The following is a 69,882-nucleotide window of genomic DNA, read 5'->3' as shown; positions in this document are numbered from 1 at the left end:
CTGACCAGCTTTTTTCCGTATCACTGTTTCAGCCCCAAGATGAAATAGAAGTTGAAGATGGGTTTAAACAGTATGATGGTAAGGCCTTACAACTGTATTATCGAAGTGTAACTTAAAAACTCGGAGTATTTTGACCCTTTATGTGCACTGTTTTTGTACTGGCTCTGTTACTAGATGGTGCTTAATGACTGCTTGATAATAGTTGTCTGTTTTGTGTCAGTGATAAGTGCATTAGATATGGAAGCTATGATGAGTACCATCAACGCTTGGATAAAAAACCCAGTCAAGTTTGAACGTTCTCATGGGATCAACAACACACTGGATGCCCAGATCTTACAAGATAAGGAGGGAAGAGATAAAACAATCCACATTCTTATCGTTGAAGGCTTCTTACTTTACACCTACAGGTAACCAGATGTGCCTTCATATGTTTTGATTTTTACATGACAGGCAAACCTCCAAGGCAATCAAAAAACCTGTTCTAAACCAAGAGTTAGCAGCTGGTATTGACCACTGCTGAGCTTAGGTGTTGCGAGTTTGAAGATAGCTCTAGCTACAGAAATGGATGTAGTTCAACCTGTCGATTTCTTGCTATTAATCAAACAGCCTGGCTGTAACCAAACTTATCCTTTCAGGCCACTGATTGACGTATTCCACCATCGGTTCTTTCTTTCCATTCCATATGAAGAGTGTAAAAGGAGGAGAAGGTAAGTTTATCTTTGTAAGTTGCCTTGCTAGCCCAGTAACACCTCACTCTATTCAAGACTCTGTTTCTCTGAAGATTTAGGTAAGAAAGGATAAACACTAATGTAGCTGCTGTGTTAGAACACTGTAGCTTCCTTCACCAAACCCAGAAGCTTCTATACCAAGCTGCTGTGTATGTGAAACTAAAGCTCAGTTTTGGCACAGATATTTCAAGGGTCTTTCTTCCCTTCTGGTCTTGCAGTCATATGGTTCCCAGGTCCTGAACTACCCTGGGTTTTTATATTTGGCTGTATTGTTCTACACATACACTGTTCTGAATGCAAATAAAATGTGTTAGACTTGAAGGCTGTTTTCAGAGGAATAAGCTGACAGCTATTTTACCCAAAGTTCTGCTAAAGTATCAAGAGAAGGGTATTCATCAATGTTATGATTAGTTTTCTTAAGAATCTTTTTTACATCTTGAACACTTTGGACCTGCACATCAAATTCCATCTTTTGGGGGCTTTCTTTATGCTTTCAGCTTATGCTAAATATTGTCTTTTGATAAGTTTACAAACTACATTGGAGGCAACAGGCTCAGGCTAGTGTGTAGAGAAACTAAATGAATTATTTGCCATTTCCCTGAACTGTAATTAGACTGCTCTTAAATAACAATGTCTTAATTTATAGTTCGAGGAATTACACTGTACCTGATCCACCTGGATTGTTTGATGGCCATGTTTGGCCTATGTATGTAAAGCACAGGAAGATAATGGAAGATCTGGGAGTTGATGTAGGTAAGTCTTGCATGACACAAGCACTTCTGTAAGATTGCTTTATGAGAGTGTTTTTCAAACCCGGGATGTACACGCTGGTTTAAGTGCATGAGAGGACTTGAAGCAGGTGGATGGAGTATATATTTCTCAGATACCAGTCAAGTGCACGCTCTTTAAATTAGGCTCTGGCAGGCTTACAGAAACATTCAATTATAGCTCTCTTATTTTACTCCCTTTAAGTGCACTTGAATGGAACAAAATCAAAGGAGGAACTGTTTAATGATGTGTATGGACAGATCCAGAATAAGATTGAAGAATTACTTAACATGCAGGTACATGTTTATGCTTAGAGTTGCATCTCAAAGGCAACAATTTTAAAGGCTATGTTGAAAAAGCATGAAACTATAACTTGAAATATGTTTGTGTATATCTTTCTGTTTAGAAATAAGCTGCTGCTGATGATTCTTGCGAATGAAGATGACTCCTGTTTGCTCTGCGCTGTCTACCTGACTGCCACTAAAGTTCCAGCTTCTGTGAAGACTCAATTCTTAAATTCGACTTTGTTCAATCTGCCCTTGAAACTGAGTTACATGTGGTCATAATTAAAAAGCACTTCCCCCTTGTCTGTCATCTTAATTTCTGTGTCAGCCTGGTATGCAGCCTCAGATGATCTTGGTCTTTTTCCAGTCTAGCGGGAATTCTTTTCACTATGTTCTTTACCTGTGAGAGTAAAACATCATAGCAGAACAGATGTGAAGTGGCAGAACTGTCATGGGGAGTGTGTGTATATACAACCTATACACATGTACTGCATTGAGTTCTTCACTTTTGGTAACCTGTATGAATTTCCATAATCCACCTAATTAGGCAGCAAGGATGCTTCTTGATGAAGAAATTAGGATTGATTTCACTCTCCAAAAATCAGAGAACAATAGGAGGTTTTCAAGCAGTTTTACTAGCATTGAAATATTCTGTTAAATCCAGCGCACACATTGATCTCAGATGCAGACAGTTCAGTTCAGAGTAATGATAACAAATTACATATCCAACAGCTTTAAAATTGATTAGAAGATTTTGATAGTGTTCTGTAGCTCTAAGCAAGTTCACATTTAGGTTCAAACTCCTGTGTATGAACAGAAATAGCTTAAGGCTTTGATTTACATAGAGCAGGGAAAGCACATCTTCAGGCTTAATTATTAGTAGGGGGGAAAGTGAATTTGGGATCAAAGCTTTATTTAATGAAAAACAAACCACAAACCAAACAAGCCTAGGAGGGGGTTGTCCAAGAGAGAAGGTGTTCATCCACGTGCGACCAGTCAGTTTCCTTCAGCAGGGCTTCACCAAGACAGCACAAGCAGTTACTTGAAGCCCAGATGCATTAGCTTCCTGATGGGTGCTGGTCCTCCCCAGTACCCCCTAGAAAACAACAAAGTTGCTTCATCAAAGCAGGGTTTGTGAGGAGTGATTTTGGTTTAGTCCCAGAAGATACCATACTTGCTAAGAGATGACTGTTGGGGGTTTGTTCTGGAAAATCATCTTTAGTTCATTGAGGTTTTCCCTTCTATGCAGTTCAACCCTATCCTGCTTGAACAACTGGTTAGTAGCTAGGCACCCAGAATGCTCAGAAAATTGAGGTTTCAGTCATAACAAAGGATGCACTTAATTTGCTTCTGTCCTAGCAAGGAACTGAGCCAGAACAGGTATCTTCCTGGCTTTTTTTCTGAACAATCACAGCAGCTCTGCCTGCTCAGAACTGAAATACTTACTTAAGTAGGGCATTCCAGTAGAGAAAAGGCATCATGTCAGCTTTCATATGGTACATGGTTATTCTCTCCTTACTCTGGTCAATAGGAAAGGTCTCCAAAGGCTGAGCACTGTAGTCAAATTCTGCTAGGATCACTTTGTTGTAGGCTGTTACTAGTGGGCAGGATGTATATCCATCGTACTGCAATGAAGAATAACCCATTTTCATTAATCTGAGTAAAGTTTAACTATATGGCTTGTATTACCTCAGCATTTAATGTTCGTATTTCAAAAGAAGTTGCTAGGAGGTTTCTGCATTTACAGCGTTAATAGCAGTGAGTTTGGAAGGCTACTTAAGCCAATTATGGTTTGAGAGCCATAATACTAAGGCATTTTATTTCAACTGTAGATTGTAGATTTGCTTAACAACGTTGCTTAAATTAGAACTAAGCTAGAACAATGGGGCTTTGCGTCATTAATTGCTGGTTATTGTAACCAGTCAAATAGGTGACCAGTAGATCAGGATGAGAGCCAGTGCCAGCTTTAACAGATTATATATATATATATATATATATATATATATATATATATATATATATATATATATATATAAACACAGGATCTTGAATATAGCTGTAAGAATTCCCAGAGGATTTGAGGAGTATGGATGATGATATTCAGGTTAGTACCTCCCAAGGAATATTAATTCAGAAGCCATATGTAAAATGAAAGTCGAATCTCAAAGATAAATTTGAACGTAGTTATAGGCTTAACATTTTCTGTAGTACAAACCCCTCAGTTTAACACTTTAAAAGATCATTTTCTGTACATTTTAACATAGTACAGATGTGTAAAGTTTGCAAGGCAGCAGGGATTATACCAGCCAACAGTTTTATTCTAAATAAGTCACCTGCATTGGTGAAGAACCCAGACTAATCAGCCTTTCAACTTCTTTCAACTCAAAAGTCAAGGAATTCAATATATAATATTTTTAATAGCAGTATCAAGAATATGAACTGTGGAACTGAATTACTATTACGACACAGTATTTAACACCCCAAGTGCTGATGCAAAGCCCTTCCTGCCTCCTGGTTCACACCATTTAGCTGCTTGCAAGGCTCTGTGTAAGAATAGAGAAGGCATTCGAGGTACCTTGTCCCCAAGATAAAATCTGCAGGTACCTTTTTAGTTGGCAACTGGTTCTTCATGACCAGGGAAATAGTTTTATCAAGCACTCCAGACTGGGCAGCTTCATAAGAAGATAAGAAAACAAAACAAAAAAACAAATTAAAAACACACACGAAACAAAACCATGTGTATTAAGGCTTTGTTTCAGGTAGCAGTTATTGCCATTACGAGAGCACATGCTGCTAACTGGGCATTTTGTCGGGCAATTCAGCTGTAACTGAACTTGCGTGTCGAATCAGTTTGGGAAGTTTACAGTCCCAGATAACAAAAGAAAATGTTTTGAATAATGCTTTGGCCTGTTTCCAGCATGATAAAGCTTAATGGAACTTGAGCTGTGTGTTTTTAACCTATGTTACACTATACGTGTTGAGCCTCTCAAACACTGACACACTTAAGTTTTGTTTCAGGTGCTGTAAGGGAAGTATTTTAGACCCATTTGCTGGAATAGTTGATTACACCATTCTTTGTGTTACATCAATAACATACATTTTAGCCTTTTCACACACACCAGTACAGACTTTGGGTTTTTTCCACCCTATTAGCGTTTTTTTTTTCAGTTGTGAGACCATTTGCCTGAAGTGTGTTTAGATTCAACCCTGTGGCTACAAGTACAGACCATGTGATGGCTCAATGGTGACTTATCAGTTGGCTGACACATATGCGTGAGCTGCTAAGATAGGGCAGAAAGTTTTGTCCCTGAAAGATGATGGAGCGCAAGAGCCGTACGCTCATTCTATGCCATTCTGTGAGCACAGAAAATAGAATGAGTTCAACCATGAGGCATTTGGAACGAAGAAAACTGTGAGTTAATGGCATCAACATGGTCTGTAGCTAATTATTTGGCCCAGGAGACTTAGGTCTTTTTGAAAGATGGAAATAATTGAAGTCAAGACCTCAGGAGTAACAAACCAAACAAAAAGCTCACCGTCACTCCCACACTTGTCATTACACACACACGTGCAACTTTACCTACAGCTGCAGCGGTTCTCGATGTTGGAAGGTTGGTGCAGTCTCCGATACCAAATACATTAGGATACCTTTTATGTTGTAGGGTTTCCTTATCTACATCCACCCAGCCAATTGCATCCGAGACAGGACTGTTGATGAGGACATCGGGTGGCCCCATTGGGGGTGTGACATGAAGCATTTCATACTAGACAGGAAGAAAAAAGGCAACCAACTGCTAGTTTAGCAGAGCAAGTCACACCTGCGTCGATATAAGACAATAAGAGCAGTAGAAGGGGTTTACTTCTTGACTAAAAAAGTAATATACATATATACATAAAGAAAATTTGCTCTCAAATGTGAAGTGCATCCTTTACTAACATAAACCTTCTCAGGCAACTCCCTTTAGACTGGCATAACAGCTGTTTGCTTCCTCCATATGTATCTGAGACATTCCCAAGCTATACTAACGAGGCACACAGGACTCCATGGAAAAGGTTTTCTTCTCTCCCTAAATAGTTACAAACTTTTGAATCTCCGGCTAAAGTTAGAGATGGTGCTCTCAGGAGGAAGCAGTAGTATACAATGAAGCAGACACTATATTATCATAGCGTTGTGGTATACACAGAAAATAAATAGAACCGGAGCAGAGGTTTGAAAGCTCCTGACCTGATGAACTTCGGTCACTCCGGGTTTGTCCAAGTTTTCAAACACGGCTTCCTGCTTGTCTGCTCGAACTTCTACAAGGTTGCACTTATAATTAACAGTGATATTCCTCTCCTTTATTATTTCAAGCAACGCATCGGCATACTTCTTAACACCAAAAATGACGCCAAGTGAGGTGTTGAACATTATGTTTGCTTTGGAACGTTTTCCTGTCTGCACAGAGAGATCAAATTAGGCTTTCCTATGAAGAAACTGTGACAAACTAGCAGAGACAAAAGAACTACGTGGTACTACTGGAGAGCTAATAGAACTATTAATGCGATTCAAAGTATTAACAGTATATGTAAATGTAAAATGAAAGTCAAATCTCAAAGATAAATTTGAACGTAGTTATAGGCTTAACATTTTCTGTAGTACAAACCCTTCAGTTTAACACTGTAAAAGATCATTTTCTGTACATTTTAACATAGTACAGATGTGTAAAGTTTGCAAGGGAGCAGGGATTATACCAGCCATTATACCAACATTAACAGTATTGAGAGTATAACTCTAAAGATACAGCTGTTTCACAGCATGTTAGAAGCTAGACAAGATCATTCTATTATTCTATTCTTTGCCCTTTCTGAGTGAAGACGCCCTCCCCAAACTGCTGGTGAGGAGAGGAGTCTACAATTCACCGAGGAACCGCTGCATGCAGGTTAAGCGCTTGCAGCAGCTTAATACCATATGGCTTTCCGAAACCTTCCCTTCTATGCATTATTCAGATACTCGCCCGGTAGATGGCTCATGAAACTCAAACACCCACGGAGCCCGACACTTGGGCCTGAGATCGTCTCTTGTTTCCATTAAGTTTGCTGTAACAGGCTGGCTCTGACTGCTCCCGATGCCGAGTAGGCACAGCCGCTTATCAGACCAGCAGAAAGACAAGCAGCAACAGGTTTTAAATGCTTAAAGCATCAAAATTACTTAGTTCCAGCCAGCATTGTTTTAGTGCACCACCTGAGGTTACAAATTAAGCTGAGAACAGCCGTACCTGTAGCTCACCAGAAGCAGGTAAGCGGTTCTTTCCTTAAGGATTCCGAATTCTACAAGCTTCTCCAGTATTAAACATATAATAAGTATCTATGCACAATTCAGTTAGCTTCATTTATTATACATTAATAACAGAAAAAGCAACTCGGTCACTTTAATTTAATAATCCTGGGCCGCATTCCTTTCAGGTGTGTTTTATTGGTTTTAGAGATAAGATGAAGCCTTTAGAACGAGCGCTGGCACAGGGAGTACAATACTCACTTTCCTCCAGTAGGCGTCTGATAAATACATGATCTTCTGAGGAGCCCCTGCGCACTTCACCGGGGTATTTGGAAAAGTGAAGATGGCATTTCCCTCCTTGAAATCTTGTAAAGCTTTCCATGTTTTCTCTACCGTATGAACAGAATAATTGGAACCTATTTTGGGGTGGTGAAAACCCTCAGGCAAACCTTTGATCTAAGAAAATGAAATTAAGGTTTAAAGCACAGATGGCAAAAACGTTGTCATCATCATGAGGTATTAAACGCAGACTTAAGAAACAGCTATATAAGAAGCCTCTAGCAAAAAGAAAGCCCATACGTACTTGCTGGTTGGCATTTTTGAAAATAAGCCTAGCAATCAATTTATATATACCTCTTTATATATACCATCAGATGATTTAGTAGATGTAACAATTAATGACATTATTCTGGTCTGCACCGTAAGTGTTCAGTGCAGACCCAGCCCCCTGTTTTTGTAGACTAGCATGTTAAATTCAGAGTACGAATACATAATGTCACTGTCACATCATCATAAGCAAAAATAATGTTAAAAAAATGTGTTATGAAATTTAGAAGGTGAATGAAACTTTTCAGTAGCCAGCTGCAGACAGAGACCTGTATTTCTAGAGTTATTTTGTTTTAACTCAGCGTCTCCAATCATTATTTCCCAACTATGTCTGAGCATTTGTTTGTGAGGAAGGAAGTTTGCAGAAATTGTATGAGAAAATGGAGTCACGTTTCATGCCCTGCGATGCGTTTGGGACGTTACAGTCTACGCCTGCAATGCAATTGGGACATTACAGTCTATGCCAGGAAGGGTTCTGTTGGCCAAGACAAATAATAGAAGCCACCTCTCTCTTTAAACTGGCCACTTTTGAAAAAAAAAAAAAATCATATAAATCTCTTACGACAAATTGTGTTCACTACAGAGCAATAGCCATTGACTGCATTACATGGCTTCTGTGACCGAATACTGAATGTAGTTGTATCAGGTTGTACTAAAGAGACGTATACAAAGGCTGAGAGGGTCCCTGAACACAGTGCGATTCCCCATTCCACTGACCTCAGCACCACAACTTCTCTGGTGTGACTCTAGTTAACTAAGTTAACACTAGTTAACTAAGCTCTTGCTTTACTTATGCCTTGGCAGCTCTGTAAAGAGATACTTAAATATATTATCAGGTACTATATGATCAGGTACTATATCATATTCAGGTTATTACATAGTGATCTGTGGAAGGAGTAAAGTAATTAGGCTGTCTTCTGGCTCTTTAATTCCTATTAGCATTCAATATCTTGCAGTAAAGAAGTGTACTGAAAAGCTATTTACTTTAGTCAATCATAAGGGTATGTGGTGCTGTTAAAATTAGTAAAAACGTGATTACTGTAAAAACAAATACCTTTTCATAATGCAGACTAATCCCAAGGGCAATTATCAGATATTTGTAAGATACCTGTTGTATAAGGGTGGAAAAAAAGAAGGATTTTAGACAAACCCCAAAGCATTACCTCAAAGAAAATGGAGGTTATCTGACAGCAGAGTCATAGGGGAAGGAGATATAGGGAACACTAGGAAAGGAAATGCTAAGCTCTAAGAATAATTTGTATTTAAAACACTAACTGCGTTATGAGATACACACACAGCCTTTGTCATACACAAAAACAAGTGTTTGGAGCAAAATATTTTATCTTTTGTGTTCAGTTCGCTATAAACAGGGAGAAGACTTACAATAATGGTATTTTAGGTTGATGTCATTCTAAGCCAGTTATCTACAACAATTTTTATTAGAAACAGGTTTTACAGTCAAGTACTTCTCATCAGACTAATTGGGATTTCCCGGCCTCCTGGACGCTCAACAGGCAATTCCCAGGGGATGTGCAGAGGCAGACAGACAACTCGTGACATGCAATGAGAGACTAACATTGTTTTTAATAAAACATGATTACCTTGGTATCGTTCTCCAGCCAGACACAGTTCTTATCTGGATCCAACGCTGTAACTCGAGACTGGATCCACTCGACACCTCTGGGCACGACGCTTCCCGTCGGACGAGCCGAAGCCGCCAGCTGCTTCGCGCCACCGCCAACCAGCGTCCACAGGGGCTGGTAGTAATGGGTCTGAACACAATGTGCAAATGGACACTTAAGAACTGTTTGAAGGGACTCTAAGATCACTCAAACAATTACATTAAACAGTATTCCCTGAAAATAAAAGTTTCAGAACAAATATGAGGCCTTGGTACTTGTTCTTGAAGCTCCAATGATTGTTTGCTGCTACCCTTATCTACAGTCATGCTGAATAAAGCTGTAGCTAAATGGAAAGTTAAATGTATTCACAAGGTGTTAGTGTCTACATCTTATTATTTGCGGTCTCTCAGAGAAAGCAAAAGTAACTACAAATAGTGCTATGCCAGAAACTTGTTTCTTGACTGACAATGTTGCTTCAGCATGCAATGAACTGGTTTATTTCCAAGTGATCACAGTTATTGACAACAAGAGGCTTTGTATTTGAATATGGCACATTTTTTGGTGCATGTGAAAACGTGTTTGAATGTTAAATATTTTCGGACACTTTGGAGTTACTGTTGCTTTTAACGTTGCATTATTCTTAACAAAAGAAGCTGTGTAAACAAGCAAGGGTTTTGCGTGCCAAAGCTGGAGAGGTGCATGCATCTCTATGATGGAGCAACAAATTTCATGCAAAGCCTTCAAACAGGTGGCTGGTTGACCATTAAAAACACGTGGGGCTGGAGCAGGATAAGAATCAGACCGATATGGTTGCGTATGCAAAACGTTAGTTCCTTTTGATGCTTCAGCTCCAAGGAAGACTCACCTTACTTGGCTCAACAACAGCCACGTTTTCTGCCCCCACTTTCCTCTTCATCCGAGCGCTCATGGTGATTCCACCAGCACCTCCGCCCAGCACAAGCACTTCATAGTACCCCCTGGCGGCACAGCTGGCTGCCGTGTGCAAGCCGAGCGAGCGCATCTCCCGCGGCCCTGGTGTCAGCAGCCGGACAGCAGGACGGAGGCAGGAACAGGAGGACACTCCAATCGCTGACATCTTTCAGCAAGCAGGAAGCTACAAGACAAGGGAAGGCACCAGTAACAATCACAGAAGGTAGAATTGGTATTGATTTATCTGCCTGGGTGAGTCTTCAAGACAAGAATTATAATACTAAACTTCTGTTGCACCCATTTGCAAATCTATTTGGGGAAAAAAAAAATAAAAGAAAGTCAACCCTGCCCTCTGCCAGGAAACTGAAATTTCATACGCGGAAATGAATTCTAACCAAGCATAAGAACATTTTCTGGTTCTTGTGGCAGGAAAGTGCATCTGATCCTTTAGCACGGGCGACTCACAGCTGTAATATTACAATCCTGAAGAGACAAGTGCCACAAAAAGAAGAAGGGCATTGTAGATCACTATAAAATGATACAGTTGGGTGAGCACACTGAGCGCCATTCCATTAACTGTGATGGGTCAGCCCAACACAACCTTACATTTGTATTTTAGCACTGGGATGTGGCAGCAGGTGCGCACAGACGCAGCCCCGCTCGCTGCCTCTGGGGTGCAAACCCTTCGGTGCTTTGAGCAAGGGGGCGTGTGTTAGTCTGTCCTTGCAGGAGGAGCAACGGGCCCTAAGCTTGATAGGAAAACAAAGCTCAATAAAACAAGAGTTCACATCGTCCTCAATCTGAGAGCTTTGAGTATACCCAAAATACTTAGTTCTCTATCCATGGTGAGCTCTTAGCTTTTATATCAGCGTAGCGACTGGAAGCAAAGGTCAGAAACCCACAGTTACTCTCGCTACGCTACACCCGTCACCTGAGAGGCGGGAGCCAGAGCCCTAACGCCTGACAGATCTCGACAGTTGTAGCGCTGTAGTACAATTGCGCAATCTAGAACTCAGCCAAAGTTAAACCACGCGTTCTCCTCCCCCTGCTAGAGTGAACAAGAGCCTTTCTTCTTCTAAATCCATTGTTTGCACAAGCTGAACACCAGTTTTTAGCTTTTCGGTGATAAAACAGGTATAAACTCATTTTAATTCCACTCCTTATTGTTCCATTGCCAACAAAGAATGAGCAAGCATGATAACCTGAAAGAGTCAGCGTGATAACCTGAAAAGGAGCTTATGACAAGACCTTGCTGTGTTGTACACTTGCTCCCCTTTGTTTAACTCCTTGAGTCACCAGGCAAGAATTCCAGCGTTTTCACTTTAAAAGGGTAGAACTTGTTTATGGTACTTAAAGGCAGGAGTTCGAAAACTGATCTAGAAACCTCAAATATTTTAAAGGTCAGCTTCAAAAATTCTCCCCATGCTAAATGCAGTTTCACAATTCATTCTGCACCTTCATGTGCTCTCTTAAGGTTCCTCACCTCCGTAAAGCACTTGGGGTGCACGAAGCCCCGTTATTAACCCCTACAGTACAATTCATTTGGGACAGAGAGAAAAAAATATCAGAAGTGTCTAGTGTAAAAATAATGTTAATAATTTTGTTTGACAGGAAGTTTCCAAGATGCAGACATGTCCTCCCCACCCCCCATTCACAATAAACCCCCAGCCCTATAAAGAAGTTAATTTCACTTTAAAAGCTGTTTATCCTCTGCCCAGTGCAGGCAGTTATTTAAAGATGTGGGCAGACGGCTCAAGCAGAGGAGGAAGTTGTTGTAGCCCCAGAAATAAAAGTTACCTGATGGAGACGTGTCCTTCTTTCTCCAAGTCAGAGGGAGATGAGCTGTGAAGAGTGAGTTTTGCAACTTCCCGTTTGCGAGCCGGTTTTCAGAGGGACGTCCCGTTTCCGGAAGCTCAAGAACACAGGCAGGAGTTTGCTTTGGGTTTTATTAATGGCACAGAACAAGCACAGTGTTCTGCTGGTTAGCAACGCACAGCACGTCTGGATCGAGAGCACAGGACTGCATTGCTGTAACGCTAAATAAGGGATTATTATCCTTTCCGACCAAACAGATTGTGAAGGAAGTGTGCTTATCAACACGCCAACAGCAATCTTACTGGGGAGAATGCAGAATTGTGTTGCTTTTGAGCTGTTTCAGAGCATGCAGGAACAACCAATCTCAAGGGTCATTGCAGACAGCTGTTTTTAAAACAAATGGCAAAATCCTTCATGTGAAACTGTATGTACGACCGAGCCAGCCAACAGCACATCAACCCTCTGCTTTGGACACTGGAGACAGAGGAACAGGGGAAGTACAGAACAAAAACAAAGTGGAAAACTCTTAATTAGCCAACTGAACTGAACTCTTAAACTTTTACAAGACCATTTTAACACACAGCACACACTTATCCATCATCCTTTAAACGATGACAGCTGATATGAGCCTTAGATAGCATTAACTGAGAGACACAATCAGTGCCTAGAACAAATATTTAACCGAAGCATGAACTTCATGGAGGGACACTCAGTTTTTTCCTCTCCGGAGTATCTAACACACGCTTTAGCTCCCAAGCTTGACTGCTTCATTGAGACACTTTATGAACCAGCTATTGCAGATAGTTAGAAAAAATAGAGTTAGAAAAGTCTCACTAGAAAGAGGAAAGATCATTGTAACACCAGGAAAAGATCATTGCAACTATCTTCCCAACGGTTTGTCACAGGTCAACAGTTTAAATGCTCCACCCATGCACAAATCCTCAGGGCTCCTGCATGCTGGCACCGCACCCCGCTGCAGGACCCGCACACCCTAAATATCCAGCTCCCCATGAAGAAACAGCCCCCGAGCGGGCGGGTCAGGGCGCACAGGTCTACCCGCCGCGGCTCTGGCCCAGCTCGGACATCCCGAGGGAAGCAAACCCGGTCCTGGCAGGTGGGAAACGCAGCTCCCAGACGAGGTTCTGACCAGCACAGCGCCCGCCGCTGCCGGGCGCGCAGCATTTGGGCTGCGGGTGCCGTGCGGTGCGTGCGGAGCCCCAGCTGCACCCCTCCCAGCCCCGAGAGAGGTGCCCGGTCCTGCCGAAGCCCCAGCACAGGGACCCGCCCCGGCCGGCGCAGACCCCAAGGCCCGCGGGCTGCCCCGCCGGGACCGGCCGGGCCGCGCACTCCCGCCCCGGGGCCGAGAGCCGCCTCGGCCCCCCCGCCTCGGGCAGCCGCGGCCCCCGGGCTCCGCTCCCTCCGGCGGGGCGGGTCCCACCCTCCCCCAGGCAGGGCAGGCGCGGTGCCCACACTTGCCTGCCGCTTGCGCCGCCAGCCCCGCGGGGAGGGAAGGACCCGCCGCCGCCCCGGGAGCGATAACACGGGGCCCGTCAGCGGGAGCGGCGGGGCGGAGCGGAGCGCGGCGGGCGGGCAAAGGCCGGGGGGGCTGGCGGGACCGCGCCCGGGCGCGCAGCAGCCGCCGGTCGCCGCTCCGAGGTGACTTGGGGTCAGACCCCGTTAGCGCAGCTGCTGGCGCTCAACGGAAAGCAAAGCGCATTTCAGCCTCACGGCAGCTGTGCCTGCGGGTTTGCGCTCATCTGTGTTCCTAAAGGTCCCCCCATCTTCCATACAATGACTCTTCGAACTTGCCATCTCAAAAATCAGACCAAAGCCTGGAATCCCACCACGTTAAAAAAATATAATAAAAAAAAAATTAAGAAACAAACATAATTTGAACTCCTAGAGGAATAACCTGAAATCGGGTGTAACTCACCTGGACACATGGAGAAAGGAGCTTCCAGCAGGGCTGCCAGTCTGGGTTCTGTTCAGCTGCCTACAGCCCATGGCTGAGCCCAGCCCTATAATGTTCTCCTCTAAAACTTTACGGAGCTTTTGATTTATGGCATAGTGAGAGCATGAAGTAATAACAGCTGTTAATCCACTAAATTGTGTTTGTCAAGCCCAAAAAAAACAGTCACATGGAGATTAGTGCTGAGAGTAACATATGAAAAGAAAATTACTTATGCCAACTCAGACACATCAAGCAACCACCAGATCCAAACCAAGCGTCAGGCTGTTTCCTTCTCAGGCTCAACCTTCCCCTCTTGGCACACAGAGGTCAAACTGCTCGGCTGATGCACAGCCAGCTGTGGAAAGCTGTAAAGACTGGGGAAGGGCATTGAGGAGTTACATGGAAAGACACCACAGGGCTGATCCACTGTCTGCGTGCAGGCGAGCAGCGGAGGGGAGGAGACGTTCTGCAGGGCGCTCATTTGGAAAGCAGGAGTGTCAGTCCCCTGGCTCACCAGGCACGCACTCTGCAATCACAGAATCACACAGTGGTTAGGGGTGGAAAGGACCTCTGGAGATCCTCTAGTCCAACTCCGAACTACATCCTGCGCTTCCCAACAAGGGCAGTTTGTCTGTCCCAGCTGCACAGCTCTCACTCCTCCAGCACAAGGGCATTGCCACTGGCCAACTGGGAACACTCCAGCTTGCTTGTGCCACTCGTCTTTGTGTTACTTTGAGCTGCTGTGCGAAGAAAAGCAGCTTCAGTTGCTTTTCTCAGCTTGTGACTGAACGTGAACAATCATAAAATGAACCCTGACAAGTGACCCCTGTTCTCACAGACATTCCTGCCAGGTACAGAGGTTGTTGGCGATGAGGCCGCAGCACTTCACAGCTGAGTTAGAACGACTCATTTTGCCTGTTTGTAAAAACCCACACGCTCATTCCCAATTCGTGGCTGTTTCACAAAAATACACAAAGTCCAAGAAGCAGGTTTAGCCAAAAGGCATCATTAATTTTGAAAGGCTACACATTAAACTTTCAGAGGAACGTCTCAGTATTTAGTAGTTCCACACATATATACAAGGTTTCTGTAATGCTTTCCACAGCTACACAGAACTGCCTACATCAGACTAAAATGTGTAAATATAATAAAACAAAGCCCAAAATTAAAAGGTCTCTGAAACAAACAATTTATTTCCTGTTGCTTATCTTTTGTCTTATGTCTCAGTGTGAATGACAGTGCAAAACTTCCTTCTGTAAATACTGCTTTAGAGATCATTGCCTTCGCATGTGCACAAATTCTGAAATGATTCTTTATCAGGCTTTATACTATTTGCTTCATTAAGCCACAAGTTTGTAAAACAGATTTATTGCAAATGTTCTGTTTGCCACGCAGGGAGTTTTATTTCCTCTCTTAAACCCCATGGATTGACACCATGGAGATAAACAGATAGATAGGAGCAAACCCAAGAGAAAAAATACTGAATTATCAGGTATGGGCAACATTGTGCTTTCATAACACGTCATGAAAAACACATTTTGGACTTGAGCTGCCCAGAATCTCCCAGATCTGTGGTTGCCAAGTTACTGCCTGGAGGAAAACAGTTCAAATTGTCCACGCCAGCAGCGTTGTGGCACCGTCAGGTACCAACAGAGCTGCTCTTCCCATCAGTTCTAGTTTGATCACCTATGAAAAAAATTGAGAAAACGAATTTTGTCACATCGTGAGAGTTCTTGGCTGCGCTGGTACCACAGGGGTCGGTTTGAAGACAGACAGTGGGGCGAGGGGGATGCGACCGCCCAGCGTTGCCGCCGGTTTTGCTGCACATGGCTTTGCCGAGGACTGAGAAAAGTAATAAACACGAGTGTGCTTTGAATGAGCGGAAAGCAGCGGCATTTGTGCCAAACCCAACTGTTTGCTTCAACTTAAGCCTACACTTTGATTTTAAAATAATAAGTAAAATCATCCTTGCTGCCTCCACATAGTGCCTTACTAAGAGACTTAGTGCTTACTATTTTCCCTGGCATGGATAGCCATATTAATATTTATGCTGCCATAATTCGTATTCTTACAGATTCACATCACTAAGTGCAAGTCCTGCGAAGCTTTTAGCAGTAGTTCAGTTATATTCACATAAGTAATCCAACAAAGAACCAACGACATTTAATCAGTTTTTTAATAAAAATGACCCCTGCAAGGTGAGGCATTAAAGCGTCAAGCTCAGTATTAATATCAAGAACAACCAACTGTGTTGCAAAGCGAGCAGCAGGTGGCAGAAAGAGTCTAATGAAGCATAATTAGGAATAAATGAGCCAGAGAACCCTTGGCTGCTAGAATCCCAACACAACAGCTGCAGAAACAACCTTTACATCATTATTTACACTGTTATCACTTAGCGCCCAGCACAGGGAATAAAACCACATCAAATATTCTGTAGCCATTTTCCAAGAAGAAACAAATATTTGTCTTATGGACAAGCACTTACCCATCTCAAGTGAATAAGCTGGATGTCACCGAATTAAAAACCGGCTCACATGGAGCTGCACAGCTACAGGTGGGGGAAAGCACATCAAGCATCCAGGTTAGCACGGGCACAGATAAAAGCACGGAAAACCAAGATAAGTCGATTTTATAAAACCAAGTAAAACTCAATGTATACAGTAACAGAATCACTCTAGCTGTGCATATTAATGCAAGCATGTAAGTTTAGATCAATTTAACGATACTGGCACCTAAGGTGGCATTTACTTTTTATGCATTATGACACTAGAGGTGCATTCAGAAGAACAATATCCTATGGAGATAATGAGCTGTAGTTTTGACTGAAATAATTTGAGAGCTCATTAATTAAAAAAAAAAAGTCACTTAAACTGACCCAACTTCCCCATATATGTTAATTAATTTCTCCCCTTTATTACAGAAAGGTCATTTATGAAAATTAGTTCCTCATTCATACAAAACTTTTCTCATAAAGTTGTTGTAAAATGTAGCTTATCAACTACATTTTTATGTATGTGTACGATTCCTCAGCAACACTGCAACCTTTTCTTCCTTTGATCACAAGTTATTCCTAACACTGAAATACGCGATTGCAAAAGCACTGATTTCTATGCTTAGAACTCTGTATTTTCAATAAAAGTAACCATGGGTTTTGAAACAAAACAAAAGAGGCTATGATTTCTGAAACAAATCAAAAAGCCTTCATAGTTCTTTGGAAAAACCCAAACCAAACCCCATGATTCTTCACAGAAAAAGCCCACGACAAGGGAGCACAGATCAATAAATATCACAGGAATTTAATCCTGATTTAGATACTGAGGCATCTAGTTTCACATTATACTTTAATAAGAACTGTTATATAGTCCCAGAATTTAATTTGAAACTACATTACAAAATAAAATATTTAAACAATATTTAGTTATGTACACTCTGCTCCAAAAATGGGCTGTGAATATTCTTTACATTTCTCTTAGAAACACATATAAACCACAGCACAGGTCCACAAGCCACTGGCAGTTAATAGACACAAGTAATTGAAAGGAAAAATACCTGTTGAAAGTTTTAATCTATTACTGCTTCAGTAACAGCATTTCAGTGTCTCTTCAGACTACTTTAGGTAGAGTTTATTCTCCTGGCCCCAAGACATTTTCCCAGTTTACCTTGCATGTTGGATGATTACTCATTAGAGTAAATCTTTCACAGAAAAAGATGGCAAATAGTAAGAATGGGAAATAAGGAGTTCAGAGAATATAATACAGGAGAGTCCAGGCAGGTGTATCTAAAGTGGAAGAAAAAGTACAACTGACTGTCCCCCTCTGATACCTTACCACACGTATTTTATGGACTTTACACAGCTTACCCTTCATCTTACTTCAAAACATGCCACTTACATCACTGCTTGAAAAATAACACAGATAGAAAATATCCAGTTTGTTAGACTGTAGGAAAAAATAGTTTAAAAGTTCTTTATCAGTCTAGACTACATGTACATTCATCTGAATGGAAGTTCACACCAAGTGCTCCACGAAAGCAATTACATTCAGAGCAATGGCTATCAGCCTCCATTCCACATTTCTCACCAGGGTACACCAACCATCACCAGTTTGGGTGAGGACAGCATAACAAAAACTCTCTTACATAGCCCCACAGTGCAAATGAACAATTTGTTAAGGGAAAGAAGTTAAACACAGCACTTTTTCCAACAGGCAACTGAATTACACATGAAGTGAAAATTGTTTCGTTTTGGTTGTGTTTCATTTTGTCAGACAAAATGAAGAAACTACAACTTCTAAGCCCACAGAAATCTGCTCAGACCACAGTCTTCCTCTTGAACCATTACAGAAGCAACAGCTCCCTGGTTGGACTCAAATGTTTGTGGAAGTGGAGATTCATTAATCTTTGCGTTGTGCACGCATCAGTTTTGAGAATCTTTAGTGTTCTGCTTCCTCCTCCCCACTCACCAGTTCGGCTGGGAAATCATTCAGAAGTTACTTTAAAGCTGTTCTTAAGTTACTTAATAACAACAACAACAAAAAACCCAAATAAACACAAATAAAACAAGACAAGACTGCTGCAATAAAGTGAGCTTTCAGGCAAATACACTGAAGTTTCTTCAGTTCAGAGACAGACCAAACCAAGGCTGCACCAAAAGTCAGTATTAACGAACCAAGGCACCAAAGAGACCCCAACGGCCTGGACCAAAGTGGTTTCAGTGAAACAAGCAGCCACTGAAGTCTGGGGATAAGAACTGACTTTTAAATAGTAGTCTTTATTTTCTCTGAAAAACATGTATGCCGGACACCAAATACCTCAGAATTCTGAACACCAGAAGAACAGATGAAAAAACGTGGTTAGGCATTTAAAACTGTGATGCCTAAGTTCTCCTATATACATATATTAAAAAAATTGGCTTACATTATAATAATATCAAATTGCATAGCATTACAAAAGAAGGCAACTTGAAAAAAAATTGTTACCAACTCTACTATCACTGTTCTGGAATTTACAACATCATAGACTGTTGCTAGTAACAGCTATAGCCCAGTTTAAGCAAAGTCTGTCTTAATTCCAGAGAATGCAGAAATGATTAATTTGGACAAGGTGCTGCACGCTCTGCTTTCACATCCTCCTGGCAGGTTTTGCTGTTAACTGCTTCTCTCTTTCAAGTTCCTTCTCACGTTGCTGTTCTCGTTCTAGTTCTTCCTTCTGCCTCTTTTGTTGCAGCTTAAGTGCTCTTTTCTAAACAGAAAAGACAAGAAAACAATTGTAAGTTCTATAGCTGTATTTAAGCTGGAGGTAAAACAAAATCCCCCCCATTCTCTTAACATTATCGTCTCCAGCCCATCCTGCTCATGACTGAATGCTGCATAAACTGTTCACTTTTCCTTCCTCCCACTTCCCTCTGGCTGTTCAGAAACAGCAAGTCCGTGACCTGCACAGGGAAAACACAAACTGGATTCTCTTTGGTCTCACTGAAACTCATCCCTCATGTACACCAGACAAGGCACGTACTGTGCAATTTATTGCGTCCGAGACAAAATCTTCTTGTGGAACATACTGAAAGACTAATCTTGCCAGACTATAACCTACATAGCATGAAGTCAGTGAACCTATTCCCCATGTTAATATTACATTAAATAGGAGAAATTCTTATGTTTATTACAGTCTAGTTTTCATCAAAAAAGGCACAGAAACTGAAAACAAAGAGAACTAGTTGGAATGGAGTTGATTAAGTAATGGAAAAAAGCATGATTCTTATACCACCTAAACATGACACTGAGATATACGAGTAGTTCAGATGCATAAGTAGCTGGAGATCAGGTAGTGCAAGTTTAGAAATGTACATGGTTTGGTGCTACTGAAAACTTCCATTTAAGAAAAGGACTGAAGACTATTTTAATCAGGACTTTCAGCACACATCCAAAATAAAAGTTACATATTTAATTATGTATTATTGACTTTTATGGTGGAAAGTAAAAATATTTCTCGTACTCACTTTTAACTTTGATGTCTTCTCATGGAGCATCATCATTTCATTTCTAATATTCACTAATTTGTTGTGATAGTGTTTAGCTTCTGAAAACTTAAAAAACATCACAGTTAAGGCAGCGACTGTCAAGTTGGAACAGTTGTTTTATAAAGCTACACAGCAAAATAGCAATCAAAACCACAGAGGCTACCAGAACAGTTTGATAATGGATTAAACATGTCCAAGTTTATATATAAAGTTTACATATTACAAGTATTAGTATAAAACTACCATATCCCAACAGGTACACTCAGTAATCTACTGAATTAAGATTCATTAAACAGCATAAAAATACCACCATTTTATGCACCACGTATCAGTGTTTCATGCACCCTCCCTGCTGGTCTGGAGAGGTGCACAGAGCTAATGCTGGAGCCTCAGTCCTACCAAAAAATGGCACATATTTGCTTCAGCTACTGGTTTTGAATGACTAGACTTACTACCAGTGGCCGACCCAGCCTGCTCTTTCTTCCCAGTGCCCTTCCTGCTCAAGGGAAATATGCTGGTTCTGCACCCTCTCCAGCAACTATTGTCCCAAATATCTGCATGAGTTGGTTCTCTTCCTGCAGGTCATTAAGAACAAGGAAAATTCGCAAGTTGCTACTAATGCTTCAGCAAGAAAATGTACACTTGTAGATATTTAAGAGAGCTTTAATAGTACTTACCAAAGCATTGATATCAAGAATCCAGTTACATTCTTTGAATTTTGAAATTTCTTGTTCTAATGTTTCTAGTAATACTACTTGGTTCTGTCTGAAACAAAAAAAGATGCAGAAAACCAAAGTAAAGCAGTGCATATGCTTTTCAACCACTCCTTTAAATAAATATTACTTTTAATCTTAACAATACAAATGCATGCTTCCCAATATTGGATTCCTCTTATGTGTTGTTAGGGGATTTCAATAAAGACATGAGTAAATGGTTTGAGAAAAACCCCAGCTGAGTACGCACAAATCCAGCTGGCATCATGCAGCACAGTGAGATATCCAGGATGAATATCTGAAAAGCCTGACCAGGCACTCTGCAGGTTGCAGTGAGTAAACACTCCAAGTTGAATGAAGGGAAAAACAATTAGCTCTTGACTTTCCACTCAGTTGCCTCTGCGTCACGCTGCAGGACTGCTCCAGCAGGGGGACTGGACTACATCATCTTTTGAGGTCCCTTCCAATCCCAAACATTCTGTGATTCTGTGACTCAGATATTTCTGTAGACATATAGTGTGGATCCTTGGTGCTTATTAAGGATCTTCCATGCCACACAGATCAGCTGAAGTCTTCCCAGACACAGGCCGTCCTTGGCAGCAGCATAACCACATCACACATTGTGGAACCCAAACCAGCACACCCTGCAAAACCCCAGCTGGCTCTGTGTAAAGCCCTTTCGGGCACCTTTGCATCCATGGCAGATCCAGTCTGCACTTGAATATAAACTATTCTCAGTTATCAGCGAGATGCCAATGTATAAAGAACTTATATCTGTTTAGCTCCTTAATTGTATTTTCCAAGTGTATCTTTTGCAACACAGTTTAGAGACTGGACAACAACAACATAGCACACTACAAGATGCCCCACGTATAAACCGCATGTCTGCAAACAAAACAAACCTAGCTTTCAGCAGACTTTCCACTACAAACATGAAAAAAGTATTTAAGAAATCTGCATGTTTTCTGCTATCTCTGGCTTAGGGTATTTCAGTGTTCCTGCATTACATATTCTTCAGTCAAAGTTCTGACAGACTACACTGCAGCTTATACACTCCCCAGTACTCCTGCCAGTCACTCAGCCATTCAGGATGCTAGAGACGGAACACTGAAAAGCTACAATAAACTATATTCCAGTTAAGGGTTACTAGAATATTAAAAAACAGCAAACAAAGTATGCACGTATAAGATATTGGCTTTAAAAATTCATTTACGTAAGTTCCTGTAGTGCTGATTTTGATTGCTGAAGGTCAGGCAGGTAATAAGAAATGAGTCCTTCAGTTAGCTGCTCCACTGCTTTCTCATCTATTAGAGGCAGATCTTCTACTACTCCTTCGTCTGGAGATGCATCATTGGGACCTGCACCAAAAAATAGCAAGGTTGAACGTGACAGGTCAGCACGCACTTCAAATTTCACCTAAAGCAACAATATATACTCCTATTTAAAATTTTAAAGCATTTAGACAGTCAAGTTATAATTCTTTGCACTTAACTAGACTGTGCTCCTTTTTCCCCTCTCTCTCTACGCCTCCCTCACGAGCTCTCTGGTCAACAGTTTTATCTGAACACGAGCAGAACAGAAAGAGGGGAACAGAGTATTCCAAAAACATCTTATAAAAGGAAAAATCCAAGTATTTCAGTGTACCGAGAAAAAAAGAGGCAATACCAGTAGTTGTGACTGTGAATCAGGAACAACTAAACATTCGCACACACCTGTCCTTTGCTGTCAAAGGCAGAGAATAAACCCGCATCTACCAAATAAAGCTCGTAGCCTTCTGCTCAGAACACGTTAAGGCCTCACCAAAGCGCCACACGCTGAACTCCTGAAGGTTGCAAGAGTCAGTGAACAAGCGAAGCTGTAAGGACCTACGGTGTGCAGAGCTCTCGGACAGTAACGACCCGCACCGGCCACCCCGCGGGCGAACACCGCGGCAGCCGCGCCCTCCAGCGCCCCGGCCCGGCCACCGGGGCGCCCAACCCGGGCTCACGGCGCCGCGCTCCGCGGGGCCTCAGCTCTGACCGGGGCCGGGGCCGGGGCCGGCCGCCTGAACCCCACTGCCCCGGGCCCTCCGCCCGCCTGCCGCCCGGCCCGGCCGCCCCTCGCGTACCCAGCGAGGCCGCCGCCTCCTCTTCGGGCCGCTCCGCCACGCTCATCGCTGCCGCCCCCCGTGAGCCCCCTCTCGCAGGGCAGGAGGCCGCTCGGGACGAGGCCGAGCCTGCGGCGGGAGGCAGGGCCCGGCGGCGGGAGGCAGGGCCCGGGAGGCAGGGCCCGGCGGCGGGGCTCCCGCGGCCCTCACCCAGCGGGGCGGCGCCGCACCATAGAGTCGCCCTGCGCGCCGCCGGCTAGAAGGGCCGCCGCGCCGGATGCGGAAATGACGGACGATGACGTTCGGGGCTCACTCGCCACCAACCCCCCAAATTTGAGGATTAAATGAAACTCTGGCGGTTGAACTGGTGCTCTTCAGAAGCGCTCTGAGGGATTTGTCATCCTTAAACCTGACACTTTTAACAAGGCTGTTGCACATTAATGTATGTTTTCTTCATATATATATTCTAATTAACTATTGATCACGACTATGTCACTGTCATCAGATTAAAAATGTACCTGGTTTTCTTTGTTTTCTGCATCAAAGCACCAAAGGCCCGGTCTGCAGCCGGATTGCAACAACAGGGACTTGTCCTCAGACTCGAATCAAGATTCTCATTACAGCTCGTTAGCAACTTTACTTGTGGTTTCTTTCTGTGGGAAAAAGAGAACCTTTTTCTGACAGTTTCACTGGGACTGGCGTCTCGGCTTCCAGATGGACTCTCTAGTAAGAACAAGTGAGGTAATGGCTCTGAAACGGTCTCACTCGGGGTGTGGGAGTTGCAGATTCGTGCTCCTGCTTTGCCTGTTCCAGGCCCTCCCACGTCCTGCAGAAATAGACTAAGGGCTGGAATATAAACCTGGTATCTTCTTTTCTAGACAAGTTACAATTTAACTGTTTTTCAACCCATACGCTCCAAAAAAAGAGACTGATACAAAGCCTCTCTTGTTCCCTTTCCTCTACAAAGCATTCTGTGTGTCACAGTAACTGCTTCCCAAGTGCATCACCAAGTTCATTATTCTCTGAAGGACTGATTAAAGTTTTATTCTTGGAGAAAAAGATGTTTGAAAAGGAAGTTAAGTGAACCTTATAAGAAGGAACAAACACGTTTGGTTAAACTAGCAAAAAGCACCATATTGCTGGTCTAAACATTTAATTTCAAGGACCTGTGCAAAATCAGTATTCCCATTGCTAGCTAAAAAATTGGATACCACTGAAAAACAAAGTCTGCAACCCATGGAGCCATACAATGAACCAGCTTGAATTAATTAGAAGAAAAAACTTGCTGAGGACATTTCTGTATAATTACCTGAATTTGATTTGTAGCCCCCACACAGCTACCAGGGACACTGTGAAGAACCTGGACTCTCCAGCTGATGGTTCACTGCCCATCCATGGGCAGCAATGTTAGTGAATCCGTGTTTGATAGCCCTGTACGTTCCTTTCTCTCCTGTTCTCCTGCAGCCCCCTGTTGTATTCCTGCACTTACTTGCTACTCCTAGTCCTACAGCAACTCAACACTTACCATCTCCAAATGCTCGTCCAAAGTTTGCACACAACTTCCTAGCTTTCTTGCTGAGGTCTCACCCTCCCTGCAAGACTGAAGCTCAAATGCTGGAATGCTGTTACATTGTAAGCTACCGACAGACAAATGCGATGTGACACTGCAGCAATACATGTGTGACATTGTAACAGCAAATCATCACGTCATCACATCATTTTACATCGTGGCAATTGTGCTCAGAAACTTTCAATGCAACCTTATAACCCACAGAGTGTGGATTTTATCGTAACTGATTTAAACAGGAATCTAAGTAAAGGCAGAGTAGCAAATAGTATGCTTTAAACCACCAGCTTTTAAAGTGCTGTATCACTTCAGGGGTGACAGTATGAAAAGGAAATATTTCACATTAACAGCTAACTTCTTAAAAGCTCTCTGTCCTAATTAAGTAAACACGACTGCAGAGGGAGTACAGACTTGGCGTCATAATGGAGTGTTAACAGGCTGTTAGAAAAAGCTGCATCCAACAGAAGTTCATCTTGACAATGCATTACTTGGTTCTTGACTTGAGAAAACTGGTCTTAGTTATTCAGTAAAAAACAAACCAGCAAGCCTTGGTGTGCTGGTTCAGGGTGTTACGTCTCCCAAACTTACTCCTCCTCTTCAGTGCTAGAAGTTTCTGTCCCTGAAGGAGGGGCAGCAGAATGGAGCGTGAGCCTGTTCCTTCACCCTCCAGTGCAAAGCTCAACGTTTTGAGACAGAGTTTGCCAAGGAGTTTTGGCAGCTCCCGCCTGGCCACTCGTTCATGCCTGTGTGCCCTGGCCCAGTTGTGCTGGGACGAGTGGTGAGACTGGTGAAACACAAAGTGAGTTAAATCCACCTGAGCAGAACAAAAGCATTAAGAATGGCTAAACTGGAACACAGCTGGGAGTGTTTCCCTGCACACCAAGGCTGGCTTAACAGGTTCCCGGCCTTGACTGCTCATTCTGACTCCCACAGTGTTTGCTGCCCCCTCAGCTGTCATACGGATGCCTATGCGAGTTGTGATCACAGAAGCAGTCTCAGTTATACATACAAATCTATCCTCCAATATGTATTTTTTAATTCTGGCCCATTTCAAGGACCCAGTTCATCGTCTGGCCATAAAACAATTGTATTGATAACCCTGTTGGGGGAATTACAAGGTGTGTGAAAGGGCTGGGATAGCGCCTTTTTAGCCACCTGACAAAGACTAATTTGAGATTACATGCTCAGGACAGCAGCCACATTGTGAAGTGGAGCTCAGGCAAAGCATAATACTGTTTATTGCTGGACATCATTATGGAGAATAACAATAAGCAAACTCCACCCAAGGCCAGTTTACCACACATGACTCCCTTCTGCAGGGTGTGTTCCAAGAAGGGGCTCACTCCACTTCCTGAAGTGACAATCCGATGTGTGCCAGAATCTGCTATCAGCCCTTGACCAGAAAGGGAGTGCCTTTCTCCAAAATGCAGCGGCTCTACACAGCTCTCTGGTCTTTACTTGGAAACTTCCATCAACCAGGTCAAAAAACAGGATATGGACTTTCCCTCAGGTAGGCGTGGATTTCCAGAAATGTTTATGATTTACGGAACTGACTGACGCAGTAACAAAATTTGGCTATGGGTACTAATTGCCCCTGAATATGTGTAGGCTGGAAATTAGAAGAAAATTTCTAGTAATCAGAGCAGCAAGGAGTGGGGATAACCTCTCAACAGAATAAAGGCAAAAATGTAATTACTTTTAAGTAAGAGCAGTTATAAAAGGAATTATCTGACAGCAGGGCCTCTGAGGTTTGAGGTTTGTTTCTCCCTGTCTCTTTTAAGGAATGCTCAGAAAGGCACGTGTAACCTCCTACAACACGACACTGCCCTGACATGGGTTAATGGAAAAGGTGCCAAGACCTGTGCCCTGACAGTGCATGAAAGAAAAACAAGCTGCACAATGCTAACTTGTGACTGTTAAAAATTTAAAGCCAAAGCATGGAACTGTGCACTTCAGGCTTCCAGTGTACATGAAAGCACCTGCTTGTCTATCAACAGATCCTATTTGGATTTTACAGCCTTTACAGTTAGAAGTTTCTACCTCCAACCACATTTATCCACCAGACACAAGTGCGTGCAGGGACGGGAATGGCTTGTCGGGCTACCACGAGGCGGGCAGGGCTGCAGCAAGGCCGGGCGCTGCTGGGCGACCCCCGCGCCCTCCGAGCTCGGCGGCCGTGCCCGGCCCCCCCACCTCCGCGCTCAGCGCGGGGCGAGAGCGGGACTCGAACCCGCGGCCAGCGCGCGGGGAGAGCGCAGGCGCAGTGCCGGCGGGGCCGCGGCGGTCTGCGGACGCGCAGGGGTTGCTGGCTGCGCAGCGCCGGCCCGGCCCCTTCGCGCCCGCCGCTGCCGCCCTCCGCGGGGCTGGCCGGGAGCGCGCAAGGATTTCGGCTGAGGCGCCGTCCCCGCCCGCGGCCATGCCCGGAGCGCGGCGCTGATGGATGTGACGCGCACGGCGGCGGCGGCGCTCCCCCTGCGCCGGCAGGGAGGCGGCCCCGGCTGAGTGCGGCGGCCCGGGGCTCCGGGGAGTGACAGCGTCCGCGGCGCTTCGCAGCTCGGTGCCGGGCGGGGAGGCGGCGGCCTGCGAGCGGCGGGAGGCGGCGGTGTGGCTCGGTAGTGCCGGGGCGCTCCGCGGCTGAGCCCCGCGTTGCGTTCCGGTCGGCCTGCGCAGGGCCCGGCGGGGCGATGTAGGGGACATGCCCTGACGGGCCGGCGAGCGGACGGGCGCCGCCTGCGAGGAGGAGCTGCGCCAGGAGAGCCGCCCGCGGCGGATCGGCCGCACCCGGCGGGGTCCCCGGGCGCCGCCGCTATGGCTGGGCTCGGCCTCTGGACCAGCATCAAGTCCCTGCTGCGGAAGAACGAGGACCCGTTGTTCCTGAACGACTCCAGTGCCTTTGACTTCTCGGACGAGGTGGGGGACGAGGACTTCCCCCGGTTTAATAAGCTGCGAGTCGTGGTGTCGGACGACGCCTCGGAGTCGGCCCCGGAGACGCCGGTGAACGGGGCGCCCCCGGGCCTGCCCTCCGACGACGACTCCCTGCTGGATCGGGACATCGCGCTGCGCAGCGCCCGGGCCGGCCGGCCGGACCCCTGCAGCGGCTGCAGCAGCCGGCGGGAGCGCTCCAAGCAGAGGAAGGTGAAGCAGCGGCTGACACTCGCTGCCCTCCTCTACCTGCTCTTCATGACCGGAGAGCTCATAGGTGAGTCGGGGGCTTTTGTTGCCCCGTGCGCTTCAGAGTCTGGTACGCTGCTCGAGCGTTGGTTTTAAATATTTACTAAGAGAAAGCATCTGTCATTTAGAGAGAGCAAAGCGATTAGCGGCAAGTTCAAGAGAGTGGGAAGGAGCAAAGTCCACCTGTGTCTGCCATGCAAGAAAAGAGGAATTTGCAACTTCACTTACCCAAATCTCATCAATCCCCCCCAACAGCATAAATTACACATTCGTTATATATCTAATGTGTTTTGTTTTTTTTTTTTTATTTCTCATGTTTTATAAGGTGCTTTTAGCCAGGGAGAAGCGACATTTTATTACAGACGTAAATAAAAGATTAATAACTTAATCCTCAGTATTTTTTTAATTACTGCCATAAAATCTTGCTGTGTTTGCATCGAGGGAAATAGCGTTTCAAAGTGTGACATTTACCACAATAACAAAACTAATATTAAGGGGTATTTGTCCTCATTCACCAGATACAGCAATACACTCTGTTATTTACAACTGAAATGACAAATCCTGAGCTATAAATAACAACCCAGTGAAGCAGCCACTCTCTTGACAACTTCCTAATGGCCTGCTGTGCTCTGGAGCCGCAAATGCTCCATCCAGACATAAATCTTATGATCAAAGTCAACTAAAATAAGTATTTTAACACTTCCCATTACAATACGGAAGTATAATACCAAGTGGCCTAAGTTCTTTGTTAGTACTTGGCAGAAGTATGGTGGGTTTTACCTGAAAATTTTTTTCCTGTATAAGCATCTGATTGTTGTTGGCCGGAAGGAATCCGGTGCTCAAGTTTAGCTTTTATCGCTCCCTCATAAAGACGTGCTAGCGTTTGCTGTTCAGGTTGAACAGAACCTGTGCGTTATACAGCAGTCTGCACAAAACACCTGTGCTTTAGTTACTAGGCTATAGCAGCACAGGCTTGACATAAACTTACATTTGAAGGTCCCTTGGATGCATAGATGTGCTATTAAATGTTCTGGCTTCATCATTATCCGATCATTTTTACAAAGGATAGTATTTATCTGTTAATCTCTGTTCACTTATCAGTTTAATATCAGTGTGCTGTTGCCATCGTTTGGGTACATCCATGGCATTCAGTGCGAGTGTTTGGTGCTGCTCAGCCTCCTGAGGAACACTTGCTTCAACTCATCCCCTGTCCCCTGACTGGAAGCACTGGGGACTGTTAATCAGTGCCAGTGCATGGACGGGTATGCTGAGCCAGGTCTCTCTGCAACTATAACAATTAATTGCTTTTAAATTGCTTTCATTTTAACACACAAGTCTAAATCCGAGCTGATCAGATGAATTATTTACCACGATTCACCAGGGGAAAAAAAAAAATCAAGTCAAAAACTTCCTGGAAGCAAATAACAGAGATGCCTCAGGTATAGTAACATGGGACCTACATCCTCCTCCTCACCCATGCAGATTTGGTCCATAATGACTAAAGATCTGATCTTTGCTTGTGTGAAGAGAGCTCTTGCTCTTGGATTGCTTGTTCTAGGACAGTTGTGAATTGTGGCTTTAAGGCAGAAACTCTACAAGGTAGATAGGGAGCAAAACCATTCCTTAAGTATAAATTATACAGTTTGTCTCACACACATAGAAAAAAAATCACCAGGAGAAATGAAATGGTCCATTTTTCAGATAGACATCAGAACACTGGCTATGTCTGCACCAGCTTTATGTGGGGCCTTAACGTGAGTCAATGGAAAAAAGTGGTTTTGTCCTTCAACATCTTTCAGTGTGTGGTTGGTCATTAAAACTGCTGCCACAATACATCAGCTCATCACAGACAGGGCACTGCACACCAAACCTGTGCCAGGGATCTGGTTGAATGTCTCCATTTGCCACCAGCTGTTTTTTTTCCTCTGGTTGAGATTTTGCTTCAGCATGAACTCAGGTAAATTTGATAAGCAACATAGTGTTGTATCTCAGATGTAGATATGCTTTAAGATGACAGTGATTATATTTGATTGTATTCATATCAGAGTTCTGATATATGCTGAATTTAGTTCATTTGAAGGGCCCTTTACTGAATAATATTTCTGAGCTGCTGGCAGCTTTGTGCTGAAGTCACTAATCGTGTATATGTTGGGGCTTTGGAGCTGATTCACACTATTGCAGACCCCTCTGTAGCTGGTGCAGGGAGAACTCTAGAAATGACAAGTGGTGAGAATAAAAATACTCTCTCATCACTGTCACATCATCTGTTGTTTCTCCCTTACAGCGAGGGCTTCTGCAAGCTCAGCTCAGCGCAGGGTGGGGGATTTGTCTGTACAAAGCGTCTACTACTGTAGCGCAGGCTCATCCTCCGCGGGTTTTTGTACACTGTTACCAGCCTCATTTCATTATTTGGGCACTGAGGCAGTGCTAAGGGCCAGACCCATAAAACATTCAGGCATCCAGCTTCCACAGAGAAGAATTAGAGGACTTGGCTATAGCTGTGCTCTTGTGGATCTTGACCTGAATGACTTATAGGACAAGTAATCAGGAGGAGAACAGGTCATTAAAAATGGAGCCCTCAAGTCTTGGGTCAGTGTCCTACTCGGTTGTTTCGCAGCAGCCCTGTGTTGTGTTCTGTCTGATTGGTTTCAAATCTTGGAACTTTTAAAACTGATCTGTAGCTCAGATATTTGGGAAATTTTAATCACATAGGACATTTTAACTGACTTCTTTCTATGATCTTTCACAGATTTGAGTTCCTAAGAAAAAGGCAAAAGACCCTATGACACAACTAATTTGTTCAGTAAAAGTCCTTCTGCTGTCTGTTACCAATATCAACACGAAGGAAATCTTGTTTCAGCAGCTTCTTTGGGAAATCTTGATAGGCATATTTTTCCCAAAGTACAGCCAAGCTCATTACCCCATCCCACCTCAGTGTTTATTGTTCAGTTTGATGAACAGTCATTGTAAAAGTCAGCTAACAACTTATACTTTGTGTGAACCGTTTTGCATCAAGAAATGAAAAACATACTGCAAGTCCTAGTTTGCTTTTCTGACAGGGTTTTGATGTTTTCAGTTATGTTTAGAGATTGCTAATTGATCACCCTGATGAGGACTGCTGTCCTTCACAGCTCACTGAAAACAGCGGTGAGCCATCAGGCTGTCTATTTGTAAAGGTTATAGATATCTTTGTTTGTCTCCAAGTTGCCAACCATGTTTAAATAGCCTTTAGGCAGCACCTTTAACCAAGCAATGAACCGATACTTTTGGAAATGGAGAACCTTTCATTTCAGTATTTCAGAAATCTTAATTATATTTTCTTAATCCACGTGCTGCATTATGATTAGCTTCAGTACCCGAATTCCTTCTTTATAATTTTATTTTTAAAGTCTTTAAAAGTGAGCGGCTAGCTGAAATAGCATTGACTCATCTTAGACTGAAGTTATTCTCAAAAGTAATACATGTGAATTAACATACATACCTTAAATGATCATACACATAAACTACTGAGTTGAATGTCCTTAGATAAAATTGTTGTTTCTTCTCTGTTAACTATAAGAGGCCAAGTTGTACATTTCTAAGGCGTGTTTTTTTCAATTATGTGAGAACAAAAATTAATTCGGAAATGAGAGGCATAACTGATTTTACTAAAAAATCTGCTGAATTGCTAAATCTTAAAAACTCATTATTTTGGAGCTGTGGTGGCCTTTGGAAAACTTCAGCCTCAGAAGAATTTGACTTAGAAACTTACGAACAATTGAAGAATGGGGGATGGAGGGAGGGAACTGGGTGAAATGTGGTGTATTTGGTAGTTACCCCAGTGCCAGCGATACTACAGCATCAGCCACGCTGCTGGGGTTTGGCTGGGGAGGAGACTGTAGTTCTGTCTGCAGGTTGTGTGTGTTCAAACACACACACGTTTTAGGACTAGTCTGGAGCGCAGTCAGCCAGTTGTGAATTTCCCTTTGCTCTTCCCTCATGGGCAGCCTCTTCACTACGGCAGTTTTAATTGGATATGAAAATACCTTTGCTTGAAATGTTAGCTGGAGGCTCTAGCCTGTCAAATGGCATGCCAGCTGCGTGCTTTGCTCAGTAGAATTTACAGGCTGAATGACAATCTCAAGGTAAAAAGAGAAACTAAATCATAGCTGAACTGACACTAAAAATGTGATATTTTCGGAGAAAATGGGCTTAGCTTCATGCATATGGAAGACAACGCAGCCTGTCCTTGTTTCCCCTTTGGAGAAGGGCTACTTAAGAGAGAGGTGTGTTGTTTAAATCTTCCAGCAACCCGATAGCAGCATTAGCAATTGAATTGTAACGAAGATATTAACCTTTGATCGGAGGTTGTCTCAACAGAGCTCATAATTACAAGAAAAAATTACAGTAATAAATAACACAGAAAAATGCTGTGCAAGTCAAAGTTATTGTCTGCAATATATATTAGCAGAACTTATATACCCTTGCCAAGACTGAGTAACGAAGGTTAAAAGACAATGTAATAAAAAGGAGGCAGGGCAGATTTCTGTGCCGTTGAGTCACTGGATTTCTGTCCCTGTTCCTTAATGTCAAAATATTTAACGAATGTAGTTTAATAAAAGGAGCAGCTGATTAAACTCATGCAATAATATATGAGAAAAAATACAAAACCATTTGGGGCATAAACTTGCAAACATCATGTTGCAAGTAGTCTCCATGAGAATAACAGGAGTGAATCCTTTCTATGTTACTCTTAATAGAAAGCACACTTCACTGCACTTGTAACTATGGTGGCTTTAAATTATAGCACAGCATTTTGATTGCAATGGAAAAAAACCCCAACTGTAGTAATTATAACGAGTGCTCTCACACACTTAATGCACTGTTCTGAAAATAAATAACTGTAGGCTATGCCAAGAGGATGTTATCCAGAATGATTCATGTCATACGTCCTAACTTTTCCAACTTCATTTTCAGGTGGATATGTTGCTAACAGTCTAGCAATTATGACAGATGCACTTCATATGTTAACTGACCTCAGTGGTATTATTTTGACCCTGCTTGCTCTCTGGCTGTCTGCAAAATCTCCCACAAAGAGGTTCACTTTTGGATTTCATCGCTTAGGTATGTAGATATCAGCTTTTGTTATTAACAGAGTATTTTTAAGCAACAACTGTAAAGACCACCTAATTCCAGAAGAATAGGTAATTAGAAGGAAAGTAGCAACAAACCTAAAAGTTGCTTTATGTTTAACACCCTGACTTTAATGTCATTTCACTGGGCATTGTTGATCTCCTACATAGGTTGTACTACCACAAGAGAATAAACAGTAAAAAAAATAAATTTTAATATTTTAAACCTCAGCCAAAAGTCAAAGTTGGTGTCAGAGTTTCACTCACTGGGAGCAGGACAAGTCTCCCCATCTCTATGGAACTGGGACTTAAATCAGATGCAGAGTTAATTCTGAATGCTTGGTTCATCTTCCACCTTGAAGAGAAAGGCCGGGGAACTGTATACTTGATGACATTGTAAATATGACATCCTACAAATAAGCCATGGCCTAAAAAGCTTAAAGAGGTTTAGAGGAGAGCAGCCCTGCCCAGCAAGAACAAGGGTGGATCTTCAGCTGTGTTTCACAGCCCATCCATAGTCTGTAGCATTAGGTCAGGCCTCTGCACACCTTTGTGCTTTGGAGTTGAGGCTGTTGAGCAAAAGGGGGACACGTTCTTTTGGTCACTCACTGCGGTACCACTGTCACTGCTGTGTGACACGCTCGCTGGTGCAGGAGCTGTACACAGCAGTCGGTGGTTGTTCACCACAGGTTATTGCTGGTGCCCAGGAGTCATGGAATCTCATTGACTTCAGTGGAATGATGACACTGGCAAAAGGTCCTATTCAATGTGAAAAATGACATCTTAATCCAGAACAAAAAAGTCCTGTAGAGCATATTATCAGAGAGCTCTGCCCTGCCAGAAGCTGCATAAATCAGTATTCCCCTTGTGCTCCCCAAACCACACAAAGCAGAGGTCCAAGTGTCCCATGGTTTGCAATATAGTAAGTTACTTAACCTCTGCCCATTTTAGGTGTTTCTAAAGAGAAGTATAGACAGAATTATGAACTAAACTTTGGAAGGGTATTTTCAGGATTCATTACTTCACATTGGGAAGTGTAATGATAAAGGGTGTTTTCATGTTGTTGGTAACTGGATATAATAATTCATAATATACAGCTGCAGGTCTTGGAGACATTTTACCAAAATCTTCAATCTTTTTCTTTAAATAAACCATTTTTAGTGTCACAGTTTGCCACCTCTGCTCTGTACATTCTCTAGTGTATGTTTTTCAAGGAATTTCAAAGCCTTGTGTAGTCATTATTTTGCAGTTCTTATTTTGGCTGATAGAACAGCAGCAGAATTCAACAACTCCATCACTCCTAGTCATTTGTCATCAGTTAGTCACTAATGCATGAATGCATAACTCTGTGCACTAGCAAAGATCTTTGGGGCTTTAGCAAGAAAGCATTAACAATGCTAACGTTTCCCATTACAAGCTTTTCTTTCAAGAAGTTTTAATTCTGCACTAGGAGCTCTCCTAATACTGAAACCTGACCTGCCAGGTATGCCCCTGGCATTTGCTTATACTATGCAGAAGGATGTCAGCTAGCATTTATACACATTTTAATTTGTATTTAAAAATACTTGGAGTAGTTGATGTCTTTGGAACTCTTCTAAAGCCAAACAGTGAACACACCATACCCTAGCTTAAAACAGGACTTAAGAAAAACAAAAGTAACTTACTTAACCATTAAAATCTTACTTGGTTCTGTACATTTTCACTGACTTTTCGATTAATTTGAGGGCTCCATAGCATTTTGCAAACAGAAATCCCTGAGGATTCCTGCCACCTCACTTTCTGTATTTTTTTTTTTTTAAATTCCTCATTTTACTGCCAAGGAAAGTACTGGCCATACTGATCCAATGGTGGCCCATAGGATTAGTCCATATAACCCACCATCTTCGCCCCAGGAAAAGTTCTGGGGAGCCCTGGAAGGGACCTCCAAACCTTGACCTGGGCTCTGCAAGCACAGAAGAGAAGATGGTTCAAAATGACCATGCACAGGGTTGCTTTTTAAAGTCACATTTGTGAAATTTATTTGCCTGATTTTAGGCACCCAGCCCGAATGCCGTGGCCTGAGGGCCCAGTTTCCCACACCAGTGATTCCTGGCAATGGACCAAAGCTGCTTCTGGGGCACATCCTCGCTGTAATACATTTTTCCAAATAACCTATATGTAAGAAGCTGGTCAGCAAATAATATGAGCTCAACAATGGCTTGAATTTCATGGGAGAGATCTTTAAACATGAGAGAATGTTAAAAATAGCCTACAGATTGAGCATCTGTTACAGCAAAAATGTGGAGCATTTGTTTAAATCTTGGAATATGTGCAAGAACTTGCTCATCACTGACCTGCTTTGCATTAAATTTTGCGATAATCTATATATACAGTAAGCATGAAAACATTCTAATGAACAATGTTTCTGGTGCTCATTGTCACTTTTGTTTGCAGAATGATGAATTTTTAAACTCATTCCCATAAACATGGCACTGTAAAGACAACAGACATATTAGTTTTCTAGTCAGATTCCAGAAGGAAATTAGCACTAGTTTTCATTTGTTTGAATTCCCCTTGAATACATAATGTGTATGCTCCATCTCCACCTTTATTCCATTTTCAATGGTGAAAAGGAAGCTGACAGATTCAGGAACGGGTTAGAAAAGTGAAGACAAAATAATGGAAATTGCAGCCATGTCAAAAAAGGATTATATTCTCAAAGCCAAAAATAGTTCTGTTTCACCACCAAGTGGAGGTACCTCCTTCTCAGCAAGACACAGGCCAGATCTAAGCATAGATATGGAACCTGGCATTTTTCCATTGCTGCAGAGACAACGTTAGTAATGACAGAACCAGTCAGTCCACTGAGACAGCGCGTAGTTCATTTCACAAATAGGAAAGATCTCAGCACGAATCTACAACGCTGACATGCCAATGACTCTCTGAAAGAAACTGCAAGGAAAACACTGGTTTCTGTTGCAGGAAACACAGTTATAGACTAAAACCACAATAAGTTATTTCTCTGGTAAATGCTAATGTGCTAGGGCTTCACAAACTTTTTTTAAAAAGCATTCTGGAAAACCTTCTAAGCAATGGTGGTGGGGGTTTTGTTGTTGGTTGGTTGTTTTTGTAGGCGGCTGCCCTGAATAATCTGCCTGCTTTGTAAAGAACACTATGCCTTGCATGGATATTCCCAGGATTTTCAAGTCGCTCTGCAATCGTCTGAGATTGTGACAGTTGCCTTTCAGAGCCTTATTAGTGCCTGGAAATGCTGATACTCATCCAGGCATTGACACGCCACCCAACAGCTGAATGCGTTGGTGTGAGTCTCTTCTCCCATAATATTAAAAATTCAGTGTATAGATCAAGAGGTTTTCGTGATATTAAGATGCTTATATAGCTGCATGTTTTTTATTGTGATAGTCAATAAATAAAATTAAGGCAGTTGTGTGTTAAAAGTGACACCTTCTGCAGTAACCCCAGCTGTACGGCAGATTCAGAGCAGAGGGAGAAGGGAAGCAATTCTCAGGTCAGGATTCTTAGCGCTGTGGTACAGCCAAGAGCAAAATTTTGCCCTTATGGGGGAATAAATCAGGGCAATGTGTGGAACAAGTGGGAAGAACAACCACTATAGTTCCAAGTAAATTAATTCCACCTCAGATCTTTGAATTCACACAGGAAGGATAAAATCCCAGTGATCCATCTGGCAATGACAGTAATGAGCATAATGACTACAGATTACTCAGGCATGGCTGCAGATTTACATGCAATACAATGGAGCGAGCATTAAAGTCCTCCCAGTGCTTTTTGTAAAGCCCTGTATTAACTTGCTTATAACTGAGACGCTCTTTTAAGTGTTTTCTCTGTAAGGTGTCTTGCCTTTTTTTTCCCCAATTGCAGCTGCAACAACGAAATAATTTTCAGAATATGAAGCTAGGGGAAAAGAACGTTTATGTTAAAAGGGATCTAGTGACCCATTTGGAAATACCTATATTATTTATAGTAGGACCTTAAAACCATAACATGGGCTCCACCCTCCCCAGGCCTCTGTGCGCTATTACCAGCCCAATTTCATGACTTGGGTACTGAGGCAGACAGCACCACATTCCACAGATTTAAATAGCAGGAGAAGGTGCGTGACAATGAAATATTAGGAGTTTTTCTGAACTTTAGGATGTTCTCTTTATATAGATGTATGTGCCCTTTTCAAAAGTCCCTGCTGATGAAACAAGTCCTACACCAAAGTGTTGGTCATGACACTCTTACTTTTGTGAAATGAATATTTGGTAAACATTAGATAATGTTAAAACAGCAATACAGAAACTTACATTAGGCAATTCTTTTTTAGCTGAAATCTGCAATAAATAACGTGTATGTACACATATATCAAGAAGCTTAGGAGTAATATGTCTGACAAGCTTGTACTGTTCAATTCTTTAATCTTTTTATAATTTTTTCTCCATCCTAAATATAGAAGGAAATAGAAAAGTGATTTCTATATCCAGGTTAACACTGCAGACACTTAAAATCAAGCTCTCTTCTTTTTCAGTGGGCTGGTGATGTTTGAAATCACCTCTTTTCCTCTCCTCTGGACAGGCCCTTTGTCTGCAGCTTCTTCAGACAACCCAGAACTTTGGCCTGAGAAGTCACAGCCATCGCTTGTGCAGAAGTTTGCAGAGAAAACAGAATTTGAGGGATATACAGATAGGGAAGTGTGAAGGAGTTGATTAGAACAAACTCCATTTGTTAATCCTATTTTAAAAGTTTTATCTACCGCACAACGCGTTAGCTGTGCATTAGGGTTATAATATACATAAAATAGTGACAATAATTAAGGCTCTGTCCACATTCTGATTTGGAAATAGAAATAGATCTGAGACTCACTTTTGTAATGTTGTTTCCTTTCTGTTTGCAGAAGTATTGTCAGCCATCATTAGTGTATTGCTGGTCTATATCCTTATGGCATTCCTCTTGTATGAAGCTGTTCAGAGAACTATCCATATGGACTATGAAATAAATGGCGATATCATGCTGATTACAGCAGCCGTTGGTGTTGCAGTTAACTTAATGTAAGATCTCCCTTTCTCTCCATTAAAACTCATAAATGTATTTCTGAATAAGCTGCTAATTCATTCATGGCCTGTAACTTTCTCATGCAATGTAATTTTGCTGGCCCTCTTCATTTTCATAATTAAGACATGAAATGATGCTGAGTGTTACTTTTTCAATTCTTTAGTTTAAAATGAAAGAAAGAGAAGCAACAACAACAAAAAAAAACCCCACTCACCAAACCCTAAAGCCTGTTTCTTGGAGTGTTTTTCTTCTTTCACTTTCAGAATGGGTTTTTTGCTGAATCAGTCTGGCCACCTTCACTCCCACTCCCACTCCCACCCTCACTCTCCCGTTCCTCAGCCGAACCCCCCCAACGCAGCGCAGAGCGGGGGCCATGGGCACAGCAGCCTTGCCGTGAGAGCCGCGTTCGTCCACGCCCTTGGGGACCTGGTCCAGAGTATCGGGGTGCTCGTAGCTGCATACATCATCCGCTTTAAGGTAAGGAATGGGTGGTCTTTGAGGCAGACTGGAATTTTTTTTTAATTTCAACTCCAGTGATTAAATTAAAAACAGACTGGGTTTTGTAAGTTATCAAAAACCCCACTTTGTGACATTCTATTATAAGCTTCATACATTCATGCAAAATAAGCAAATACTATCTCTATTATGTATTTTGTAAGTGTTCCAATAAAAATAAATATTCGTGAAAGTTGGAGCTAGAAGTAACTGCATTTTCTGACTCACGTTTTTATAAGCGAGCTCATTTTTATACATCCTTTAACACTTTGGAACTTCCCTTGCAGCCAGAGTACAAGATTGCTGATCCTATATGTACATATGTATTTTCCATACTGGTGGTTTTGACAACAGTTCGAATTCTGTGTGACACAGGAGTTATTATTATGGAAGGTAAGATCCGTGCACAGTCTGCAGTACTTTACATGCCAAATACCAGTGAGTGTCGGCACTTTTTTGACGTAATCACCATCTCTAACAAAGTGGATTGTGTCTGGAGACCTGTTTGTCCTGCTGCTGCTTTAGTCTTTTAGACTCAATTCTATGTTTTCACTTTAAGTACTTGTAAGGTGAAGTGAATGTGAACGCATGTAAAAGGAGGACGCAAGCTGAGGCCTAATGGCTGGACGGGTGGTTCACAACTGTCCTGTCTTCCCCTGTGGTATTACTTGTGTGCTTCTGTTGTTACCATAGGCAAAACTACAAGAAATGAGCGGTGTAAAAAGGAAGTAAAAAAAGGGAAGAAAAAGCTGAACATAAGCTGAAGAATGTTATCTCATATGGTGACTCGGAGGGAAAGATGCCAGCAACATTCTTTGCCTTATTATAACTCACATGCCAACTCTTACTGCTTGAGCTAGTTCTTTTACCTTATGAAAGTGAAAACATTAGGGATGGGAGAAAAATCCTATGTTTTAGCTGCACACTCCTAGCTGTCTTATCTGAGCTATTTTTGACTTCACTTTTATTATGTTACAAGGTTAAATCAAGGACCTAGAAATCTTCAATGTCAAGTGCTTTTGCTGTCGTTCAGGAAGAAAAAAAATATCCAACAAAATGGAAGTTCATCAAAAAGGCAAAAATGGTGACATTTGCTTAAGAAACCTCAATCAGCTCCAAACCAATAGCTAAGATTTAGCTGAAGAAAACAGATAAGACAAGCTAATGATGTATCCGATTCCAGATATCTGAGTTGTAGTTGTTTGCATAGGTATCCCAGTTGTCATAACAATCTCTGCATTAATGGCGTTATTAAAAGTGATGATAGGTGGGCTGTATGTATACTAGGGAATATTTCCAACTCAAATTCAGGACATCCAGAGAATGGACTCCCATTGATGTTGGAGACTACTGCTACAACATCAGAGGCCTTGGAGCTGTATCAGCTTTCAATATTAATTTTAACTTCAGTTTCATCGTTATACTAGGAATGCTAAATTAAAAAACTTAAATGGTTGTCTAATACAAGCAATGAGATTCTAGCTTTTAATATAGATTTATAAGGCAGCATGGAAGTCTGTCAATAGCATGATGCAAGAAATAAAAAATTAAATCCATGTTTCCTGGGAAAAAGAAAGCTGTAGAAATAGTACCAGGCAGTTAGCTAGTTATTTAACAGCTAGGTAATTGTTTGGTAGTCTTCATTAGAAGGAAAATGTTGTTTAATGAGAGACAATTCAAGACACTGAACTTTCAAGAGAGATGGTACCGGGACTAACACAATTTAAAAGACAATAAGGCATCAGATTCAGAGAGGAGTCATCCAAAAATGCTGAAGAAATGTGAGAAGCAAGTGGCTGAACTCCTCATAGTATATATAATCAAACCCCATAAAACTGGAAGTTAGGTGGTAAAAAGCTATGATGGAAACAAGACTATTCAGAAACAGAGTTTATTCAGTGTTTTTGTGCTAGTGCCCATGTTGATCATGTAAAATTTTGATTCTGCCCTTTGTACAGCTAAAGGATGGAGTAGGGAAGGTACAGATGTGTTGTAGCTGCTGAAAATACTACGTCCAAAAGGGCTTGGTCAGTGCAATCACCAATTTGCAAGGATGCCACGCTGTAAGACAGAAGTAATATATATTTAACCACTGCAGATGGATTACTGTGAGCATTTGAAAATTATTCTAGTTAACCTGAAGAGCGAAGTTTGAGGAGACAGGCCCTAGTTGTGGTTTGTGTTGTTCCAGATTCTGACTTAGAGCCTGTTCTAAGCAGGGATCAGGGGTCAGGAGCTGCGGTAAAGCTGTCTGCACAAGGACATTGCTCCAAAGGGTCCGATACAGGCTATTGCCAGAGAGCAGATTCTGGACAGCATAAATTACATTTCAGACAACACTGCAATTTCTGTACAACGTCTGCGTCATACTGGACTTAACATGCAAGTCTGCATATGCTTCTCTATTGATAACTTGAAGTTACTAATAATTTCCAACAGCACAAATGATAAACTCTGAGATCCGTCGTGACATTTTAAAGGCCACTGAGAGTTTGCAGAAGACAGAATTAATTTTACCTCTTGTTTGGTGTCACAGGAGTTCCAAAGCATTTAAATGTGGATCGCATTAAGGAAGACTTGATGAAAATTGAAGATGTTTATTCTATAGAAGATTTAAATGTTTGGTCTCTCACTGCAGGAAAAACAACTGCCATAGTCCACTTGCAACTAGGTAAGCGGCTATATAGCATAATTCTAAATCAAATCTAAGTGTAGAAAAAAAACCAGCACTTCCTCTTAGTACTGTTATTTAAGTTGAATTAGGAAATATCATTCTGTGAAAAAAAAAAGTATCTACTAAGTATGGTTTTATACAGCGAGGTACAGAACTCATTGGCCCAGAAAGACACAGTGTAAATGAAAATTTTGCAAAGAAATATATTCATACTAAAACATCTAATACAGATTCTTTGGGTATTAAAAAAAAATCTCCTCATAATTTCCCTTATTTTGTTCAGGGAAAGACAGGGTGAAGTTCTAACGTGGAACAATCTGACATTTGAAAAATAAGTATGTTTTTCCAAAATACATGCTGATTTAGACATCTAAACACTACCACGAATATTAATTCTTAGTAAGAAAGCTCAGTTTTTGGGGGGAAAGGGGGCAGTAGTGTCTAACACAGTTCTATCAAGATGTGATTCCAGTTAGAGGATATAGACCTAAAGATGTAAAAATAATATATAGGGAGTACATAGTGACCACAGAACAATATTAAATTAATAAATGAGTGTGAATAAAGATTATTCTAGTTGGGAACACTGTGCTAAATTTAAGAACAGCTGGATCGCCCAGGTTTCTTGAGGAATGAATTCTATTCATTCTTTTCCCAATTTTCCAGTTCCTGGGAGTTCATCTAAATGGGAGGAAGTTCAGTCCAAGGCGCGACACCTGCTGCTGAACACCTTTGGAATGTACAAGTGCTCTGTGCAGCTTCAGACCTACAAACAGGAAAGGAGCAAAACCTGCGCAAGTTGTCAGAGTTCCAGTGCCTAATTTCATATGTTTTGGGAACTGCTGCCTTATTCTTTATCTTGTAGTCAAAGACTGAGAGCAATAAACGCAAAATGAAAACGATCAAGTAGAAACCATTAATATGTGGATTTGTACCATGTAACATGCAGCAGGGAGAACTGGTGCTGCAAGAAGTGCAGTGGTTGCCCTACAGAACATATATTTCACTCTCTCCCTTGTACTGGTTTATTCAATTTAGTATGATTTAAAGACAGAACTGTTTTCAGATTGTTTACAAACTGCAACATGGCTCTGCAGATACCTCACAAATTACAGCCCAATATTGTCCTTTAATAACTATGTACCACAAACTACCTGCACTGCAAATGGAGCATCAAGAATTCAGTATTTCAATTAAAGTCTCTAATACTGATCATACCAGGGTTCCATAATATGTCATGATCCCTGAACTCAGTATACAGTATTTTTGCAATAGTAATTTTCATACAGTATCTTAAACTATAACGGATACAGTGGTCATTGAATTATTTTGAAAACTGTCTCTTTGGAGGCACTGCAGAATACACCATTTATTGTACCTAAACCAGAAAGTTAGCTTTAATCTGGGCATTCAGAGATCCAGACAGGACGATGCTTGCCCAGACTTCTGGTATTTAACTAGAGACCCAACGCTGGACCGACCTGAAGTGTTTTACGTGATCGGTTATCTTTAATGTATTTTAGAATAGGGTTTATACATTAGAAACAGGTTATTTATTTTACAAAGTTTTGACTTGTAAGATGAATTTTTAATAATAATCTTGAATGTCTAAACCAACATTTGATTCACATTAAAAGGCCAGTTGATTAGCATGCATTCTAATTAATAAGTGTCCTGTAATTGATCATTTTCCATTATTGTTTTGTTTTAAAAGAAAAATCAAGTGACAGGAACTATGCTTGATGTGGAGATACTCTCAAACACAATCTACAGCCATGCAAAATACGTGCATCTTCTTACAGGAAAGCAGGGAGCAGAAGTTTTAGATACGTTCTATTCATTCAGTCACAGGTCTCTCACCTTTTAGTTTCTGCTTTGAGCACAGTATGGCACAGGAATGCCACTGCAATAGCAGCCCCTCAATACTTTATGAATAAAACAAAATCCAAGCAATCCCAGTTACCTAATGGTGTTGGACAATAATATCATAACTTGCTACAGAGGCAGAAATGCCTCTTCTTAGGTAGAGAGGGATGAGGCAATTTAAAAAGCATTTATTCATTCTCAAAGCCCACAAAACTGACTTGCTTAACCTCGTGGTGGAATCACTGTACCTTGAATGTACACAGGATAATAAAACCTGGCACTAAGCTATCATACACCTCCAAGCTCAGATTTACACCTGCTTCTGAAGTCATTTCCATTGAAGAAGCTGAGGGCAACAAAAATATGAGGTGCAAAGTTCATAAGATGGTAAGAATGTGGCTTTGAATATTTTTCTTATACTGTACTTGGATCTTCATGCAGAAGATTCAGCTGGACAGGGTGCTGGCCCATCTTGTCTAGACCAGGCTTTTGCCAAGAAAGGTTGGACCAGGTGATCCTTGAGGTCCCTTCCAACCTGCTATCCTCTGATTCTATGATAGGAACTTTTACTGACATCAAAAGTAGTTCTGTATGTGGATCAGAAAAGAAAATTTTTGCAAAGTAATGGATATTGTGATATTCAGCTGTGAATAGTTAAGCTATTGTCTGTTTGAAACTGCTAGGGTTTCACATATTCACCAGGCTGATTTATACCTGCAATTGGTGGTAACAATCTTGGCTGCTTTTCTCCCCTTTTTTTTTGACGTAGGGGTCACACAATGAATGTTTAGAGGTGAGAACTGACAGCACAGTATTAATTTGGACAAAGCGCACATAACACCTGGTTATGGTTGTATCTGTTCTGGCAAGAGCTGGGAACGCTTGGGAGCACACACAGCTCAGAGGTGCAAAGTTAACGAATGCCTCAATGCAAACACTATCATTAAGCCATATCTCAGTTAATGAAAAACATGCATCCCATCCATACACACTTACTGGAAAAGAAATACCACAAACAACAGGTATTTTGCACATACTAATATTCAAAGAGGTTTTAATTAAATTTGGGTTTACAGTTTCTGTAATTAGAAGTTAAAGTACAGTAGACATGTATTGTATTTGGAGCTTTTTTATTGTAATAATTTACTACACATTTGTTTAATTGAAGAAAAAAGCAGAAATGTGTTGCTTTATTGTGGGTTTTATTAAATCAATTAAACTTCTCATTGTTGTCTTATAAAATATTTGTGTTGCTCTCATCTTTGATTCTTACAGTAGCTGTTTTTTGAAGTGTCTGAACACTCAAGCTTAACTCAGTTTGGTGATGTTATATATCGAATGAGTTACGTCTTTGTCTTTAGTCAGAACAATTTAAGTCTTGTTATTTCCCATGAATAATTGCACTTTAGCAAATACGAGCTGACAAAGTATGCTAAAGGAACAGCCAGAAAACGACTGGCAAAACATTCTTGAGACCTCACATCCACCCTTGAGGGACCTTTCTTATCAAAACCTGTGGACTGGAAGGAGTTCAGAGAAAAAAAACCAACAGAAGGTGAAATGAGAATCAAGAATAAAGGAACAGATGCATCTCAAGTGACCCTGAAAGTGTACATGCCCTGTTTTAAGGTCTAACTAAACTCACATGGAAATTTATATCCGTGTGACCTACCTGTAATCCTTTTATTCTTCTTTATAAACTACTCAGGGTACAGGTTGTCTGGCACTACTGTGTTTAATGTAAGAATCCAGTATTCTTCTGAATCTACTATTAATCAATATCAAAAGAAATGCACAGATTATCACTTATAATACTACTAGGGATGGAATAACTAGATTATCTCTCCACCTTAGGAAAAACAAAAACACAAACAAAACCCACACCACCAAAATAAAAGTCCTCCACCTTCCACCCTTAGTCACCTTTCCAGCTTCACAGCATCTTCCTCCTCCGTAACAAATCATGCTGGGCACTACCCAACACTCTCTGTGCTCTGGGGCTGCCAGATCCCTTGGCTTTCCTCATTCCATTTTCTCCAGGCTGATTGCTCTGGGAAGGACTGTACATGTTATTCTGTTCCGTGAAACACCTGACAACTTCAGAATCTACTAAAATAAATACTGATCCTTTCCATTTACTGCTATTGCCACAGCAATCTGCTCTCAGAATGCATGTGTACCTGGCTCCCATGTTTACAGCTGTAAGAAAACGATAACCAAATCAATATTTTTTTCTCTTTTATCTCTGTTTTACTTTTCTCCATTGTGCTTTACTTGTTTTCTCTCTATCGCACAGCTGGAAAGCTGCCAGCGCTAAATGTACAACACAAAACTTAATTGCTTTTATTAGAGTTATGAAGCATTTACACCTTTTATGCCATCAATTTCTCTAGAAGAAAAAAGCCATTTCATAAACATAAGCATAGTTTTGTCCTTATGACGACTGGTTTATGACTTCTTTTATATTATACCTGGCCAAAGGGTAAGTTGTTTTTCCACAGTTGTGACCGGCCAGTACACAAGGGTACATTAAACTGGTTAATGCACTCTGTCCAGAGTGCGTTTCACATTAAACTCAGTACTGATATACACAGGGATTTTTGATTCAGCTGATGAATAGATAAAAGCAGCCAGATGGCAAACAGACACAAAAATTGCTTTTGTCTCAGGTGCATTACGAACACCCAAGTCCCTGCACTCTTCCTATTCCTTTTTCCCAAAACACACAGAGAAATTATCTAAAACACCCTTAAAGAAACCGATGAGATGCAAACATCCAAAAATATCTCTTTAATTCTAGCAACTGGCCTTTTACATTCAAATAGAATTTTTGAGAAAGACACCATAAACAAACATTTTCATAGTTAAGATGATGCTATCTATTTGAACCTAGCATACATTTCTCTTCACTTTTTTGGTTATATTTCATTTGTTCCTTTTTCCCAGCCCACTGTAAGCACAAATCTGACTCAAAACTGCACAAACAAACCCTTTCTCCCCTGAACTGTCGAACCTTCAAGGCCTTTCGCGTGTTCACCAGGAGAGGGTGCGCTAGTCCCGGCTTTAACACAAACACCTGCGTACTGAACACAACTATTGACACTTCTGTATGTCACAGATATACATTTGGTCGCAAATATTTGAAGTGTCTTATTAGTAAGTATGTAAAAAAAAAAAACACCTCTTAATTTTCCCTAGGGATAGCACTGGGCATTTCACTCTATCGTGGATACAAGAGGAAAAAGATGAACCTAGCACAGATTTGTTTATCAATTACAGGGAAGTACTTAAGATAATTCTTAAAGGCATATACATGTAAATATAATGAAATATAACGCTCAAATATCTCCAAGCATATAATAATAATAATTAAAAAAAATAGAAATTAGTTGTATCTGAAATGCAATTAGAACAAGTTATATTAATTAACATAAACAATATCAGTTATCATGTAAGCACTTCGTTCTTACGAAAAGAAGTACTCTTTCTTTAGGGTGCTGAATTCATGTTTCCAGGATAACATATACTTGCATTTGAAACATCCTTGACTGTCTGCTTTTTAAATAAATGATCAAATGACACTTTCAATCAAAAATATACACTGAAGGAAACAACTTGGTTTCAAAATAGGCAGATACAATTACAAATGTAGAATATAACTGTGTTTGCACTGCTCCCATTGCTAATAAACTGCTGTATTTTGATCTAGCTGAACGGGCTTCACAGAGAGAAAATAGAGATGACAGAGGCTGAAGAACTCAGAACCACAACTTCCTTCCAGTCAAGTCTTTCATTTCTTCAAGCTATTAAGCAATTCTGTATTTTCTAAGCTTCTGCAAAGACACACACCTTCAATTGGGAACGGAAATTGCCCAACTAGTTACACACACTGGTTTCTTTCTGCTTAGATATTTGCTTTAAATTTAACCTAGATGGAACAAATTATGATGGTTTTCAGACAACCTGTCTGCTTGGACTTGCCACAGAACAAAGGTCAAGTCATACATTTGAAGTTGCCCTGGAGGAAGGATTAAGGGAAGAGGCAGTCCCTAATTTCAGCTGTCAGAGCTGCAAAGACACAGCCCACAGAGCAGGAGCAACAGCAAAATTAAATCCTACTAACAGGCCTACCAACTGCTATGGCTAACTAAGGGTATTCAATTCTGCAGTATTATTATTTTTTCATACTTTGGTCATGGTACCAGGTGTGTTTGTGTACAAAAGAGGAAGGAGGAAACAAAACAGATAAAGCCAGATCAGGTGGGTACTGCAGATACCAACTGAAAACCATCAGACTCCATTACGTTACCATGCAGCCAACTATGGAGCACACTAATAATTTCTGGACCAAACTGTGGTGATCACAAATGAAGTCAATATAGGTTGCAGCATTAGTTGATCTGTTATACAGTTCAACTAGGATCTCTAATCACTGGTTTTACAGTCATTTTTCTCTTAAGCAAGGTAAGTTTTACCCACCTAACCTATACCACACACATTCATTACTGATGCTATGGAAAAACTAAACTTGGAGTGTTTCCCCCATGTCCCTTCTTCGTTGGGTCGCCGTATTTTCTTTTATCTGTTTAGTAAAGAAGAAAAAAGTCCAACGGGTAAAGAAGTTCCCTTAGCTTTTGATATCTGTAACTCTGATTACGTTCTTTCAACAAACGCTCATCTCTAGCTACAGTGATACCTTTGTGCATTACTATCCCTTAACGAGGAATGTCCTACACGTTACATCCACGGTCCAGCCAAACCGACAACTGGATTCCTAAAAACAGACAGAAAGGTTGAACACAAGTTAATCCATCTATGACTTTGGTGGCAATTCTGTTTATTTAAAGCGCTCGCCCACAGAGGGTGTACACCTTTGTCCTTTACACCTATCGAGAAGCGACACACTCAACACACCTCAAACAGAAACTTCCATTTATCACACTGTTTTGCATACTACAAAAGCTTCCTCTTTGAACTAACCCACATACAGGAACTTGAGCCAAGACATGCCCGATTCTTACATGTTTTTATTTCCCTTAAGAAGAGAGATAACTTTAAAAAAGCCCACATACTAGTACATACACACAACCCCTACACATTGTTACGTTAATTCCATGTCTCCCTGAAATCAGTATAAAAACATTCCCATAACTTCAAACTCATTTTCTTTTACATCTACTTCGTACAACATAGTACTGTAACACTAAAATTATGGCTGAGCGTTTGGCAGTGGGGCAATGAACAGAACTGCAAGTCATTCTCACTGGGATTTTGCTGTGGATTTCTGGTTTGGGGAGTAAGGTGGATACCGAAGTTTTTAAGCCAAATTCTGTTTTCTGACCACAGCATGATTCATTCAAAGCACTTCCAAGAAGAAAAATAAACATAGTAAAGGCAGCATAATGCTAACATGTAATTTAATAATGCTGACAGCATAGGTAGCATAACACTAGCAGTTACTAAATTAAAAGTCATAGCAGAAGGGCAAGATGCATCATTAAATAAAAAACTCTTAACAGCTTTAACAAAAACACAGCTTCCCCTTTGGTTTGATGTAGTGAATCAGTGATTTATTAAAAGCAGATGACTACTTTTCTTTGGCAAACTGATAACATTTTCCTGTTACGGCCAGGGATTACAACTAGTCTGGATTTTCTGCATTTACTTCCTTGTTCATGCAGCAGCAGCAAATGTGGTAAAGGATGGTGTTTATTATTTACCTACCTACTGCAAATACATTGATTTCAGTTAAAGAAATGTCACACAACAGGAAATTAGGAATGCAAAAGTTTTGCTGAAGTTGAAAGCTTAAACATTTATTTATGCTAAAGAAGTTTTTTAATCTTGTGTGGCTTTCTGACCTCTCAGCTAATCTATTTGCATCCACAGCTACCCCTATTTGCCCTCTATACATCACACAACGTAACATCGTGTTGAAATAAACTGCATCTGTTAATGCACCTTGTTGACCCTGCATGAATTTTGCAATTAAAAATCCACATATTCGACAAGACTGAAACAGGAAGGCAAAGAACTCCACCTTTTCACAAACGCTGTGCTGTTAACAATCTAATGGGGTGATAAGGTGGGTGTTCTTTCCTTACACCTCACAATGTGCACCCATCCTTTCCGAAGACAAAACACAGCCCTGTGCAAAAGGCTGATGAAGCAGCGAGCCCACCGTCACCAGCAGCCCATCAGAACAGGTTGGTCTCGTGCCAAATACCATACAAAAGAGCAAAACAATAGAAAGTGGCTTGAAAACCCAGAAGTTCTAGAGAAGAGCTGTAACCATCAGTGGGATGGCAGGCCGCTCTGCCTTGTGACTGCATTAGCTAATGTACGTTCCTTTAGGCAATGCTGACTGGATTGCTACAGAGCTCTGGTCCCCACAGGCTGGTTTTGGTGCTGTCATCCTCTTAACTTTTCTTCCTGAGTCTGCAGACTCCCAGTTTGGCAACATTTGGTAATGATAGTGTCTGTGCAGAATTCCCAAACACTTCAGCAGGGAATTCTGCTTTATCAGTTGCTGTGATAAAGTCCCAAATTTAAGAGCTCTTATCTCCTGACCCTGCTTCAGCAATGCTGGGGGTCACTGAAGTCTGGCTGAGGAGCTATGTGAGTTTGAAGCTAAAGAAATTGCACGTTCCAGTTTACTCGAAAAGAACAACAAAATGCACAAATGAACAAGGTATTCACAACTGCTGCCTGGTTTGCCACCATCACGTCAGCAAGGCTACAGGAACCCCCAGGATTCGTAGTGCTTAGGACTAAAAACTGCCAGACCACTTCAAGGTTGGAGTTACAGAACATGAACAAGCTATTTTGTCATTTTCTTGTAAGGAAACAACCAGATGAATCAAATGTTAGTAAGAGAACAGCCCTTACTCAAAGCAAGATAGGTTTTGAAAGAAGTGGGTAAGGAACAGTCTCCCATAACATTATTAACAGATCTGGCCTTTACTTTTCTGCAGTAGCATAATAAAGAAAAACTGCAAACGTTTTTATGTTAGTCTATTGAAAGACAATGCATGCTTATGTACGACCCTAATTTCCATTTCATCTTTTGCAAAACTGAAAGACAATTCTTCAGTATTTACTGTTATTTATGCACATACAGAAAACCTACACTTTTGCTTGAAGAATTTACAGACTATGCATCTTACTGTTATTAGCAAGGTTCCTTGTTTTTTCCCCCATCATCCATATGGTGAATGTATTACAATACCATGAGCATAACTAAAGCAAAGCAGAACAGGAGAGAGGGAGAACGAGGGAGCCTTTTTTTGCTTCCTCTCCAAGTTTAAACCACCAGGCAAATTATATTCTGATCTAACAATTTTACATGTGTAAATGTATAGAACACAGTGCAGGTATACTAATACAGAGTATTAACTGTGGAGACAAATCAGAGCAAGAAATTTTTAAGCTTTTCTGATGTGTTTGTTTTGGTGGGCGAGACAGAAACACAAGAGATTTGGAAAGAAGAAAAAATGTGTCAGCAACTCAAAGGGAGGAGTCGCAATAGAAAACAGGGAGGAGGGTGTGAGAGACAGAAAACAAGTTATACCAAAGTCTAGTAGAGTCCAGATCAAATGTTTGACGCCGAAGAGACTGGTTTTCCACTGCTTGACAACCGGCAAAATTGGAAACACATTTATCTGAATCTTAACAGATGTGCACAAGCGCTTTTTAAACCTTATAGAAACAACGTCACAAAGATGACTGGCTTTATCTTAAAAACATCGCATCACGAAGCCTGAATTATTTATACAGAATACTTTTTAGGAAACATTACATGTGTGAAATCTTGGCCCGGAGAAGCAGAAAGGGTATTGTCACTCAGGACGGCACACACCTGAGGCCCAGCACCGCACATGGGCTGACTCCAGCCCTTGCTGTCACCGGCTGTGACACAATTCGGACAGTTCCTCAGGAGCCACACACACAGCCAGGCCAGGCCACCGACTGCTGTGCCCCAGCACCCGCGGACAAGCAGCAGCCCAAGGAGCAGAGGGCGGCCGTGGGCGAGGGACGGCTCAGCACCACCTGGACCAGGGGCCATGGCCACAGCGCCTGCCTGATGCGTTGGGCCAGGCCTTACAAGTCTTAACGGAAAACCAACACCAAACCAAAATGTCTGTGCATGCTCCCATTGCTAATAGATGAAGAGTTGTTAAAATTTATTTCCTAGACTGGCAGCAGCAATCAGTATCTGATCTATAACTCAAAGTCCAAACAAATTATTTCCAGGACTCTCACTTGCTAACACAGCTCCACAGAGGTTTAAACTCCGCCATCCCCTAACGCCTGAGCTGGTTTTGTTACAGCTCCCTGATTTGCTACACAAATCTTTTACCTCACACACTGTTGAATCACAGAATGTCAGGGATTGGAAGGGACCTCAAAAGATCATGCAGCCCAATCCCCCCGCCAGAGCAGGAGCACCCAGGTGAGGAGCAGCACGTCACCACAGGAGGGGCACTCAGCTCCAACCACGCGCCTGGAAACCAGACAATGTCACAAAACCCAGAGCTGGAGCTTTGCTTTGTACCTGGTTTTTGGCAGGAGTGGCCTTGTCCCCGCTCCAGTCACCAGATGGGCCGGTGACCTGACAGCGATGCCCGGGAGGACTCACCCCCCTCAGCTCCGGGGCTGTGAGGGAGCGTCCTCTGGCAGGTTTCTCAGCACCGGCCAGGGAGAAATGGAGCTGAGGCCCAAGAAAAGTGTCCCCCACCCATGGAGGGAAACGGCATGGGCGGGACCCCACAGGCACGGAGGGAGGTGTTAATGGTGGTGGGGCAGCTTTTTGTTACTCATAATGGCTTAATGTCTCACAGGTGTTGGGCTCTCCCTGTTGGATGAGGAACCGCACGTCCCTCATGAGCCCTGCAGAAGCACACTACGTCACCATTAAGAGCTCTGGCCAGAACGTACACATAAGGAGGTTATCAAAAGTAAAAGGTAATTTAAACCCTTTGGTCACCAGGTCAAGGTACAGCACGAATAGGGCTGGTGTAGCTTCCCCTGCAGGGCGCTGTCAAGGTGTGCGATCTCTGGTCGGGGTGAGGTGCTGCAGCAGAACGGCTCTTGGACATCCCCTTTGGGTGCCATTAGCACTCATGGCGGCTCCACCCCGAGATTGCTGTGGGCAAACAGCCCCCGCTCTCTGCGCACAGCAGCACCTGAGGGCCAATAGTTACTCAGTCCAAATGCGGTGCCTGAGACCACTTCCTCGCTAATGCCTTTTTTTTTTTTAATTCTATTTCAGTTACACTTTCAGGGAATCTCGTTATCAGATGCGCTCCCCGTACAGCAGGGATGTGCTGCACAGCGAGGACTTCAGCCAGAGAATTAGAACTGTGCTGAGCAGTACGGCCGTGTTTGTTTAATCTGAAAGCTTTCTTGGGAAACATCCAACACCAAATATTGGCCAGATCCAGTGAATTACTCCTGTTTGTTTTCTAGAGCTAGTCCTAGGGACAGCCGCCCTCTGTGCAGAGACAGATGACAGCTGCAGGATGAACAATTTCCTCTAATGATTGCACCAGGGCACTCTGCTAAGTTCCTATATTTTACAGAAACCACACGCGCCAATGAAGTGACCAGATAGTACAGTATTATACTAATAGCATCTTGCAGTAGGAAAATGTAGAGGGTAGGGGACATCAGATAGAGAAATGCTGACACCAGGGCTGTCATATGCAAAGAAAGCCAAGTGAAAAACCCAACAGAGCTCTTGGATAAATGCAGATCTTGTTATCATCATGATTAAGGCCTTGAAGTACTATCGTAATATCAAAAATTAGTAATTAAATAATAATTGCATGTATACTGCAGAAAGAAATCTTTTATTCTTCTGTTCTTCCAGACAAATAAGACTATTTATCTGTCACCTGCAGTTAGAAAAGCATGACCCTAGATTCTAATGATGCATTTCTAATGATGATTAGAACAATTTGAAAACATTTCTAGTGGGTTTTAATCTGTATTTGAAACTCTTAACAAGCAGTGAGCATTTTAAGTAAATTTTGTAATTAACATGAAAAGTTGGAAGTGATACAGTTCCATGGAAAAGTACTAGACAGAGTAAAGGCAGTGATTGTTAAAAAAAATAAATCAAAACCAACAACAGAATAGAGTAGAAAACAAAATATAAATAACAGAATGAAGAGATGGAAGAACATTTTTACATTTATTTCAACAGCCCCTAAATTGTCCATGGAATAGAAAGTCATGGGTTTGTGAAACACAGGACATGGAAGTCTTATTTTTCTCATAAAAGTCAGCTTGTAAAATTCAGCCAATTAAATCTTTACTGTCTTAACTCTGATGTCTGTAGAATAAGGAAACAAATTGCATATTACTTTATTGATTTGTGTTGAGTAGTTGGGGGAGGTACAATAATCGCTTTTGGTGTGCTGTGCTTACAAGCAAAAGAACAACCAAACCCTCATCTGTGCAGGAGACAGAATATTTTTAGGGACAGTCTGACAACACACAAAATAGTTCCAAGAACTTTAACAATATTCATAATCTTTTTGAAGTGCAGAAAAAATATTTTGATTTCTCACATGTGAATACCCTCGCCACTAATCAATATTTAAAAAAAATATAACCTAACCAAGCAGAACGTTCTATTACCTTTGCTATTATGCTTCCACCCAGGATGAAAGCAGCAACAACCTGTGACTGATGGCAGTTACACTGCCTAATGTGCGACCGGAAGACACCACTAAAAAGCAGTTAGGTACAAAAATTACCTTAAAATTACTTACACTTATTTCCCTAATGTTGACAGATACTAAGGCATAGTATTTACAGACCATACAAGTGATTTACTCAAGAACTCATTTAATCCATTAGTCAACTCAGAACACAGCACTTCTTGTTTTGTTTGATATAGTCCAGTAAAAATATGCAAATACAGAATATATTTTAAAATATTTTTATTAAAATACTTAAAACTTGTATTCCTAAGAGCAGTGGATTTTTGTGGTTATATGCTATCAAATCATCTTGTAATGTCATTCCATAAAATGAACGCTAAGAATGGATTCTGAAGTCTTGTAGTTGCTCTCGCTCTTAAACAGAAATGCTGCTGAGTCATCCTTACTTGATAAATATTTACGCATTTGCACACAAGTATGGGATTGTGTGGTTATTTTTCTTAGCATCTATAAATCTGAACAAAACATAAAGCTTCTGAAGCCAAGCTACCTTAAAATCCAGGAGACAGCTCTACGCAAGTTTTGTCTTTGCTGCAACAGGGTAACATAAACCACTTCACTATTGCTCACAGGGACTTTTTCCCATCAGCAGTTGTTTCACTTTTGCTTTCTTCTTCACAGAAATTCATATGCATTCTGAGCATCAGTTGTAAAAGAAACTGTATAATATATTGTGAAACTGCTTGGAAGGGGACACGTACAGAAAATATCCACAAAAGACTGCTCTACCATTGGATGCACATATTGCCTCATTAATTTACTGGGGGTCCGCACATTACATTCTTTTCCCAGCCAACCCATAAGAAAACATGCGGATGCTTAAAAAGGAACTATCTTTTCATAGAGTCATTCCTAATTTTAATCTTTCTCTTTGTTAAAGCAGATGTCCGTAATACCACATATCTAGAAATGCTTAAAAAATATTGTTAACTGTGCAGTAAATTTGAGCTTGCACATTAACTTCCTTGGACAAGAAGAAATTAACGTTACGTAATTAGCTTTGGATAATTTAAGTTTCCTAACTCTAGTAACTTCTCCTAAATACAAACTCTTTGAATACAACAGAAATCTCATTTCCAATTCTCTTTTAGCTATGTTTACGCTTATGCTCTAACGTTGCAGTCTCAAATGTAGCCTTAAATAATCTATTGGACTCCTCGGTGAGGTGGGCACACGTTTTAGTATGAGCAGTAGAACATCAGCTTTAACTTAAATTGTCATTCAATCTAACATAGAGAACGAATGCAAGTATACTTTATGACCACATATGTTGCCATACAAAGACATCCTCTGCCTGTGATGACTTTTTGGTCTGTATACAGCATTGAAATACAGTATAGAGAGGGAGAAGATCAGTAATCTCAATTTAGAAAGCCTCTTAGGTAATCTCCATTTATGGAATTCACATGGGAAGTTGTAAAAATTTTAAAGATATTTAATTTAAAATATATAAAATTACAAAATTAATGTTTTTTTGAGAAAAATAAAACTCTACAAATAGTGTGGACGCCTTTTCCATCTATAATCACTATCTGAATATTCAGCATCTAACATCAAATGCCTGCTGAAAATGAATATTTGAGAGTGACTTTTGGACTGTGTGGATGTGTATGCCAACTTCTACGGCAACATGAAACTCCTCATACAGAGTCCAAAAAATGCAGGGAGACCCTAAAAATGTAGCAGAAGCATTTCCGCACACTGATTTCAGTAGTCAAGTTTGTGCAGAAGTGATTCCACTAGATTCATAGGGTACCTTTTTGGGCAACAGAAACTTGTCACTTCGTAAGCTTTCTGACATTTTCCAGCTCTTCTATAGGTTTCCATTTCTGATGGACTGTTAGTAGCTGGAAGAAATTCAAAGGAAAATATGAAAGAAATCAGCAAAATCCCAGTGAGCATTTATTCCACTCCCACCCCTGCCCATATCTTATATCAACTTATGGGTGAAGAAGGATTTCTAGTAGCTTTACATTTTCCTTTCAGAAGTAACCAAAAAAAGCAACTGATGACATATTCAACAATTTGCTGAAAAAAATCACTTGGATATTAAATGAGCGATAATGCCAAATAATTTTATTTTTCCTTATCCTAGATGTTCTGCTAAACTAATGTTTTTTTCCTTCAGGCTGCAGTACTCTAGTCAATTTTGTAATTCGGGAACAAGGCAAGGGTAAACGGCACTTCTATACTCCAAATTTCCACTGTTATCTATGGAATTGAGTAAATGCATGTTGGGGAGGGGAAACACCAACCAGTAGTATGTCATATATTCAGGATCAGACCTAGAATGTAACAGCTGAATCTCTACCATTAAGTAATACAGAGAAGATGCTTTACATAAAATAATGAATTAAGCAGTTAGTTCCACTTTTAAGTAGATGTATGTCAGCTTTACGTTTTTTCCTCATTATTTAAATGTATAAGAACTAGGAAAATATTAAAGTTATTCATTGTGTTGGAAAGATATGCTATTTGTACTGACTATATTATTTGTACAAATTACCTTCTGAGGCTTGGTAGGATCGACATTTTCCCATGGTTCTGGATTGCCACTCTTGTTAATGCTTTAAGAAAAGAGAAATCAAAACAGGTCCTATGTTAGGGTGTGATCTTGCATACATTTTTCTTGTATGAGCAGTCTGTCAATCAGTACAACTATTCATGTAAGTACTTCCCTGAAACACAAGTTTAAAGGTTTGCACATTTCTGTTTTAAATTCTGAGGAGGAATCAATGAGGGCTTGCTTTATTTGCAGCTTCCGAAGCACCAAAAAAGCCAACATTCTTCAAGTATAGCAGGTTATCTTAAGGGAAGCAAGCTGAAAAATCAAAACTGAATAAAGACGCACAGAAAAGTAAGTAGATTCTTACTCTGGCAGCTAAATTGTCTATTCCAATTACTTAAATACAAAAATTCCCAAAAGCTTGAAGAGTATGGGACTTAGCACCGATTACTAGCCAAGCTATTAAAATATTAACTTATTGTAAGTTCCTATTATCAAATGCTGTTCTTTATACACAAGTCAATAGCCTGGTTGCAACATATCTGCGTGTTGTCTACCTATCAGATTATTCGAAAAATCTTCATAGAACATTTAAAACCTACTACACCTAAAGCAAAGAAAAAATATAATCTATTAAATCGAAAGCTAGGAAATAATTTGGACTACGCTCCAAATTATTTTTTTTCAGTATTTACAACCTGCAGATATCTTAGTTGTTAATAGCAGTCTGGAACAACCACATGGATTCTTTTTTTGTTGGTGCAAAACACTATGGTCAAATACCTCTGTTGAAAAAAGAAGCTTAGGGTAAACTCCAAGCAATAAGTATTTTGCTTACATCACATCAGATTTGCTGAATAGGGAATAGGCACAAAAAGCAAGTGCCCCAGCTGCTGCAGAGGACACTATTCCAACCAGGGGAATGAGCTGAAAGACAAAAAACAGAGAGAAGCGTTTAAGAACTAGTGCCCTGGCTACAGAGCCGTCAATAGGAGGAGAAAGAGTTACAAGGAATTAAGGTACAATTAGTTGCCAAGGTGTACTACCTCTACATTACTGTTTATACCAGCTCGCTTGTAACGCATGAATTTCAGATTACACGCATCCCTTGCCCTCCTCTATCAGGTGCTCATCACTAAACGGGTACCTGCTACAGGCAGCAGGCACAGAACCAACACCTCTAGCAAACTTACTTCTTTTTTTGTTTTTAGTATGTGGAAGAAGCTCGAGTTCATCCTCACTGCGGCTGCGGACCTGCAACAAAGAGCTCCCTGTTACCGGGACCCCCGGCTGTGGGACCCGGGGGAGAAGGCACAACGCCTCCAGAACCTGGCAGAGCGGAGAAGCACCGGCAGCGCTGCCCACGGGCACCAGCGCGGGAGGTACGTGCTCTCCCCGTTATATACGCCCAGCAACGCCCGAGCGCTTTGGCTGCGCGCCAGACCGCCTGGGCGCAACGATGGCGCAACGCGCCGCGCAACGCGCCCCCCAGCGGCCCGCGGTGGGAGCCGCCCGCGGGCAGCAGCGCCGCCCTCCGGCCCCCGGCGGCAGGCGCGGGGGAGCGGAGCGAGGAGCTGCCGGGGGTGCGGGGTGCACTCGTCCCGCCTTCCTTCCGCAGCTCTTCTCGTTCGTGCATCACTCCAACCTTCCTGCCCCACGTCTCCTTTGTCTTCTTGTTTGTCCCCTTCTGCAGACAGTTGCCTGAAGAACAGCGTATCCAGGTAAACACACGGGTAACACCCTGGGCGCCTCTTGGTAGGGCTTGGCAAGGTGCACGTAGTGACCAAACCAAGAGCCCCATTTCAGTCCATCCCCTTCTCTTTCAAGAAAAGCTTAGCCCTGGCCCAGGTTCCCACCACCCCGTCCGAGAAAAACTCCTACCAGGGCCATGCTGGAGGTACACAGTGCCAGCAGACTCCTGTCAATCTGTTTCTCCCTCTGGCCCGCGGGAAAGAAGCGTGAGGAAGAAGTTGCTTTTGCTGCATGCTCTGCTGGGCCCCTGTAGCAAGGAGAGGACATGACAGGGCAGAATTAGCTCTGTTGGTACTTTTAGCGAGCGAATGCTTAAGTTAAGCAGCATCACCTTTGAAACAAAGGAGTTTGCAGCATTTCACTGTCCTAACAACCTCCAGGTCTAGGAATTCTAAAGCGGAACTCCCAAATAGTGGAAAGCAAACCAGGGAGTTACCTGGAAGGTTTTCATACTTTACCTCTCACTTTATCTTTGGGTATCTGGGAAATTCAGTGGCACTAGTGTACCTGTTGCCAGCAATAAAGCAGCACAATGGCCCTTCGGTAGGAAGGGGTGATCAAAGCCACCGAGCTGTAGGACAGTCATATCTGAACCCCTTCCCAGGTTAAACTGGCTTCTACTACTGCCCTTTGCCCTCCACAATCACCAACTGCCTTTGAACTTCCTTTTGTGATCCACCTCACTGTAAACTGCACTGCAGTGCAGTCCCTAGTGTTCCTGTTATGAGGAGAAAAAATAGTTTAATGTGTTTATAGCTGAAATAAGAAACTATCTTTGAAAGTGGAGTATTTAGTTCGCAAGCAATTTCCTTTGACCTATCAGTGTATTTTAATGATACACAAAAATATATTAACAAAGAATGGTTGGGTGGGAAGACTAATTCTGTAGAAACTCTTATAAAGCAAACTCCCTTCTCTAAAGAAGAAATCATTGTATTATTTGATTACAGACTTAGTATCTGCTTACTCAATCCAAATGTTTGTACAGTAAGCAGTAGCCGATCTAAAATTATTCAAAAAACCCCAAGACTCTCAAACTTCAGACAAACTATTAAGCACTGACCACCCTTTCACTGCCAATATATACTGGAATCTGCTTCTAAGAAAGGAAGGCTGTAGATTCACACATATAGAACACCTTACATTTTACATAGCATGGGATTTACTTCCCCATATTAAAAAAACAGAAAAGCCTCCAGAATGTTAAGATATTCACTGTCCTTTGGAGACTTCACGTTTTAAATTAAAAATCCTTAATATGCCAGTGTTTGTACTGAAAACTATGAAAATCAACAGTAACACTAAGCTGTTCCAAAGTGCTTTAACCCAGTATCCCAATTACTCATTTCATCAGGTAGAAACCTAGCTAAAGGAAACAATATTTTTATTTATTCCCTATTATTGAAATCACAATTTTTCACAAATGAAATTTTACTGTATTTCATACACACTGAAAACTACAGTAAGTACAGTATCAAAAAGCAGGGAAGCTGTAAGCCAGTGCAAAGTCTTCGTAACATATTTTAAAATACCTAATGCCACATCACTCCTTTTGATTCAAGAAGCTAATACTTGATTATAGAATTTTTCATAAAATTCCAAGTCTTTTCTGTTTAAGGATGGTTTTACAGTCCTCAATGATTTTACAAAATGCTCGTGTTTTACGGCAGTTGCTTCAAGTCCATTCTCTTGCAATGCCAACAAAGCAGCCTGAAAGGAAAAAAAAGACATAATCTTGAAGTGCTTATCGTGTTTTCATTTCCAAAGAAGTTACTTTAAGTATTCTAAAATATTTTAAGTGAAATCAAATTTTAGGTAAAGCATCTGAAGACAGCATTGTATAATTTATGGTTAGTTAACAACAGATAAACATTATATAGGATTACTGTAACTTTTTCATTCACTTTTTTGTCTGGATTAGACCACATATCCTTGCTCACTTATATGTTTGGATTTTCCTCCCAGTCTTCTCTCTTTTATATAACTCATCTCAACTACTTACAAACTTCTCAAGTTTCTTCTCTCTAGCCTTGACGGCACATGCTAATTGCAGCTAAAAATGCTACAGTTGCTTGCAGTACACTAGAACATAATTCATCTAGATGGCTGCTTGGTTTAGAAAGGGCACCACAGTTCCTTAACTTCTATTAAATTATCACAGAAAGCCTTTATTCTTACGTAGCTCTATTTATTTAAAGAACTAACCCTTGTTCATTCTCTTTATATTTTCATTACAAACTGTGGAAGAAGCCATACTACAGATGGCTTGCAAACATCTAGGAGTTAGTGCTCTTTTTTCACTGGAAGGTTTAATTTACAGGTTATTTCACAGAATAACCATGAATATTTCTTACCTCCTTGCATAGATTTTCAATATCAGCTCCAGAGAAGAGGTCTGTCAGGACTGCCACATCGTCTAATGACACATCAGTATCTAATGGAATTTTCTCTGTGCGGATTTTCAAAATGGAAAGCCTTCCCTGTAAGTCGGTACATATTATATAAGAAAACAAAAGCAAACAAACCAATAATTAATTCCTCTCCAAAGCAGTACAAAATCTGAAACTAGAACTAAGCAAAGTCCAGAAGAATACCTAAACCAAAACTACATGTTTTTGGTGGAAGAGTAATAAAATGCTATTAATTGAGATAATCATAAAAGTAAGTATTAGCTCATATATTAAAGTCTGTTATTCACAGTTACTTATTATTTCATGAAAACACAGTATTTTAGACCGAAAAGTCCACATTTGGCCTGCTTTGGGGCAATGTTTTTTTGGGTGGAGGGCAGGGGGGTGGGTAGCTCAAGAGAAGGACCTACACTGCCCTTAAGAATAGGGCACAATAATTATTTGAAGCAAGGACAGACAACTTGTTATGGTACTTCCTACACTACAGCTTGATTTTGTAAATACAGAATTATTCCAGATTTTGTCTGTTTTCTATATGCAATAATGTAACTACGTACAACAATTAAAATGTTACTGGTGTTTGAATTACAAATGTAATATAATTATTCCCTTTTAAACTTCATTGTACCTTGAGTTTGGTGACTGATCTTCAATGAATCATCCATCAATTATTTTATATTATAGGAATATGCCTCCTTTGCTCTTAAAGTAAAGTATGCTGGCAATTAATATCTCTCCATTTAAAGCCACGTGTGGATTTGTAATACATCACCTTCAGATCTGGAGGTGGAATGTAGATCACCTTGTCCAGCCTTCCAGGACGCAATAAGGCATCATCCAACATATCTGGTCTATTTGTTGCAGCAACTACCATGAAATCTTTGTTCAAACTTTCCTGAAACTCTAGCTGAGTATGAGATGATAGAAACAAATTAGTGCAACACGGTTAAGAGAGATATTTTTGAAACAACTGGACAGCATTTATGATTCTTCCTATATGGAAGAGGGAACATAATTACCTTTCTTTCCTCATCACTTTGTTCTTGATATTGACCCTCAGGCTGTAGTTTGCTTCCTCTTCTTTCTGTGACTTTCAGCCCAATACCATCCAACTCATTGAGAAGAACAGAAAGAACTCGCTCTGAGACACCATGCGCAGTTTTGCAGCGTGACCGAGATCCCAAGATAGAATCAATCTCATCTAGGAATATAATTGCTGGAGTATTTGCTCTTGCTTGGCGAAAAACCTTTTTTTTTTTAATTAACAAAGTAAAATGTCAATATGCACATTCTATGAGCTACGGTGAAAACACCTGTTTACATATACTCTGTATTTTACTTACTTAACTTTAAAGATACATTCATAAAGATTAACAAGAGCCATTCTGGCTCACATTTACTATAGGCAAATTCTCCTTATTTAAACTCTTAAGCGAACAGAAAACAAAATGGTAGAAATACTTTCAAAGTTTAGAACAGGTAAAATTTTAGGGCTAGATTATCAGTTTATGCGAATGTGAATCTGTAAGCCATTTCTATTTAATAATCAGATGAGAGCTTTAACTATCATATTCTCAATAACAAAATTTAGGTTTACTTTACAAAAATTGAGCAAAAATAAACCATACCTGAGACAAAATCTTCTCTGAATCTCCAACATAAGGTGAGAAAAGGTCAGCGCCACTTACAGAGAGAAAGGAGCAGTGACAACTTGTGGCCACAGCCCTCACCAGTGTGGTTTTGGCACACCCCGATGGCCCATAGAGAAGAATACCCTTTGGATGAGACAGGCCCATCCTAGCAAAGGCCTGAGGAAATTTCATAGGCCACTCAATACTCTGTCAACACACAAAAAAAGGAATAAAACTCTTAGTAATGAAACTAGAGGTCATAGGCAATCAATAAAATTGCTGAGCATGTTATTTCCTCTTGTGGTACAAACATTAATTAGACATCAGAGAATACTCATTTCACATAATGCCCCCCTTGTTAAAGTTTCCTCTCAAACAGAAAGGTAACCCCTGAGAGATGATAGGCAAGGGCTGCTGACAGATTCAGGAATGAACAAACTTTCTGGCTTATTTAACTGTTTTTCAGCTACTGGAGAACATGCTAATTTTCCCAAGACATTACACTTCATTTCATTACATTCATTTCTATAACGTGGCATACAAAATACCTCAGAGGACACAGTTATTAAAAACTACCTGTTTATCTAAATGTACTTCATACGTTACCTGTTTTAACTTTAATTTGACATCTTCAAGACCACCGATTTGCTCCCAAGTGACAGGTTTACACTCTGTTAGTCCAATTGCATTTCGAAAAGAGGACGGTTGAATTTTTTTAAAAGCTTCTTGGAAATCTGCGATATTAATCATCATTTCAGTTGAATCCTGGAGAAAGCCAGATAAAGCACATTAACAATATTTTATGTAATAATTGGTCATATGTAATATGACCTTTTCAATGGCATGTTTTTATACAGGAAAATGATAGTTCCATTACACACTGATCTGCCAAATCAAATGGTTTCTAGTTTCAGGGTTACTACATACCAATTCCTAGATTCTCCTGAATACAAATAAAAATGTTCTAATATCCATTTTTACCACATACTGGAGAAAGTAAGGTACTTTATATCAAACAGGCTAGAAAATACAATTATTAAACTAAAGATGCAATGACAGAAGTAAGATGTATTTTACAAAGGAGCTTGCAGTTCTTAAGGCAGATAGGCCATCTACTTATTCATTATCTTCATTTGTTCATCTATTTCTTTCCAGGATACCAGGCTCAAATTATTTTGTTTATTACTTTCAGTATTTGTAAGGTATCTGGAGGAGATGGAAGTTGTAGAAATATGATGTCCTCTTCTCTCTATCTCCGAGTGGTGACAGAGGGTTCTACCATTTTCTGTAGATGCTCTGACTCAGGAAATGTTGCAGATCTGGCTTTAAACTTCTGCTCAGCCATTCCAGATGAAAAGCAACAGCACACATGTACTTCACAATTCTTGCAAAAGTCAGAATAGAAAGCTATTAAGAAATACCAATTCTCTAATTCCACATATATAATATCTAAGAAGTTAAATTCCTGCACAATGGGCAGTTTTATACCTTGTGTCTATAACGTTTATCCAGTCATACAACCCAAATGATAATAGTTATTATCACTAGCACTTATATACCTAAGTGTCAACCTAAACTTTAATTTGCAGTTATGATTAAGAAGTAGAATTCTAAATCACTGATAGCTTCAAAAGAGAGCTTTGGTGGACATTATAGTTTAGTTCGACAAAAAAGACTAACATCTCTGCTTTGCACAATCCTAAAAAGATGAGAATAACAACTTTCTGCAAAGCTTTTCATTCAGAAAGGAGAAAAGTCTTTCCAGGTGAGAACCGAAAGGACCAGCAAAATAGCATCTTTATAATTATAACACACTTGGTGTTTTTCAGTATTTTAATTTGTGAGTTCTTCCACTTGTTCAGCTTTGCAAGTAAAGCCAAGTATTAATGAGGAAAGGGCGGCACATATCATTAATTACATTCTTGTTGACTAATCTGCAACCATACCAAAGAGCTGCGGAACACAGCCTGCATGGCAGCTTCTCTGCAGAGTGCTGTAAGGTCAGCTCCGACGTACCCAGTTGTCATTTCTGCCAGTTTAACCAAATCAACGTCTGTAGAAATCGGCATATTAGATGTAAGCAACTGCAGGATAGATCTTCTTTGCGTAAGTGTTGGTGTCCCAATAATCACCTAAACCAAATACAGTAAACAAAAATTTTAAGTAGATATTTTACTATGTTCCTTTGAATTTATAGACCTAGGCAAGCAAGTTTGGCTCTGCTTTATACTGCTTACTGAAGATTTACATGTACTTGCACTGTAACTAAAACATTTTGCAAGAAACTTATTAGCAGTGCTATACAAATGATAAATATTGAAAATACCTTTTACTTGGACTTACTTTCAAAGTAAGTGAACAGTGCTTGTATAAACAGTTGTACATAAGACTCTGCCAGCTAGCGCCCATTAAATCCTATTTTAAGGTAATTTCAACATAACACAAATAATAATTGTCTCGCCTAACAAGAGCTGACTTAGATTCGTCCAAAAGAAAAAAAAAGTGAGTTACATAAACATCCATACATTATTAAAAACCTGGTAAAATTGTGCCATAAAACATATCTCAATAATCTAGAAATTCAGGAAAATAATAATTGTGAGGATCAGAAAACTTGACCAAACTGGATGACCCAGGAGTGTGTTTAGCCAGCAAAATAAACAATACAAGCACAAGCATTGTACGTTGCTTAACCACATGTGTTCTTTCTTCATTTGACCATTAGGCCAGCAGAAGTTTTCCAGAGTAAACCCAGTCTCTGCTAGTGAAAGCTGAACAGAATTTTTGACACAGCAGGTGTCACAATCCAGGATTTAAATGAGAGAAATCTAAGTCTGTAACGCCAAGCATCCGTAAGCAAAACAAAACCTTCAGGAACAGGTCCATGTCTTTATGATAAAGAAGCATAAAGACTCCTCTTTTCTACTTTCAAGTATTTGGAGCTCTGTGTTTCCTGAGTAAAACATGCTCCCTACCTTACCCAAGCTGCAGCAATCCGAAGAAAGAAACAGGACACACACTTCAAGCCTGCAGAATCCCACTATTAAACATGATCAGTAGACACTAAAAAAAAATTTACTAATGGTGCTCTGCTCCATGTCAAAAAGGAAAGGAAAAAGACTGTGTGAAAACCAGGGCTTGCTTACCTCTCTGTCAAATCTGCCAGGTCGTCTCAGCGCAGGGTCTAAGGCATCAGGCCTGTTTGTTGCTGCTATAATGACCATCTTCGCCTCGCTACCTACACCATCCAGTAGCGTTAGCAGCTGCGCAACAATACGATCTTCAGGAGCATTGTTTGAACTTCCTCGCTTTGGGCATAAAGAGTCAATTTCGTCAAAAAAGAGAATGGTTGGGCCCTCATGTGACATTTCTCTGCCCTTTTCAAAGACTCTTCGCAAATTCTCTTCGCTTTCTCCTGGTCTTGAACCATACAGGGCTGGGCCACTGATGCAGAGCAGATACGCACCCACTTCTCTTGCTACCGCCTTTACCATCAGAGTTTTGCCTACACCCGGGGGGCCTATTAGTAGCACCCCATTAGGGACAGAAAGCCCCAGCTTCTTAAAAGTCTTTGGAAAGCGGAAAGGCAGATCAATCATTTCTTTCAAAGACTTTTCCACATTATCTAGTCCTGCAACGGAAGCTTTTGCAGAGTCTTCTGATAAGTGTCTGTACCATTCAAAAGTGACCACCTCCTTAATTTTTATGCTTGTTTGGTGGGTTATCAGTCCGGCTTCATCTGTCAAAGGGTCTACAGACAGTATTTCAATATACACCACGGGGTTTTCCAGATTTGGGGCAACAGTAACAACATAATGAAGCGAAACATAAACATTTCTTAGCAGTTCTCTGATCGTCTCCTGCAACACCGCTCTGGGAGTCGACTTTTTCAGTGCAGAGCTCTTAAGGACCACTTTCACAGTCACCTTTTGTAAGGGGCGAGAGGTCAGGAGCTCCAGCTGGCCGACCCGCAGCGTGAGGCCGCTCATGTCCCGGGCAGCGACCCCCGCGGTGCCGCAGCTCAGGTCAGCCTGCACGAACCCGTCCGCCAAGTCGTGCCGGGGCCACGCCGTGCACAGACAGCAGCCGCCGGGCAGGGAGATCCGCAGCGGAGCGCCCAGCCGGGCGCCCAGCAAGGAGAGAGTGGCAGGCCCGACCCTGCACCTCTGGGTGCCTTCATCTCCCGGGTCCAGCGGGAGCAGCTTTAAGGCTGCCGCCTCCATCGCGGGCTTGGGCGGAGTTCCCTCCGCTGGAGAGGGCGACGACCCCCTGCTCTGCGCGGCCCCGTCCAGCTTCTTACTCACCCCGCCTCGCCCTCCCGCTCCGCCAGGCCCCCGTGGTCCCCGCGGGGGTCCCCGCCCGCTCCGGAGCCGCTCCGGAGCCGCTCCCGCGCACCCGCCGCGCGTCCCGGCGGCCCCTGCGCCCCGCGCACATGCGCCATAGCGGAGCACGCGCAGTGTGAAGGAGCGCGCTCAGCGGAGCGGCGGCCGCCGCCCCCCCTCACGGTCCCGCCTCAGCCGCCCCTGGGGGCGTTCCTTCCAGAACCGGCGAACCGCTGTCTGTGAGCTGAACGCGGTCTCCTAGTGACGGGCTGACCAGCTGCAAGCCGTCTCTCGGCTCCTTGTACTCTCTTCCCACAGACGAAATGGGTTGATCTCCCTCGTTGCCACTCGGCTTGTTCTCCACAGAGCTGGTGCTGGCGGGCTCGCTCGCCTCCCTCCTTTCCTCTCCCTCAGCCCGTCTCCTCAGCGCCTCCCGCTTGTCGAGTTGGCGCTTCCTCAACATGTTGCCAAAAGTTGGGCTTCCTCTTTCCCTCGTCTGCTGTCAGCGCTTCCCTTGGCTCAGGGTGGCACCTTGTTCACCAGCGGCTGGGGTTGATTCAATTGTAGATACTGGTTAAGAAAAAACAAGTGAGGAGCCACAGAGCTGACTTGAGAAGCTGCTGATATAAGTGATTAGGACAGATATTTATTCAACAATTGGTAAAACTGTAGTAGTGTGTTGCTCTGAAAAATGCTCAGCCCGCTTTTAAGAAAAATTAATCGTGTAACTTTCAGGTCCGCCCACTTCTTTGATGATGCCATGAAGTGTGCAGTGCCATCATAAAAACCTTCCAGGAGATCTGCCAGCATTGTGGGATACAAAACAAAACCATGATCTATAAAATTTAGCGTGTGCACAATTTTATTCTTGCAAGTGGCTTCATAGTAAGTGAAATTACACATGTACTGCATACATACAGGCTTAATTTGAGACCACATATCGATGAGAATTAGGATCTCAAATACATGAGGGCAGACAGAGCTGTGCTCACAGAAAACGCAGAGGGTGGTTTACAGCATGATGGTGAACGACTCAGCAGGTACTTTAAATGACTCTGGATGGGAAGAATAAAGAAATCTTTTTGATGGTGTCCCACTTAATCACGTTCCTTTACTGAACCAAGGGCTGTACACCAAATATTTTAGTAAGCCATGTGAACAAAAGCAGGCAGTGTTAACAGAGCCAGTTCAGGTAATTTTAAATGCTGCATAGGAAACCAGAAGAAAGGTGTAGGGCTGAGCAGCGTGAAAACCAGCAAGCCTCCTTATGCCTAATTATGTGCCAAAGGGCTTATGTTCTATTTCCTTTCAATTCATGAGAAAATTTTTTCCTTCCAGTGCTTCTTTTCTGTTCATTTTCTCCTGGATATCTACTGAATGTTTCTTTTCATGGCACATTTTTGTACTGCACATGTATGCAAATGCTTATATGGAATATGCAGACTTTTTAGGTATTTAGTGTGGGACACACTAATGACTGTCCAGGTAATGTACAGACAAAAGGTTATAGGGAGCTTGCATTCCAGGAAGGATAACGTATTTTCAAGCCAATGTCTTATAAACACATTCTCTTGTTTTATTTCTTTCCCTCAAAGGTTCTCGTAAACATGTGTGCCCTTGAATATGGACTTGATTAAACAGAAAACATACTCTGTTTAAAATGGCAGACTTGCATTTCAGAGCTCCAAACTGTAAGTGTTAGACCCTCTGTTTGGTTTTAAAAGCTTGTATTTAGGAAAGAAAAGTATGGAAAAGTGCATATTTGAAGCGAGCTGTGTGGTTTATGTTCATATATAAACTTCTTTGTGTAACAGACTTATTGTAGCATCTCGAAAATCTGATTTCTCCTGAGAAGGAAAATGCCTGCTGATACATAATGATTTTTTGAAAGTGTGCAGGATTGGATTTTTTTGAGCAAACTGTGGGATCAAGACCTTATTGATGTATTTTAATAGGAAACATCAATGAGTGACATTGCCCTGGTTTGGAACACATACCTGTTAACAGCCATGCTCCTCAATAACTTATAGACCCCCAAATTAACAGTGACAAAATGTCAAAGAGGTATTCCACCAAGAATACAGTTTAAACTGACAAAAAATTAAAATAATGTTTTAAACAGTTTTCTTACCATTCACTAGATGGCAGCTGATCTTCAAGAATGGCTTCATTTCTCCTTTCAGATCTGGTAATTTGAAGGGAGCAGTCATCAGTTCTTGGAGAAATCAAACATTGTCCAGTGTTGTCTTCACTCTGTTTCTAATATGAAACTGAAAAACCAGCACAGTGAATGTTCAAATAATTTTCAGCTTCGTTACTGTTTCAGCTTTTTCATGTTGGCTTTGTTGCTGTTTATTTCTGGAGAAGAATGTTACTTTATTCTTTGCTTTCATATTTAGTGGGCCACATTAACGTAGGTGTATAGACACATTAAGGTGTATAGACAATACTCTAATAATATTCTAAAAAGAAAAAATAATATTTATGTATTTCTTTTGTATATACATATTGGATTTTAGTATAATAAAATAATTTTCAAACTTTCCAATTATTATAGCCCACAAAATAAAAATATCTGTGTCTTGTTACAATAATTGCCCGCATATCAACTTTTTGGTAAGTTTAACTATGTCTAGTATCAGAACTGAAATTTTTATTTAAAACTGTCAAATTAACAGTGTCTAACATAGTCTTTTTTTAATGGTAAATGGATTTGAAAATGTGCTGTTATTGTCTATTAATCAAATAGAATTTTCAAGAATTCTCCTTAGCCTTGATAGGAATTTCCCTGGTATTTTCCAGAAGTTTTCCTTCCTTGCTTTGTAGGGAATTCTGCCAATGCTTTCTAGGAATGGTCTATTTTCTACTTTCTAGGGATTTCTTGAATTCTAGGAGTTTGCCTGGTGATCCAGCATATTCCCCATGCTTTCTAGGAATCCCGTCTGTGCTTTCTAGAAAGTCTTTCTAGAAGAAGGAATTCTCTCTGGGCTTTGTAGGAACATTCCTACATCCCAGGAATTACTCAGAACTATGTATGGATTCTCCACAAGCTGCCTAGGAATCCTTGCCATGCCTGCTTGGAAGACCTGGTTGAGCAGGAGCAAAACCTAAAGTACTTGGGTATTAAGGTAGTTGTTCAGTAGATCTGTTTTCCCACCCAGATCTTAGCTTGGAAAATGTTTAACACTTCTTTTTTCCCCACACTTCCTCCATGCCACAGTTATGTGTTGTACTATTTTTTCTCACTCTTCTTTCCTCTGGATCAGGCAGATACTATTTTTTTTTTTCCTTTTCCAGGTTTTATAATAGCTCATGTTGCTTCAGAATGACTATATCACTTCTTGACACACTCACAGAGTGATCAAGTCAGACCCTCATTTAGACAGATTTTTAGAGGAGGACTGTATATATCAAGTCTTAACTTGAAAACTTCAGCTAAGATAATGTAATTCACATTTTTTATTGATAAGAGATCAATAAAAGACATTGATCTACAAACAAATATTTGTAATATAGGGATATCACAACATACTGAACCAGAAGATAATGAAAGTAATCAAGAATAAGTTGTATGTAGAACACCTGTATTACCCTAGCTAGCATCACCTGCACTCACGTTGTCATTTTTTCAGGTACTTGCTTTGCTAATCCACTAGTCAGTATACCTTTGGCTTCTGGTAATCAGTTTTTATATTTTGATTCAATGCTGTAAGGAGAAGAATATTTTGTCCTTATTTGAAGTATTTTTTTTGAAATTTGAAATCCATTTTCTCTGGAGACAGTAGAATTAGATAAATGCATTACCAGTTAATCCAGTTGTG

The 69,882-nt window shown here is 41.3% G+C and overlaps 6 protein-coding genes across 8 annotated transcripts in view; 2 read left to right on the top strand and 4 right to left on the bottom strand.

Annotated features, from left to right (window-relative positions):
• Nucleotides 1-2,096, top strand: part of LOC309443886 (nicotinamide riboside kinase 2-like) — a 3,021-nt gene extending 925 nt beyond the window's left edge. The window contains exons 3-8 of the mRNA XM_082061207.1: nt 33-78; nt 221-407; nt 636-707; nt 1,375-1,481; nt 1,701-1,792; nt 1,903-2,096. Of these exons, the coding sequence (XP_081917333.1) occupies nt 33-78; nt 221-407; nt 636-707; nt 1,375-1,481; nt 1,701-1,792; nt 1,903-1,908 (510 nt within the window). The 3' untranslated portion in view covers nt 1,909-2,096. The remainder of the gene's footprint in view (nt 1-32; nt 79-220; nt 408-635; nt 708-1,374; nt 1,482-1,700; nt 1,793-1,902) is intronic.
• A 299-nt stretch (nt 2,097-2,395) lies between these two features.
• Nucleotides 2,396-13,599, bottom strand: SQOR (sulfide quinone oxidoreductase). The gene is made up of 11 exons (XM_082061206.1): nt 13,484-13,599; nt 11,990-12,481; nt 10,128-10,376; nt 9,242-9,412; nt 8,695-8,748; nt 7,296-7,490; nt 6,006-6,215; nt 5,361-5,544; nt 4,385-4,452; nt 3,227-3,405; nt 2,396-2,876 (listed from the first exon to the last, which is right to left on the bottom strand). Exons 3-11 carry the CDS (start codon nt 10,356-10,358, stop codon nt 2,819-2,821), a joined length of 1,350 nt encoding a protein of 449 aa, XP_081917332.1. The 5' UTR covers nt 10,359-10,376; nt 11,990-12,481; nt 13,484-13,599; the 3' UTR covers nt 2,396-2,818.
• Nucleotides 13,600-18,655: 5,056 nt separating this feature from the next.
• BLOC1S6 (biogenesis of lysosomal organelles complex 1 subunit 6) lies at nt 18,656-23,017 on the bottom strand. The gene is made up of 5 exons (XM_082060813.1): nt 22,795-23,017; nt 21,901-22,045; nt 20,652-20,739; nt 19,954-20,040; nt 18,656-19,196 (listed from the first exon to the last, which is right to left on the bottom strand). Exons 1-5 carry the CDS (start codon nt 22,838-22,840, stop codon nt 19,077-19,079), a joined length of 486 nt encoding a protein of 161 aa, XP_081916939.1. The 5' UTR covers nt 22,841-23,017; the 3' UTR covers nt 18,656-19,076.
• Nucleotides 23,018-26,912: 3,895 nt separating this feature from the next.
• Nucleotides 26,913-43,951, top strand: SLC30A4 (solute carrier family 30 member 4; the record flags this gene model as incomplete). Of its 2 annotated transcripts, XM_082060811.1 has the most annotated exons (7): nt 26,913-27,539; nt 32,468-32,614; nt 37,517-37,670; nt 37,938-38,151; nt 38,457-38,562; nt 40,706-40,840; nt 41,510-43,951. In XM_082060811.1, the coding sequence occupies 7 exons, from the start codon at nt 27,149-27,151 to the stop codon at nt 41,662-41,664; spliced, it is 1,302 nt and encodes a 433-aa protein (XP_081916937.1). In that variant the 3' UTR covers nt 41,665-43,951. The 2 variants fall into 2 exon arrangements, with proteins under 2 accessions (XP_081916937.1, XP_081916938.1); XM_082060812.1 differs by lacking the exons at nt 37,517-37,670; nt 38,457-38,562; nt 40,706-40,840; nt 41,510-43,951 and having other exon boundaries at nt 27,149-27,539; nt 37,938-38,098.
• Nucleotides 43,952-52,608: 8,657 nt separating this feature from the next.
• Nucleotides 52,609-57,481, bottom strand: LOC309443671 (normal mucosa of esophagus-specific gene 1 protein). Its single transcript, XM_082060814.1, has 5 exons — nt 57,275-57,481; nt 57,139-57,199; nt 56,784-56,872; nt 55,946-56,006; nt 52,609-55,286 (listed from the first exon to the last, which is right to left on the bottom strand). The coding sequence occupies exons 2-5, from the start codon at nt 57,178-57,180 to the stop codon at nt 55,218-55,220; spliced, it is 261 nt and encodes an 86-aa protein (XP_081916940.1). The 5' UTR covers nt 57,181-57,199; nt 57,275-57,481; the 3' UTR covers nt 52,609-55,217.
• Nucleotides 57,482-58,682: 1,201 nt separating this feature from the next.
• AFG2B (AFG2 AAA ATPase homolog B) lies at nt 58,683-66,141 on the bottom strand. Of its 2 annotated transcripts, none has more exons than XM_082061006.1 (8): nt 64,886-66,141; nt 63,686-63,871; nt 62,346-62,504; nt 61,737-61,946; nt 61,128-61,220; nt 60,881-61,015; nt 60,052-60,177; nt 58,683-59,407 (listed from the first exon to the last, which is right to left on the bottom strand). In XM_082061006.1, exons 1-8 carry the CDS (start codon nt 65,960-65,962, stop codon nt 59,255-59,257), a joined length of 2,139 nt encoding a protein of 712 aa, XP_081917132.1. In that variant the 5' UTR covers nt 65,963-66,141; the 3' UTR covers nt 58,683-59,254. The 2 variants fall into 2 exon arrangements, with proteins under 2 accessions (XP_081917132.1, XP_081917131.1); XM_082061005.1 differs by having other exon boundaries at nt 58,689-59,407; nt 61,128-61,355.
• Between the last annotated feature and the right edge of the window lie 3,741 nt (nt 66,142-69,882).

This window comes from Streptopelia decaocto, assembly GCF_964273445.1.
Source record: "Streptopelia decaocto genome assembly, chromosome: 9".
Taxonomy (NCBI): domain Eukaryota; kingdom Metazoa; phylum Chordata; class Aves; order Columbiformes; family Columbidae; genus Streptopelia; species Streptopelia decaocto.
Note: the sequence above shows the minus strand (reverse complement) of the source record. Positions and strands in the feature narration are given on the sequence as shown.

Bases quoted from the DNA above. Each gene is read 5' to 3' on its own strand.
- SQOR (XM_082061206.1), bottom strand. From the start codon at position 10,358: ATGTCAGCGATTGGAGTGTCCTCCTGTTCCTGCCTCCGTCCTGCTGTC. The intron at 4,453-5,360 runs GTAAAGTTGCAC...CTTCTTATGAAG, and splicing joins GAGAACCGCTGCAGCTGTAG to CTGCCCAGTCTGGAGTGCTT. The intron at 3,406-4,384 runs GTACCTGCAGAT...TCTTCATTGCAG, and splicing joins ACCAGTTGCCAACTAAAAAG to TACGATGGATATACATCCTG.
- BLOC1S6 (XM_082060813.1), bottom strand. From the start codon at position 22,840: ATGAGCGTGGCGGAGCGGCCCGAAGAGGAGGCGGCGGCCTCGCTGG. The intron at 20,041-20,651 runs GTAAGTACTATT...ATGTTTTTTAAG, and splicing joins TTCTTGATATCAATGCTTTG to TTTTCAGAAGCTAAACACTA. The intron at 19,197-19,953 runs GTGAGTACGAGA...TTTTCTGTTTAG, and splicing joins AGAAGACATCAAAGTTAAAA to AAAAGAGCACTTAAGCTGCA.
- LOC309443671 (XM_082060814.1), bottom strand. From the start codon at position 57,180: ATGAACTCGAGCTTCTTCCACATACTAAAAACAAAAAAAGAA. The intron at 56,873-57,138 runs GTAAGTTTGCTA...TTTGTCTTTCAG, and splicing joins TACTAAAAACAAAAAAAGAA to CTCATTCCCCTGGTTGGAAT. The intron at 56,007-56,783 runs GTAAGCAAAATA...CTTTTCTTAAAG, and splicing joins TTCAGCAAATCTGATGTGAT to CATTAACAAGAGTGGCAATC.
- AFG2B (XM_082061005.1), bottom strand. From the start codon at position 65,962: ATGGAGGCGGCAGCCTTAAAGCTGCTCCCGCTGGACCCGGGAGATGAA. The intron at 61,947-62,345 runs GTAACGTATGAA...GTGTGTTGACAG, and splicing joins TCAAATTAAAGTTAAAACAG to AGTATTGAGTGGCCTATGAA. The intron at 61,016-61,127 runs GTAATTATGTTC...TCTCATACTCAG, and splicing joins AAAGTGATGAGGAAAGAAAG to CTAGAGTTTCAGGAAAGTTT.